At 40.1% G+C, this 72,089-nt stretch overlaps 2 protein-coding genes across 2 annotated transcripts; both read left to right on the top strand.

Moving 5' to 3' along the window:
- The first annotated feature begins 21,525 nt into the window (after positions 1–21,525).
- On the top strand, positions 21,526–23,467 carry LOC145053177 (11S globulin seed storage protein Ana o 2.0101-like). The gene is made up of 4 exons (XM_079001183.1): positions 21,526–21,848; positions 21,928–22,175; positions 22,250–22,828; positions 22,915–23,467. Exons 1-4 carry the CDS (start codon positions 21,536–21,538, stop codon positions 23,332–23,334), a joined length of 1,560 nt encoding a protein of 519 aa, XP_078857309.1. The 5' UTR covers positions 21,526–21,535; the 3' UTR covers positions 23,335–23,467.
- Positions 23,468–25,149: 1,682 nt separating this feature from the next.
- Positions 25,150–28,822, top strand: LOC145053176 (PH, RCC1 and FYVE domains-containing protein 1-like). The gene is made up of 4 exons (XM_079001182.1): positions 25,150–27,141; positions 27,209–27,355; positions 27,632–27,969; positions 28,340–28,822. The coding sequence occupies exons 1-4, from the start codon at positions 25,183–25,185 to the stop codon at positions 28,494–28,496; spliced, it is 2,601 nt and encodes an 866-aa protein (XP_078857308.1). The 5' UTR covers positions 25,150–25,182; the 3' UTR covers positions 28,497–28,822.
- Positions 28,823–72,089: the final 43,267 nt, after the last annotated feature.

Below are 72,089 nucleotides of genomic sequence, written 5' to 3'. Positions count from 1 at the left end.
ACACTACCTCTCAACCTCAAACGTAAGAAGCGAAACCAACCGAACGTTCGGGTTCGGTTCAACAATCTGACTCGCTCATTACTTCAAAGGTAGTTTTTCTCTGTTGTACATTTCTTGTACAATTTTGTTTTTCTTTGTGTTAAAAGTATTTTTCACTTGCATGTCTAAATTTCCTGGTTTCTCAAAACTTTTCAAAACCGAAACCTACCGAAGGTTCGAGTTCGGTTTTTCAAAATTTTGTTGAACCGAAACCAACCGAAGGTTCAGGTTCGATTTTTCAAAATTTTGTTGAACCGAAACCAACCGAAGGTTCGGGTTCGGTTTTTCAAAATTTTCCTAAACCGAAACCAACCGAAGGTTCAGGTTCGGTTTTTCAAAATTTTCTAGAACCGAAACCAACCGAACGCTCGGGTTCGGTTTTTCAACTTTTTCCAACCGAAACCAACCGAACGTTCGGGTTCGGTTTTTCATATTCTTTCCAAAGTTTTTTTTTTTAAGTTTCATTCTTTTTCTTTTCTTCTTACTTATTTCTTTATTTTACTTTAATTTTTTTAAGAATCTCTAAAACTCCAAAAATATGTTTTTTTTACTTTCTTGAGTGTTTGTTCGTTTATGGGGATAAATTTGATGAATTACTTAAGTGTACCTAGAAGCATGCTGCTGTATGTGTCCCAAGCCTCATAAAATTTTGAATAATAGCCTTCCTGACCTAGTATACACAAACCTTGTCTTCCCAATAAGGCTAACACATTTATTCTAATCGTGAGCTACCTCACTCTTTTCTCACATGAGTTAAGAGTTTCCTGCTTGGTCCTTATTTTCGCAGCAGAGGTACTACGTTCTCTTACACCATCTCCATTTTACTTCTCCATTACATTCGTTTCATCAACGTAACCCTTGAGACTCTCAGAAATTACCGCTGAAGTTTATGGTTACACAACATCTGTGTTTATAATCTTAGTTTCGTGTCACTACGAGCTGAGTGAAACCCAAAATTCAACACCTAATGAATTGACGGTGAACAATTAAATTGCTCAAGTTTTCACTAAAGGATTGACGAATGTACCCTAATGAAATCTCAAATTTTATTTTGTGTGATTCCTATGAAATTGTTAAACACCATAACATTTCTTCCCTTGGGATCCAGGTTTCAATTTTTTCTGAGATTTCATATTTGTCCAAGCCAATTTAAAATGAATTCCTACCTACTTGTTCAACAGGCTACACCGGTCTCACAAGTACTTTGTTCACTTTCTTTCTTATTTCAAGAATAGAATTGATGAATCAAAGCGAAAGCCACCCCTATTTAGCCTAATTAAAAGAAGCCTTTCAACATTTATTAATAAGTGTTTGATCGTAATTCAACGGGAAGCCACACTAACACTTTAAGGTCTCTCTTGACCTTGAAGGAAGAGATTCGTGCCCGGGATCATCAGTTTCGTGTCATTATTGGCATCACAGAATATCCTTAAAAGAGTTGCTTTATTTCTTTTTCTTTCACACTCTTTGCACGAAAATCTTTGATTTTCCCAAATTCCGTTGCTAATTAGTTACAGGATGTATTATTACTTGGTGGTTAATTATGAAGTTGTGGTCTAAAACAATCCACGTGGGTAATTAACTCAAAAATGTCGTTTAAAAAGGGATAAGACGAAAGGTTGCTGACTCGGCGGGAGTTAAAAGGATTGAAATTCAAACGACAGTAAAAAGTGGGCGCGTGTGAATGTGAAAAGGCCGCGCTTTTACTGACACTTGTGGACGCGTGTGCGATATCCAAGTGTCATCACTCTGGCATTAAAGGCGCGTGTGGAAATGGAAACGGTTCCTCTCTCTGAAACAGCGCTTGTTGGGCGGCGTGATCCTAGGAACCTGACACTCTCTCTCCTACGTGATCATCGCACGCCTCAACTGTCATCCATTTGTCACTCAAGAACGCGTTTCGTATTTCCATAAGGGATTTGAAACGATTTTTCTCTCTCCTATCACCCACTATAAAAAGCCATCTACACCACCTTTTACCTCTTTACTACCTCCAAAATTTCCAAAGAGCAAATACTCCCAAAACAGTTTCCTGTTCATCATCTTCTTCCTTCCTGCAAAAATGGCTGAATCCTCATCTGTTCATGCTACTTCACAGATCCTCCCCATCCGCCCCCAACAATGTCTGGTTATTGATCTTAACCCACTGGCGTACGATTCCTACATGTCGTCGGTCATAGAATGCTTGAAGTACTCCCAGCTTGCTCCTGCACTCTCAAGAATTGAAACTGTGCCAATGGTGGCTCTATCGCAGGTCTACGCAACTGCTTACTACGACAAGGCCGTCGACCGGGTGTTTTTCGAGCTTGCAGAACACAAGACCTCGGTCTCTCGCCAACGCTTCTGCACCATGCTGGGGTTTGCCGTTGACCCTTCAAGAGTTCATCCGGAGACGATTCCGGTTGGTCATCTGTATAACATGTTTTACAACATGGGATACACAGAGGTTCTCACCTCTGTCGCTAAGTTCAAGAAGTCTTGCCTGCCGCCACAGTGGAATGGCCTATTTACAGTCCTTTTCAAGGGATTGTCGGAAAGGAGCTCAGGATCCGACGGTGCAAGTCGTCTCTTCCTGTCAATAATTTACGGGGTATACAACGGGCTTAACCTGGACTATGGGTTTTTCCTATGGCAACAGCTCATCCAGAGCCTCTCTTCATCATCCTGACACTCTAAGGTGTCGTTGGCCCGGTTCTGGATCTTGATTACAAGATGGGCTATGGATAAATTTGATGTTCCCACTGCTGACGGTGCATCGATGTCTTCTGTTGGTACATTCCATACCAAGAAGATCATCGTCTCAGATGCATCGAAATTTTCCTTCATTGGCTCCATCCCGGAGTCAATGTATGGCGACGTCCCAGCTGACAGCAGACTAATTCGGACGATCAAGGAGTTTAGGCCAACTGGTCCTAGGGAACTGACACCGGATATGCTCAGGTCGATTCACGATGCAGACAAACCGGTAGGCAGAGGCAAAAAGACAGAGAAAGGGAAGCAAGCGTCCAAAGCTCCAAAGGGACCTTCTCCCAAAAAGAGGAAACAACCGAAGGCTGCACAATCCCCACAGCCGAAGAGGAGGAAGACTCAACAGAAGCGAAAGCTTGTAATTCCCTCCTCTTCCAGTGACTCTGAGGGTGAGAGTTCAGGCTCTGACGGCTCTCAAGGAGACGAATCTCCTCAACGAGGCAACACACCACCTCGTTCCCCGACCCCAGAAATGGAACTTCATAATTCCCCAGTTCCTTCACCTCCACCAACTATTCCTACTTCCATTCCCACCATAAACCCCACTATTCCCCCAACCTCTTTCCCTATACCTCCACCAATTTTCACCACTGCAACCGAAACACCACCAGTAACCGAAACCCCTCCTGTAACCGAACCACCACAAACCGAAACCCATACAACCGAAACTACCCATACTCAACCACCACCCAAATTTAACCCAACACACACTCAACCTGAACCTACCAAACCCACAACAACCCCAACTTCACCACCCCCTCCATTTCCTGAAAATGCCTCTGATGGCGAAAACCCTTACCTCGGTGGTGAAAACATGAACTTTGATTCGGTCTACTACAGTCCGTTTCAAGTTCAGAGTGACGAGGAGGATGATGCTCCAGTGACGAAGAAGCATCTCAAAGAGCTTAACGAGAAGGTTGACCTACTTCTCGCCTCCTCTTCCAACCAGCAGTCCTCTCTCTCTGAAGCTGCCCTTCAGAAAATTGTTGACGCCTTCTCCAGGGCTCAACATGATTCGGTGGCCTCAGCAACTGCTGCGATTGACGCCTCCACCAGAGCCTGTGAGGCAGCAACCGAAAAAGTCGATAAACTATTCTCCGACGCTTCCGTCCTGCTGAAGTCCTTGCAGGAAAGCGCCGACACCACCAAGACAACTTTGGAACCAATTGTTCAGCAATTGGCCAAGTTCGTCTCAACGGAGTTGACTTCGTTCGCTACACTCCGACAACATATCAGCGACGACAACTCGGCACTTCGTGCCTCCATTGATGCCCGCCTAGCTAAGCTACAAGAGGATCTTGCAGCTGAGAATTCTTTGATGGACGTTCTGGCGAGCAAAACAACCGCCCTCAAGGTCAAGAGCACGCAACTTTCCAACTCCCAACAAGAACTGGAAGCTCTTCGATCCGAAAGGGAGGTGATCAGAACGTGTGTTTCGGATGTCCACGTAGCATTATCCAACATCCTGGACGCACATGATCCCATTCTTAACCATTCGGTGAGGCGTACCCTCGCTGAAAAACTCTCTCCGGCCATGGACCTTCTCAGCAAAATCGAAGGCCTACCGAGTTTCGTGTCCATTCCGAAACAAGGGGGAGATGAGAAAAAGGGATCGAAACCACCTCCTTCTTCCAAAGCTACTCACACAACCGAACCACCTTCTGCTGGTCATGCTTCGGGTTCGGGTGTGAAGAACAAGGGCAAAAACATAGCTGAGGAAGAAGATGAAGATGAAGATGAAGACAAGGAGACCATTGCCGACATGTTAAAACGGAAGAACAGTCGCAATGCTGACGACGATGCCAGTCGTGTGGCGCGAGAGGCTGAAGAAGCCGAACGCAAGCAAAAGGAAGCCCACGATCTCCTTGAGAGCCGAAAGACTCTATTCCCTGCCTGGACCAGGGAACGTATGATTAAAGAGGCCATAGAAACTCCAAGCATCTTAAGGCTCGAGCCGGTTATATCGTTCGACTGCAACAACACTGTCGACTCGCAGTTCGACATGCCGCTGACTCGAAAGGCGTTCATCTTCCACGCCTTCTCCAACATATTCGAAGTCCCTCACCCGAATGCTGAGCTAGACAGGGAGCTCATTGACTTCTATCTGGAGGCCGCTCGTCCTCAATATCTTACCTGGAGCGCCCAGAAGATTGTGTACGTTCGGGTGCTGAACCCTTATGCCGTGGGGAGATTCACAAACGTTCGGTTCAAGGTCATTCGGGGATCTGCAAGAACTGCTCATATTATCTCCCTGGCAGATCTACCGAATCTAAATCCACGTGATTGGATTGTCCTGTATAATATCCTTTTGACTAATGAAGCCGAATATGGTCCCATTATAGACCATGTCAAAAGGATGTTAGCCTGCTACATCATGGAGGTTGCCCTAATGGATCAGGAGGTCGCCACAGTCTTCAAGAAGAAACCGAAGATTGCTCCTGTGGAATCGGCCAGTGATCTCAACCAAATGCAAATGGGCAGGATCGACCCGAGACGCAACTCCGTTATGTTCACTAGAGCGGAAGGACAGAAATGTCTCTTCGCTTTAGCTGACAAGCATCTTTACACCACAGCTTGCTTGGAGCATGTGTTATCTATTATCAAGCGGTGTAAAGAGAACTCGGCTGATGACATCAAGTACTTCAAGGATATGATCAATTGGTACATCCGGTTTAGACAGACTATTCTCTCCATCACCAAATGTCTGTTTAGCACCGTGAAGAAGAAGGTACCTGCTTCAGCTGCTGGCCCAAGTAACCGGTGAAGGTCTCGCTCCAAATTGACGCAAAGGGGGAGATTGTTGGGCTGAAGATTATTTTGAAGATTGCGTCTTTTGGGCTCGATAGTATTAGTTGTTTTGTATTCCGGTTTGGGCCTGTCCAAACCGAGATCCTTTTATGCTTTGTATATAAGTTAATGCTTGCATGCATATTAGGTTAACGATTTAGAGATTAACGAAATAGCGATTCATCTAGAGTATAACAGGTTTTCTTTAATCGTTCTTGTAACCTACCAATCCTCTACAGTTGATGTTCTTAATCGAGCTCTTCTGAGGATTTTGTTTAATCATTCGACATGTTTGATTCCATCTTGTCTTGTTCTTATTATTGCGTTCATATAGTTTTATATTTACATACTTGTTCAAGATCTAATCGATCTTCGTAGATTAAAGGTTGTTTTTAATCTCAACAGTAGTAATAAAATAACTTATCTTAAGTTTGTTAAGAAGAAGAAGCAGTCTCCAGTAAGGATCGAGATTGTGACTTAAAGGTCATAATTTGGAGTCTAACGTGAGATAGTGAGCAAGTGCAAGATCGAGTACCTCCTGCAATCAGGAAGTCTTAAAGTTAGATACTCGTTCGAAGAAACATCAAAGTTACAGTTATTACTTAGGATGAGAGATAACATATAGAGTCATCATGTGATCCCTATTTCACTGATGATTCTGGGACGTAATCATCCTAAGGGGAAGATAATTGTAACGCCCGTAGATCCGGGCTAGTCAATTTAGAGATAATAGGGGTCGAAATTTTTTTTCGAAAAAAGATTATTTAGAATAAATAATCTTAACCAAGTTGTAGAATATGTCTCAAGGGTTCTATACATATAAAGAACGCCGAAATCCGAGTTATAACGAAGAAGTTATGGCATGTCGAAGTTTTACGGAAAAACTGACACGACACCGGGAGACGTATATAGTGAATTTATGATAGAGGAAATTTTAGACTTAGTGATATAAACAAAACTTGTCGTATATGTTAAACCGAGAACATACAAAAAAAGAACGCCCAAATCTGACTTCGTATGAGGAAGTTATGAATTGTCTAAGATTTGGCTTAGCAGTGCACAACTCGAAACTCGAATCTTAGATCAATTGGTTTTTGGCCTACGCAACCTAAATGAGAATTGAAGATCTCCTTAATAGGAACTCAACAGTAAAAAGATAGACGAAAACGGAGTCCGTATGTAGAAGTTATGAATTTTACGCGGACATTTAACAGTATAATCTCCTCATATTGTTAAATTTAAAATCGGTTGAAAATTAACCGACGGAGTCAAAATGAAAGTTGTAGATGTTATTTTTACCTATGCGTGGATATAAAGAACGTAAAGTACGGAGCTCGTATGTGAAAGTTACGGATTTTAGAAGTCAGAAGTGTGATGTGCGAAAATGGGTGACGTGGCACAATCTTGGTCATTACTTACTCCCCAAGTCTTGCCACCAGATGGTGACATGTGGTACCGAGTTCAGTCATATTCACCCTACAAAATACTCCCACCCTGATTTTCTTCACACATTTCCCATCCTTTCTTCTCTCTTTACTCTCTCTCTCTCTCTCCAGAACCTCTCTCTAGCCCCGAAACCCCGCGAAAAGCCTAGGCAACGTTCCTAACACGAGGCAGAAGCCCTGGAATGCTCGATAGCTCCGAGAAGAAGAGCTTTTCGGCTCAGGAAAGCTGCTCCAAGGAAAGCCCGATTTTCTATAAAACCCGCTGTAAGTGAGCTACGCCTAAACTATTTTTAATATAGCTTTTATTTAATTATAGTAACGTTATTAGGAACTTATAATAAGTACTTGGGCTATTATTATAGGTTATATAAGTATTGTTTAATGCTTATATAATAGTAATAATAGCTATACTATTAATTAGTTTCGGTGAAAAATAGACTAAACTCTAATAGTAATAATACTACGTTTCGTCGAATGAAATTTTTTTAAGAAGCGAAGCGCTGTCTGAGTTCGGAATCACCACCTTTTTAAGTGAGTGCATAGCTTCTTTCATCTTACACATAGATATGAAGTATTTAATATAAATTACATGCTATGTGTGCATATTATCTGAATACTTGCTGTCTATGTTGAGTGAAATATTTTTATACACGTTTTAAATTATTTAAACTGTATATGTATTCTATATCTACAAAATGTGTTGGGTAAAACATGGGTAGATGCAATAGTTGATGTGTGGCCAAATAAAATAATGAGAGGCCTCGATATAGATGTTATTGATGATCCATTCATCTAGCGGAGTATAAAGATAACGACCATAGATTATTCTAGACAGTTCAGTGGAACGCTAGCAGGCTCGCAACCTGTAGGTGTTTATTTGAAATGTGTGCTCACCAGCAGTACTCCATCCCCCACATGGTTTCCTTATTCGACATGAATTGCTAAGGAACCCCCGAAGCATGTGTTGTCACCCCGATGGAAGTGCTTAGACTAGGTCCCTTGTGTTAGATGTTTTAGGGAAGTAAAGTGCGGATAACGAGAACGGGTAATCGGGTTTGTTTGGTTTGATAAAGTTAATAAACTTATTTATTGTGGGTTAAAAACCCAATGTACTTACCAGGTTTCCCAACCTGACCCACTCAGTTTATTTATATCACAGGTGTTGATATGAAGTCACATTACACTATAAATCACTAGTGATAATGAATGTAAGTTCTGTTTATGCTTATGTTTATGTTTTGACTGAGATCTCAAATGTTTTAAAATAAATAAAAATACTTTTCTTCGGAAATGCTTTGATAACGTATTTATCATGTTTTACTGAGAACAAATTCTGCAACATTTTTATTAAAAGAGGTAATCTGATTTTTATAAAGCATAAACAAAATCAGTCTTTTCTGACCATGGAAATGGGGATGTCACAATTCATGGATCTGATGAATCGGGTGTGTCGCCCCTTCCTAGACAAGTTCGTGATAGTATTCATAGATGATATCCTCGTCTATTCACGAAGTGAGGAAGAGCATAGACGACACTTGAAGCAAGTTCTAGGATCTTTAAGGGGGGGGGGGGGGAGAAACTATATGCAAAATTCTCAAAATGTGAATTTTGGATAAGAAAGGTAACTTTCCTCCATCACATGCTTAGCAAGGAAGGCATACATGTGGACCCTTCCAAAACTAACGCAATTGAGAATTGGTCAGCACCGAAGACGCCCACAGAAATCCGACAATTCTTGCGTATGGTTGGCTACTATCACAGATTCATTCAGAACTTCTCCAGGATTGCTAAGCCACTTACCGCCCTGGCTCAAAAGGGTGTAACCTTTAGTTGGGGAGAAAAGCAGGACACTGCGTTCCAAACATTGAAGCAGGCCCTATGCAGCGCACCTATCTTGTATCTTCCAGAAGGGACGGAGGACTTCGTTGTCTACTACGATGCATCCAATCAAGGGCTAGGTTTTGTGCTTATGTAGCGAGGAAAAGTTATTGCTTATGCCTTGATACAGCTGAAGGCACACGTAGTCAACTACACAACTCACGGTCTGGAGTTGGGAGCAGTGGTCTTTGCCCTAAAAATCTGGAGACATTACCTTTATGCTACCAAATGCACTATCTTCACCGACCACAAAATCCTTCAGCACATTTTTGATAAGAAGGAGCTTAACATGAGAAAGTGGTGATGGGTAGAGCTACCAAATGACTATGACTGTGAGATACACTATCATCCTGGAAAAACCAATGTAGTAGCGGATGCCGTCAGCCGAAAAGAGTATTCAGGTTGTAGAGTGAAGGCACTAACCATGACGATCCATTCCCACCTATCCAACCAGATCAAAGAGGCTTAGCTGGAAGCCTTAAAGCCCAAAAATGTGGTAGGTGAAACTCTGCGAGGAATGGAGAAGAACTTTGAGATCAGTGGAGACGGAGTCCGTTATTTCATGAACCATATTTGGACCCCAAAGTTCGGAGGTTACAGGGAGGTTGTCATGAATGAAGCCCACAAAAATCGATACTCCGTTCACTCAAGTTCAGACATGATGTATCTAGATCTCAAGAAACTCTATTGGTGGCCAAACATGAAAGATGAGATTGCTACCTACATGGGCAAGTGCCTAACTTGTGCCAAGGTCAAGGTAGAATATCATAAGCCCTCAGGATTACTCCAACAGCCAAAAATACCTGAGTGGCCATGACACTATCTGGGTAATCGTCGACAGGTTGACCAAGTCTGCCCACTTCCTGCCAATCAAAGAAACATACAAGATGGAGAGACTGACTCGAACCTACATCCAAGAGATAGTACAGCTGCACAGTGTGACTGTATCCATTATCTCCGATAGAGATAACAGATTCACCTCATGATTTTGGCAGTCACTACAGACAGCTCTTGGAACTAAGTTGGATATGAGCACAGATTACCATCCACAAACTGATATGCAGAGTAAGAGAACCATTCAAACGTTGGAAGACATGCTGAGAGCATGTGTTATTGATTTTGCCAAGTCGTGGGACACCCATTTGCCCTTGGTCGAGTTTTCCTATAACAACATCTGCCATACCAGTATCAAGGCTGCTCCATTCGAAGCCCTCTATGGCCATAAGTGCAGATCCCCTCTGTGTTGGGCTTGTTGGATTAGTGTCTAAGGCTGTAACTATATTTGGTAAGTACTTGACCCGATTGTGCATGGTCCTTTTGGGTTGCCTTCACCATAGCAACTTGATAGGGTGATTTAGAGAGAAGAGATATTATTATTAATGTATTATAAGAATAATATGTTAAAATAATAATAATATTATTTGATTAATATAAGTCATAAATTAATTAGGAATTAATTTATTGACTTAAAGAGATTAATTGAATAAAGGGGTATAAACTGTCAAATGTGTGAAAGTTGTATTTTGAGCCAAGAACCCTTATGGATTAGGAATTAATTTATGGACGATTTTAGGGATGTGGATAACCTAGAAATCGTCCAAGGCCCTATCTAGAAGAGGATTTGGATTGCTTTGAGGCTAAGTTATCCAATTAGGGTTTTAAGGTGAAACCCTAGGAGCTCACAGTATAAATAGACCCATAGGGTTGAGGAAATCGGCCACCCTTGTGATTGGAGTAACCCTAGAGCCGATTTCTCTCTTCCTCATGTCTCTCAAATCATCTTCTTGTTAGTTGGTGTTTGTAAGCCATTAGAGGAGTGACATTTGTGACTCTAAGCTCCAAGAAGAAGAAGGTTTTCAAGCAAGTAACTCAAGGTATTATTCTAGATCTGTTTTCATATGTTTCAATTGTTAGTTTACATTAGATCTAGCCATGAAAGTCTAGGACATTACATGTTCAATTAGTGAAACCTAGATTCAAGCTTTAGGGTTGTATGTGCACATAGGTAAAGTTCTTATGTCCAAAACCCATCAGGGCTGAAGTAGGTGACATGCAGTTAGCTAAGGGAAAAGTCCCCGACAACACTCTCATTGGCCCAAAAATCATTCGATAATCTGAGAACGACTAAAAGCCTCCAAATATAGAAAAAAGAAACACATTGACAAAAGACGAAAACCCTTGGAATTACAGGTTGGTGACCGTTTTCTGTTGAAGGTCGCACCCTGGAAGGGCATGATACGCTTCAGAAAGCGCAGAAAGCAAAATCCAAGATACACTAGGCCATTCGAGATCGTCGCTAGGATCCCCCACCCCACCCCACCCCCGCGGTAGCCTACTAACTCTGGTTGCCACAAGAACTTACCAACATACATCCCGTCTTCTGATAGCTTCATTTTATTTACTTCTTTTTATAGTTTTTTTAGCACATTTCATTCGCATTTTAGTTAATTTCCATGCATATTTTCCTTTTTGTTATTTGTATGACCATTTCGGGTACTTTCTAGTTTCTTAAGCATTATTGCAGATTTTCTGGAGACTAGCGGAGCGGGATTGTTGGGAGGCGTTTGGACTTGAAGAGCAATGGGTATTTCGTGCTTGATGATTGTGGAGGTGATTCATGGAGTGGGCTTTTCAATTACTTGAAGGTGTGGAAGTGTTGAACCTTAAATTTGAAAGGCACGAGAAAATTCTTGAGTGTGCAAGATCGATGTTTAGGAGTTTGCGGAAGTTTTGAGTGATGTGGAGAGACAAATTGGGATCAAATTGAAGAAATACTGAAGAAAAATGGGCTAGGAGCTGATTGGACTCAAACTGGGCCAATGGACTAGCTGTTGGGGCCCAATACATGAAGGAACCCAAAAACCCGTCAAAGTCACGCGGCCCGCGTAAGATCCCCGCGGCCCGCATGGATCCTTGACAAGGGCAAATTCGGGATTTTGTCTAGAGCTCTATATTGGGAAGGTTGGTGTGCCTCTTCAGCCTTATCTTGGAGGTCCGAGTTTGACTTGTTCTCTCTAGAGTTTGGAGTGCTTGTGAAGGCCAAGAACACCTCAAGAACATCTTGATTTCACCTCTTGATTATTGTAAAATGTTTGGTACAATTTCATCTAACTTTGTTCCTTTGAGTTTAGCCATGCTTGGCTAAACAAATATTGGTTGACTTTTTGTTGAATCCTTTAAACTTTTGTTGGGTGTTAAAGAATCCATGAATTTGATCTTAAATCTTTATGGAAATGTTTTGTGTGTTATCATATTATCACTACTAGTATGTTTTTATTCATAAGTTTAAATGTGTTTGTGGTGATTAGTTGGCTAATTTCTTGATTAAGTAAATGATCCTCAAATTAGCAAGCAACAAATGATTTTTGTGTAGTTTTTTCTTCACACAATCATAAAATCATTTCCTCCAACATGGTGGTGAAAGCATTTGACCCCTCTTGGATTTGGTGACTTTTTGGTTCTTAATGCTAGTTGACTTTCACTAATTACATGCTATTTGGAATTAGTGACTTTGACTAAGGAAATTGTTATGAGCTTCTCTAGCCATTTCAACAATTAAGAAAAGTCTAGGTAATCTCAAGCTCCTTGGATTACTATAGCCAAATTAAGGATTTAAATCAAAGTATTGCACCATTGGATTCTAATGATATGTTCATCAAAAGTCAAAGTGAGGAAACTTTAAGTCAACCATCTCTCCCTTATTGATTTTACATCAAACTCTTATTTTTGTTGCATTTGTCTATTTAAATCATAGTTAATTCTAGTTTGTTTCAAGTATTTCAAAACACCAAAACCCCCCATTTTATTTTTATTGTCATTTTACAAGTATTTTTACAAAGAGATTTTTCATAGAGTTATAAATTGAACCAATCTCCGTGGATTCGATCCCTTTACCACTATACACTATTTTAGTGTGTAATATTTAGGGTTATTATTTGTGTTGGCCTCGACAACCACCAAATTTTTGGCGCCGTTGCCGGGGATTGGTTTATATTTAATCAGTTTGTTTCTCTACGCCTAGATCTCATTGTGCAGGTGCTCTAGTTTAAAATCCAAAAAGAAAAATTGAAAAAAAAATATTATGGTTCAGAAATGAACACTCCTTGCATTGAAGATAAACTTTCTGAGCTAGCTCAGTTAGTTATGATGATTGAAAGTGAACAAGTGTGCAACCCTCGCCTCTTCTTTGCGTTAATTGCGCCCAAAATGGACATCATTCTGATATGTGTCCATATTTACAAGGAGAATGGGAAAAAGTGCTAGAAAAGGGAAGCTACTACTGGTCAAACCCATGGAGTTATGATCAACATCAAAATGATCAATGGTGGGACAACAACCAAGCTTGGGGATACAATCAATACCAAATCCCATACCAAGCTTGGAGAAATGACCAATACCAACCAACTCCACAATTCCAACATCCATATCCTCCACCTCCTCAACAACTTGAAACGTCAAGCATGTCCTTAGAGGAGATTGTGAAAAGCATTGCCATATCTACCCAAACTTTCCAAGAAACAACCCAAGCTAGCCTCAAAAGCTTAGAGAAACAAATAACACAACTTTCTCAAACAATAAGTATAATGGAAGCTCAAGACAAACTACCGTCTGAAGAGATCCCATGTCATAGCACATGTGTCATTCCTTTGAAAGATGAGAAAATTTTTGATGGCCCAAGAGTGTTATGTGAAGAAGAGGAAGAAGGAGCAGATGTGGAAGAGGCTATCAAGTAGGAAGAAGAAATTGAGAAAGATGTCAATGAAACTATAGAGGACATGTTAGGGGTTAACGAAAGAGAGTTTGAGCCCACCACTACCATTGAGAAACTAATTCCAGTGGTAGACGAACCACAAGAGCCAAAAACGATAAATTTGTCGGACCCTTTAAATGATACATATCCCGAGAAGGAAGACACCCAACCGGTCACCAACTCGACCACCATGTCAAAGAGGGAAGAGTTGGTCACCTTACTGAAAAAGTGCAAGGAAGAATATGGTTGGATGATCGCTATTATCAAAGGTCTAAGTCCGGTATGGTTCTCCCGTAAAAAGAAAGTCAAATACAAGAAAAGAGTCCCAACGGAGGTTTGGAAAGTAAAAAAAATGTTGACACGGGGCAAGTTTTCAAGGTTAATGGACATCGTTTGAAGTCATTCTATAAAGGTTTTGATTCAAATGTCCAAGATGTCGTCCATTTGGACGCCCCAAAGTGTTAAAGTGAAGTTTGGAGGCGTCTCGCCAAAGACGTTAAAGAAATGCATTTTTGGGAAGCATTGTGCTTTCGTCTTTTATAAACCGAATAAAATGATTTTGAAATTTTTTTTTGTTTTGAAAATGTTCATTTTTGAAAAATTTCAAGCTTTATTCTCACCTTTGGTCCAAACTTTTTGTTGTGTTTTTGAAACCGGGACTTTACGAGAATCGTTTTGGCCAAAAATCAAGTTTTTAGAAAAATTTCAAATTTTGAGGTGCAGGAAGTCACGCGGCCCGCGTAACGTCTTGTGCGGCTTATGTGCGGCCCATTCCTTGCCCGCGTAAAACAATCACCTCTAGCCCTGTTCAGCACACGCGACCGGCGTGCGGGTTCCATGCGGCCCGCGGGGCTGGTTTCAACACTTAGTATTTTTTGAGCTTCAGTTCACGCGACCTTTACGCGGCCCACGTGTTTCGACCCAAAATTCTTCTGAACCTTCTGTGAACTCAAGAGGAAACCAAGAATGTTACACGCGGCCTTTACACGGCCCGCGCCCAGCCCGCACTCCACACAAAAACTCGATTTCCCGGAGATCTACCGGTCAGAATTCCGCGAGACCACCACCATTATTCACCATTTTTCCTCCTCTAAAAACCCCTATGCTCTACCCAACCCTCCGATTATGGTCATTTCCTCCCTTTCCTTAAGCATTGAGGACAGTGCTTGTTCTTAAGCTTAGGGTGGGGCATTTCCTTTTCCATTTACTTTTTTCATGCATTTTTTAACTAGGTTGCATAACATTTTAGTTTTAAGCTAATTTGCATTCATTTATATGTATAATTCCAAAAATATTTTATTTTCTTATTTTTCACCTTTTATATTTTTGCAAAACATTTAGCTTAAGGCATTAGCATTCATGCATTTTTGTTGTCTGTTTATTCTCACCTCCTTGGAAACTATGGAACAGGTTAACAGTTATTGTATCATTATTGGTCCAGGATCTTGTTGTTATCTCACCCATCGAACCGGGACCACTAGCTGCAGTTTGGGATTTCATACTTGGGATCAGATGCTGGTAGCTTAAAGGGGTAAGTGATCATGGCCAGGTAGTTTCATGAAAAACTATGCATACAATACTAACAACTGTAGGATATACTATAGCAATGGATGTTCTTAGCCTTGCGGTCACTACCACTGAGTGGATCACACTTGATCATGTTTGAACTGTTAGGATGAAGCATTGGTGCTTGTCCCCGAGTAGAATCCATATCCGGTCTCTTTACATCACCATATCTTTTTTGCGAGTTTCTTAGAATTTTAGAGTCTTTTAGTCCACATTTGGACATTTTCATTATCTTTGAAAAACCACAAGTTTGAAAAGGAGCTTACATTACATCTTTATGCTCCGCACATGGTCATTTTCACACTTAGACCATTCGGATTATATCATTACCCTTTCGGTTCCACTTACACACCTTTGGGAACCAAATTTTGAGTCAAAGGGTTTTCTTGTTAAAAAAAAATCGATTGTTAATACGTTACCTTCAAGTATGGTATCAGAAAAAAAAAGCAAAAAAAAAAAAAAGAAGCATGCAAATTTTCAGTTGCAACTATCTTAGATAGGTGGCCGGTTCAATTATTAAACAAATTTTCCAACATTTTGGTCACCCGGCGTTTGATATTCATTTATATAGGCTTGTTTTATTGTATATAGATCAAGTTGTTCTTTTTTTTTCGCAGATTGGTGATGTTAGGGAGACTGTCGAGTCGGATACTACGGGAGGTTTGGGCCAACACTAAGTGAACCGATTCCTACAACGGTGCCCGAGCGATTAAACCTAGTTACACATGAGAGAAACCGGCAAACGTGAGAGCAGAGTGTGCACTTAAAGAAGAGCTCCACCCGAGCCCATCCAGTTGCTTTCTCCCTACTGCAGATGTTCTTCATTGTATGCATGTTCCATTAAGACTACGACTGACCATCCCTCCTTATTCACCTAGAGGAGTTGTCCTGGATGTGGTTTATGGTCCCATTGTCATTAGATGAAAAAGTTGTGAGATAGCAGCGAGATCAATTCTGACCATGTTGACTAACGGTGATCAGGTTTCGCGGTTCTATCCATTCTTTTTATTTTCCTTAGGGTAGTTCATCCTGAGTTCATTTTAGTCTTGTCTTACTTGAGGACAAGTAAGGTTTAAGCTTGGGGTGATTTGATAGCTTCATTTTATTTACTTCTTTTATAGTTTTTTTTAGCACATTTCATTCACATTTTAGTTAATTTCCATGCATATTTTTCTTTTTGTTATTTGTATGACCATTTCGGGTACCTTCTAGTTTCTTGAGCATTATTGCAGATTTTCTAGAGACTAGCGGAGCGGGATTTTTGGGAGGCTTTTGGACTTGAAGAGCAATGGGTATTTCGTGTTGGATGGCTGTGGAGGTGATTCATGGAGTGGGCTTGTCAATTACTTGAAGGTGTGGAAGTGTTGAACCTTAAATTTGAAAGGCACGGGAAAATTCTTGAGTGTGCAAGATCGATGTTTAGGAGTTTGCGGAAGTTTTGAGTGATGTGGAGAGACAAATTGGGCTCGAATTGAAGAAATATTGAAGAAAAATGGATTGGAGCTGATTGGACTCAAACTGGGCCAATGGACTAGCTGTTAGGGCCCAAGACATGAAGGAACCCAAAAACCCGTCAAAGTCACGCGACCCGCGTAAGATTCCCTGCGGCCTGCATGGATTCCTGACAAGGGCAAATTCGGGATTTTGTCTAGAGCTCTATATTGGGAAGGTTGGTGTGCCTCTTCAGCCTTATCTTGGAGGTCCGAGTTTGACTTGTTCTCTCTGGAGTTTGGAGTGCTTGTGAAGGCCAAGAACACCTCAAGAACATCTTGATTTCACCTCTTGATTATTGTAAAATGTTTGGCATAATTTCATCTAACTTTGTTCCTTTGAGTTTAGCCATGCTTGGCTAAACAAATATTGGTTGACTTTTTGTTGAATCCTTTAAACCTTTGTTGGGTGTTGAAGAATCCATGAATTTGATCTTAAATCTTTATGGAAATGTTTTGTGTTTTATCATATTATCACTACTAGTATGTTTTTATTCATGAGTTTCAATGTGTTTGTGGTGATTAGTTGGCTAATTTCTTGATTAAGTAAATGATCCTCAAATTAGCAAGCAACAAATGATTTTTGTGTAGTCTTTTCTTCACACAATCATAAAATCATTTCCTCCAACATGGTGGTGAAAGCATTTGACCCCTCTTGGATTTGGTGACTTTTTGGTTCTTAATGCTAGTTGACTTTCACTAATTACATGCTATTTGGAATTAGTGACTTTGACTAAGGAAATTGTTATGAGCTTCTCTAGCCATTTCAACAATTAAGAAAAGTCTAGGTAATCTCAAGCTCCTTGGATTACTATAGCCAAATTAAGGATTTAAATCAAAGTATTGCACCATTGGATTCTAATGATATGTTCATCAAAAGTCAAAGTGAGGAAACTTTAATTCAACCATCTCTCCCTTATTGATTTTACATCAAACTCTTATTTTTGTTGCATTTGTTTATTTAAATCATAGGTAATTCTAGTTTGTTTCAAGTATTTCAAAACACCAAACCCCCCCCCCCCCCCCCCCATTTTATTTTTATTGTCATTTTACAAGTATTTTTACAAAGAGATTTTTCATAGAGTTATAAATTGAACCAATCTCCGTGGATTCGATCCCTTTACCACTATACACTATTTTAGTGTGTAATATTTAGGGTTATTATTTATGTTGGCCTCGACAACCACCATCTTCCACGTGTCAAAACTTAAAAAGTGTTTATCCGACGAAACCCTTGTGATCCTGCTCGATGAAATCAAGATCAACGAGAATCCTAACTTCATGGAATAACCAGTCGAAATCATGGATCGGGAAGTCAAACGAACGAAACAAAGTCGCATACCGATAGTGAAGGTTCATTTGAATGCCAAGCGGGGACCTGAATTCCCTTGGGAGCGAGAAGAACAAATGCAGCAGAAGTACCCGCATCTTTTTCCTAGTCCATGATTATATTATATGAGTAAAATTTCAGGACGAAGTTCCCTCTATCGGGGGATGATGTGACAACTCGACACTTTTTCAGTCAACAAAAGTCAATTTTCGTTAAATAAAATGTCGAATTTTATTTATTCCGTTAAGCTCGTAAGGGTTAGAAAACCATTTAAATTATGTAAATAAAATTTATATAAGTGTCGGAACCAAACTAACTCAAAAAATCAAGTTTTCCCTCGAAAAACAGCAGATAACTCGTACAGCCCTTGTTTTCGGCCGAAAACCTCTGGCCAAAAATAGGTCTCGTCAAGAACCCATCTCCAGCCGAATACCCAACCGATATATAGGTTTTCATCTAAAACCTTGTTCATTTTTCACTATTTCCACCCGAAAACTCTCTCAATTCTCTCCCAATGATCATCCAAGAACACCCTCATCTTCAAGAAGGATCCTTCAAATCTTCAAGTTTTTCCTCAAGAACACAAAGAACACTAAGAACAACCTTCATATCTTCAAGGGCCGAAAACACGAGCAGAACTAAACCCTGATTTCGGCCGAAAACGTGTGTTCGGCCGAAAACCCAGTTTGCATCCGAAAACTGCTTTGAACCGAGAACCTTGGCCGAAAACCCTCCTTTCTCACTTCAAACAAGTCTTGGTAATAAAAGCAAGTGTTTTCTAACACTTTAATTAATGGTTTCTCTAATTTAAATACAATTATGTGTTTAATTATCATTAGGATACCGTTAATTCCGCGTACTCCAACTCGAGGGTCATCTTTCCAGTTTCGCTATCAAGCACGTGCACATAACCAACTGTGAGTTCATACCCCTACACTTTAACTGTTTTTAACGTTTTCAGGGGGGAATACAAGCAAAATACAAATAATTTTTGTGTTCTTATACAAAGGATTTCAACAGAATTAAAACTTATGCAATTAATACAACCAAGAGATCACTACATTTTATAAAATATTTAGATATTTTATCCCTTTTGTAACATGCTGAGCATAAGGGAAGTTTTCAACATACAACCATAATTGCAAAGTTTTCAGTACAATACGTGAATCGAGTACATAACATACATGCAAACTATAATAGGTATAGTTTGGGATTTCAACACACGGTTTTACCAGTTCAAGAGCTTATTCATTAACAAACATATAAACTATGATAGATATAGTGTATGGTATACAATATTATTTTCTAAATACAAGAGTACAATACTAAATAATTATTTAATTATAATTATTTTTACTCTACAAGTCATACATATAGTTTCAAGTACAAGAGAATGCTACAACACTACACGTAAACTAGTTAATACATGGTTGTGAGACACTACTTCAATTGTACCCTGCGGGGTGCGGAACTAAATCCTACCAAAATATAACCAGAGTCTCCTGGAGAGAGATCATGAGATTTGTGTGTAAATCTACAGGGACTGACAATCACACATATGAACTGCTAGCTACAGTTAGGCAAGCATGCCTGGGGTGACAAATATCATACCGTTCCGACGCCTGAAGAATGTCGTAGAGGTCACTAGGTCATATCAAGCATGGTTATACCAAACTCACAAAGGTATAAACTAACCATTTGTTTACAGGATTTCATTCTTCAATAGTTTTATTTTAATTAATAGAACTACCACACACTATACTGGAGAATTCCAGGGAATACAAACTCATGGTTTTATTTTAAATAATAAAACTACTATACACTACTGGTGGTAGCCAGGGTTTTCATACAAAAGGTTTCGTACAAAACAACACTATACAATACAGCTGGTGGTAACCAGGCATACAAACTAACACTTTCATATACTACGACACAATATAGTAACGGACACACATTTTGGTCTTAAGGTTTAAGACTAGTTTTCATTACTAAAGAAAATATTGGATTTTCTTGAGAAACATACAAACATTTTCACAGACTCAATGGCAGGTTTTCATTACAAAAACATTTTTATGAACTCACCAAATTAATTGTTGATACACTTTCAAAATCGTTTGTATTCTCAGGAAATCAGTAGACAGGTACGCCCGCAGGCTTTTGAGAAAAAGGAGCTCATAGAGCCGCGTCTTTCACACTTTTGTTATACTTTTGCTACATACATATTATGTATCAAACCGATGTAAATACCTTATATATTCAATGTAATGGTCGTGTTTACTTTGATTATTATGATGCAATTGTCCTGATATTGTACATGACGTCCTCTACCTCCGAACGTTTTCGCCGTGTCGGTTTGGGGCTGTGGCATACCGTTACATAATCATTAATACATACGCTTCACAATGAACACAAAATACCAATATACTCTCTACCATTACATAAACCTAATATATAAGCTTAACAATGAAGACAAGAACCAATACAACAACCATTGCAAGAAATATAATCTTCAATTCTTTCACTTCTTTCCTAACAACTGCACATCCTCTACAACTTTTAAAAGAGTATCTTCTACATTAGGCTTCACATTTACAGGTTCTTCATGAATCAATTCCCAAACTTTACACTTTTTTCCTGGTTTCTTTAGTAATGAAAACAACAATCAAGAAGGCAAGAAGGAGAAATTAAATGCAAAATTGATGCATTTGGACAAATAAAATCAAAATCGGTAATTACCAATGAGTTAGGGCACCCTCTAAATTTCTTTATGGGGTTATCTTTGGTCTTGAAGTTATGAACTTATATAGGGAGTAAACAATCACAAATGATTTTGTTATCTACTTTGTAATTGCTTGAACCGTCGAAGATCCTTGAGCCAATCGACATTCGTCTTCTTCTTCTAGGGCAAAATCACGATTCCTTCTGCTCTCTTGTTTAAACACCCGTTTATAAGCCTTGACTAGGCCTCGCCACCACGTAATTGTTATTCCTGCCACATGTGATTCCACATTAACAAAATCTATAGAATCCGGTCGTAAGGATTTAATGCATACATATTCAAAATCTTAATTAAAAAAACAAAAAAAAAAAATTTAAATGTATACAACCCTATTAAATCATTTCCTTTTTATTAATCACTAAGTAACTTTTTAGATTAGTTATTAATGTCAGTTAAAATTTTCAACAATGTATACTTGCGACTCTTTTCTTATTATTCCATGTAGAATGTAGAATTAACGATTCAATCTTCAATCGGTATTACTTGTTTATGCGACCAGATTCATTGGATCATAAGCCACGATAATACGACAACACATAGATCATCTTCATTTTCAGGACACTTTCGCCACATATAGCCTCTAAAAATCCAACGTGTACACTATACATAACATTAAAACAGAACAAAATTGCCACCATTTTCATTACGTGTCAAATCCTCACACTCCACACCCACTATAAATCCAAACCCAACCTCTTCGCCACTTCACACCACAATTCAACAATGAGTTTCAGACTTCTTTCTCTTGGTCTTTGCTTTCTAGTGCTCTTTCATGGTGGTTTGGCTCAGATACAGCCACCCCGGAAACAACAGACACGTCTAAGTGGACTCTCTGAATGCCAGATCGACAGAATCACCGCTAGAGAACCCAACCGCGTTGTGGAATCGGAGGCCGGAGTGTCTGAGTTCTGGATCCCCGAGGAGAACGATGAACTCGAGTGCGCCGGCGTAGATGCAGTTCGTCATACTATTAACCCTAAAGGGCTTCTCTTGCCATACTACCCAAGTGCACCGGAGCTTGCCTATGTCGTCAGAGGTACTCTTTGTATTGTACATCGTGCATTGTAACTTGTACTTAAGGTCACTGATTCACTTTGCTAATGTATATGTAACAGGCGAAGGTATTCAGGGAACTGTGCTTCCAGGGTGCCCGGAAACATTTGAGACATCGTTTCCTTCGGAGGGTGGAAAAGGAGAGTTTTTTGACAAGCACCAGAAGGTTTACCGATACAAAGAAGGTGATATATTAGCGTTGCCTGCCGGAGTAGTTCACTGGACCTACAACGACGGCGACAGACCCATAGTCACCATTGTTCTTCGTGATACAAGCAATGTGGCTAACCAGCTCGATCGAACCTTCAGGGTAATTTGTTTAATTAACATCATTTCTTAAACGTTTTTATGATTAGAGATTCATATGAACGTTTTTATGATCAGAAATTCTTCCTCGCCGGAAACTCACAAAGTCAACAAGGACAACAAGGAGGCCGTGGCCAACAACAGCGCGGCCAGGAAACCAGGTGGGAGGTGCCGTCAGAAGGCCGCGCACAGGGTGGCAAGAGACGAGATGAGCCTCACCGTGCTGAAGGTGGCCGGAGAAGGGGACAACAAGAACAAGAAGGCTCTAACATCTTCAATGGTTTCGACGACCAGATCCTTCAAGACGTGTTTAATGTTGACTACGAGACTGTGAGGCAACTAAAGGGACAAAACGACAACCGTGGATTCATCGTTCAAGCTGATAATTTCAGAGTCATCACCCCAGAAAAGCAAGAACAAGGACGAGAACGCCAACGATCATCACCTTCACGAGGAAAAAGTGGTCGTCGTGGTGGTGGCGGAGCCAACGGCTTTGATGAAACCTTATGCTCCGCCCAGTTGAGCGCCAACCTTGCCAACCCAACCCATGCCGACGTGTACAACCCACGTGGCGGACGCGTCAGCAGTCTCAACAGCCACAAATTCCCTGTCCTCGACTTGCTTCAACTTAGCGCCGAGAGAGGAATCCTTTACAAGGTAAACTATATGGTGTCTTCAAAGAATTAAAATCAAATGAAATATAGAATTAAAATCATATTATAACTTGCTATTTTTACGTGTAGAATGCTATTCATGCACCATACTACAACTTAAACGCCCACAGTGTAATCTACGTGACAAGTGGAAGCAGCCGTCTGCAAATCGTGAAAAACGATGGGTCAGCCGTGTTTGACGACTGGGTTCGGGAGGGTCAACTGATCGTGGTGCCACAGAACTTTGCGGTGGTGAAGAAGGCCGGCGAGGAAGGATGCGAGTGGGTGGCGTTCAAGACAAATGACAATGCGATAACGAGCCAGTTGGCCGGACGTTTCTCGTTTGTGAGGGCACTGCCCGAAGAGGTGTTGGTGAACTCGTATGAGATTTCACGAGAGCAAGCTAAGAGTTTGAAGTATAACAGGCAAGAAGCTGTTGTTTTGAGCCCGAGGTCGACGAGTCCGAGAGAAACAGCGAAGAATGCTTTGTTGAATGTTCTTTTTGGTTAGATGAAAGTTGGAAGTTTTCACTTTTCATGTATGAAATGGTAAAATAAGAGAAGGTCGACTCAGAGGAAAGTAGGGATCGTTGTGCAATATGTATCCTTTACCGATAAATAATGAATTTTCTTTTGTGCCTCAATCGATCTAAGAATAAAAAACATGGATATATGAGTGATTAATAAAGAATTTCAAATTGGTCTAATCAAATTTTCATATTTCAAAAACATATAATTAAAAAAAGGAAAAAGATAAACAAACATTTCTTCAAAATTTTCTCCTTAACAAACATGTGACAATAAAGGAAAACATATGATGCGGATTTAATCAACAAATATCCAGTAAATAGTTAAAAGGGGGCCAAATGAGCGCGCCAAAATCGGTTCCATTTTTGTTGAGCTGCAAACGTTTCCCTATACTTTCGATACCTTCTTCAACCTCTCTTTCCCCTTCCATTATTGTTCTCTCGCATTCTGGTTTGTTGAATCTCCGCAAAACTAAGCAAATATTCTGCATTAAATCGGCACAGATTTTACATAACGATTTTGGCCTTCTGAAAATTAATGATCGCTGTTATTCCCAATGTCGGATCGAAGATTTTAAGCAATTGCTGAAGAATTTAAGTTTGCGATAGGCCAAAGAAACGGGAAGAAGGAGAAGATTGGATTGCGATTATATCATCCTTATGGTACAATTGGAAGGGTTGATGGAATGACAGATACTGTTAATTGTGGGTTATCCGGAGCATGATATTGAGCAGGTTTGTTTTTTCCTCCTCTCACTCAGGATTTAACACATTACACACATGAATTTTTAATCCTTTCACGAAAATGAGTTCCATTTAATGTTATATGTTTGAGAACATAGAAAAATTGAGTAATTGGCAATTATTACATATGTGCTATATGCCTACAAATTAATCGGTTTGTTTTATATCTTTTGGAAAGAGCAAAAGGAAAACATGTTCTACATTGAAGATTAGAGTTCCTCAAGAAAACATTCACTCATATATGTGTTGTTGATATTCAAATGGATTGAACAAAAACATAACTAAGTCAACACTTGTAATGTTTTAGGCCTTGCTTGTAATCTGTCTAAACTATCATCATTTATGATACCAGACAAATTTTGTGATACACTTTAAAAACTGTTGACATTTTAGTGTAGAAAGGCACTTTGAGAGAGGATGAGGAACTTTTTTAGCTCCTAATGTGGACATTTTGTTTATGTTTGTGGATGATGGCAATGTGGAATCTTACTTTGATATTTCTTAATGTAGCTATTTTTTGGACCATATATGTCCTAAAAAAAACTTGCCATTAGTCCATATATGTCCTAAAAAAACTCTAGAAACATGGTTTGAACAATATGGAAAAGCTAAGAAATAACAACATGCTTTCACTGATTTGTTTAATGTATTATAGCATCTTGCTTTCAATTCTTCCTACAACATATTGTATAGTCTATCCTATTATAACAATATCATTCAAATACAAAGCAACTTTGATTGCTATAATAAAGTAAAATATTAAAATTGATGCGTTTATAAGAAGAAATTAGTAACATAATGCTATATAATAAGGTAGATTTCTAAATATACTATGTCTAAATAAGAAGAAAAAGAAAACCAAAAGTACAATGCTCTAAGAAAGAAATATAAGTAGGATGATATAATACACCAATAATAGTAGTAAGTTGTTATTTCTTACATTATATTACCGACTTTTACAAATTCTATTGCTACACACTCTAATGCATGCTTATAATACTTGGTTTTCTTGGGTGTATACATTTACAATCTTCTAATTAATCTTTTAAATTTACCAGTTTCTAAATGCCAAATCTTGATCCACAAACATGCAATTAAGAACAAGTGGTGCAGCAGATGGTTTCAGAATCAGCGTTTCCAGCACTCCCAGTTGTTCAAATCACAATTCTGGCCACGATGACATAGAATCGCTAGGAGACGTTTTCGTTTGGGGAGAAGTTTGGTCTGACGTAGCATCCACCGATGGATCCATAAACACTTTCCAATCAAAAAGTGACGTCACCATCCCTAGGCTCCTAGAGTCAAACGTAGTCATAGACGTCCAACAAATTGCTTGTGGCGTTCGCCATTTGTCCCTCGTTACAAAACAAGGCGAGGTTTTCACTTGGGGGGAGGAATCCGGCGGCCGGCTCGGTCACGGAACGGAAAAAGACTTCCGCCGGCCACATCTTGTGGAGTTTCTCGCCGTTACTAATGTCGATTATGTCGCGTGTGGTGAGTTTCATACGTGTGCTATAACGAACGCCGGAGATTTATATACCTGGGGTGACGGGTTACATAACGCCGGTCTCCTCGGTCATGGCACCGACGCGAGCCATTGGATACCGAAACGGGTCTCCGGTCCTTTGGAAGGACTTCTGGTGTTCTCCGTCGCGTGTAGCACATGGCATACGGCGCTATCAACCGTCGACGGGAGGCTATTTACGTTCGGCGATGGAAGGTTTGGGGTTTTAGGGCACGGAGATCGGGAAAGTGTAAAGTATCCAAAAGAAGTCCAATCGTTAAACGGGTTGAAAACTTTGAAAGTCGCGTGTGGAGTATGGCATACGGCGGCGATTGTCGAGGTCACAAATCAACAAGGCGGACTTTCGACTTCCCGGAAGCTGTTTACGTGGGGCGACGGGGATAAATTCCGATTAGGTCATGGAGATAAGACAACGTATTTACAACCAACTTGTATTTCATCTCTTATGGATTACAACTTCCATCAACTAGCATGTGGCCACACCATGACGTTAGCCCTCACAACCTCCGGCCATGTCTTCGCCATGGGTAGTCCGGCGTACGGCCAACTCGGAAACCCACAATCCGACGGAAAAAAACCGGCGTTAGTACAAGACGGATTAGTCGGCGAATTCGTTGAAGAAATTTCTTGTGGGGCCTACCATTGTGCAGTTTTAACATCAAGAAGTGAAATCTTCACATGGGGAATGGGAGCAAACGGAAGATTAGGCCATGGGGACTACGAAGATCGGAAAACTCCAACTTTAGTTGAATCGTTAAAAGATCGACACGTGAAAAGCATTTCTTGTGGCGCAAGTTACACCACGAGTATTTGCATCCACAAATGGGTTTCCGGCGCCGATCAATCAGTTTGTTCGGGATGTAAGCAAGCGTTTGGATTCACTCGAAAGAGACACAATTGTTACAACTGTGGGAATTTTCATTGCCATGGTTGTAGTTCACGAAAAGCGATAAAAGCCGCATTGGCGCCAATTCCTGGAAAACCCCACCGTGTTTGCGACTCCTGTTACGCGAAATTAAAGAAATCAGGTGAAATCGGGAATATTAACAACAACAACAACAACAACGTCTCCACTTTTCACCGGAAATTTAGCACACAACCCGCACAAGGGCAACAAGGGCGGACTTCAAGGCTATTAATGTCTCCAAATATCGAACCAGTTAAATATCTTGAAATCATGTCCGCTATGTATGGACCAAAATCAGGTAATTGTTCATCTTTAAGACGTTCGCAAGTTCCATCTTCACAGCAATTGAAGGATATTGCTTTTCCGAGTTCATTGGGGGCGCTTTCAAATGCCTTGAGACCTGTTTCTGGCCCCACGACGATTCAGCCACAGTTTCTACCGCCACCGCAGCCACCGCCTCAGCCGATGTCGGCGGCGAGGCCGGCTTCTCCTTTCGCGAGGCGGCCGAGTCCGCCGTGTACCAGTGGCTCTCCGATGTTCTCGAGGGGTGTGATTGATAGTTTGAAGAAGTCTAATGAGCTTTTGAATCATGAAGTCACCAAGTTACATAATCAGGTAGTGATTTTTGCTATTTCTTCCGATTTAGCCCAATGGCTTTTTCATACTTTTTGTGAAATTGTAGGTGAAAACTTTAAAGAAGAAGACTGATCGGCAAGAAGCAGAAATTCTGAAATTGAGAACTAAGGCTGAACAGTCTGCTGCCTTGGCTTCAGATGAAAGTGCTAAGTGTCTGGTTGCTGTGGATGTCTTCAAATGTGTCAAATCTCAGGTAATTACTAATATCATAAAATAGTAATATACTCATTGTACTTTAAATGAGGACTAAAATAGCAAAAATCAGATACCCTAAAGGACCTAAAATGTAATTTACTCTTTTTTTTTTTATATTATAATGCAACCTAGATTTTCGGTGCTGTGGTATTGCAATTGACATAGAAGCTTGTTGTTTTACTGTGCTATTTAATGTTTTCAATAACATAATAATATAATAATGTTTTTTTTAATAATGTAATAATGTTAGTGAGCTTGTTGTTTTATATGTCAGCTAAAAGATTTATCGGAGAAGCTACCTCCAGAACTATCTGATGATGAAGCATTCAAATCAATAAGTTGTAGAGTGAATGAGTTTTTGCAATCAGACATTACTTCATCGAAAAGAATGAGAAGCAGAAAGTATGCTGATGAGAATAATGGATCTTCTTCTTCTGGTCAAACCACAGAATCCACAAGTCAAACAAGCAGACAAGGCAGCTCGAGACTACCCAGGTATCCAAGTAGGAGGGAGGAAAAGAAAGAATTGATTGAACAATTTGAACCTGGTGTTTATGTTACTCTCATTCAGCTCTCAAATGGCACCAAAATATTTAAGCGTGTTAGATTCAGGTACTTAGTTTTCTTCATTTGTTTTTGTATTATTACAACGGCCTACTTTCAATAAAATACATACTTTATGTCGGGTTCATGAAAAATTAAAGATGATATAAAGACTTGCTCTCAATCTACATTCTGTACAAAAGATGTGAATACCCTCTTGGTCCTAGTCATAAAAAATAGTCCTAGAAAGTTTGACCAAGTCAAAACAGTCTTTGTACTGTGTTTGACATGCACCGATGTCAATGGGACAAAAATTGTACCTAGAAAGGTGGGACAGAGACTGATATGTTGTTGTGCAAAAGACATAAATATCCTTGTATAAACTTAAGTGTTATGCAAGATCTTGATAACCTTTTTTTGTTTTGATAAAAAATGGCAGCAAAAGGAAGTTTGTGGCGGAGCAGGCGGAAGAATGGTGGAAGGAAAACAAAGAAAGGGTGTTCAAGAAATATAGTCCGGGAAGGCCAAGCAACCGTCCAACTACATCTAAGGCTCAACCATCTCCACCTAATCAGGAACCATCCACATCCACTTAGCTTACTTTCTTTTATCTTATATAACCCACTTAACAAAATGCGAAAATATTATTAGTTGTGGTAGTCCCTATGAAGTATCTGAATCTAGGGAGTAAAAAGGTCAGAATCCATAGGTGACATCTGATAGATATTGTGATTTATCTTCCTCATGTTGGATATTTGATATATGGGACAACGATGTGTCCGAACACAATCTTGGGGAACCACAAATGAACTTATGTTAAAGGAAGAGAGATTAAACAACAAATATCAACTTTTTATGTGCAGATAATTTTGTAACACTCTTGCACAATATAAATGGGTCTTTTTACCCAAATTTTATTCAACATCTAAATTAGTCCAATTTATATATAAGAAATTCTAAATTATTTAAGGTCAGGTTTATTCAGGTCATTGCAAACATATTTTGGTCTATGGTGAATCGAAAAAAAAGCCCCCAAAAGATATGTCATTTATAAAGAAAAATGTAACTAGTAATATTATCAAGGCTCCAACCCTGGTGGCCTCTAGATCGAGAGTCAGAATTCTTGGCCTTCTTCGCTGAGCCCTTTGTTGTTTGAGTCGGAGTTGACTTCCGCTTTGTCCGAAGCTCCAACTCAATTTCCCACTCCTGGGCTCTGTCAATCATGTCCTCCAGTGTCCTGCATCCCGAGATGCTAACAAACTTCCTGATATCATCCCTCAGCATATCGTGGTATCTCATCTTCTTCATCTCTTCATCCACAACATACTGCAGAACTAGTAAAGCTCTTTCCTCGAACATAGAGGTGATCTTTATAATAGTCTCAGTCGTCTAAAGAAGGTCCTAAAATCCCTCGCCAACTGCTACACCTAAGTAGCATGTCAAAACACATCTAAAATTGGTAACGAGGTCTATCCATTTCATGGCATCAATGTACTCCGCTCCCAAATCATGACCACCTCCTCCCACTATTCACGAGCTCGATCTGTTAGAAGGTAAGCTGCAAACCTCACCTTCGACCCCTTATGGTAGAAGCTTATCCATTAGGTACTCTTAGTGTCTGTAATCCATCGTCTACTGGCAATGGGTCTTTCTTCCCGGAGAACTTTGGGCTCCACAAGCTTTGAACTCCTAAAAGATGAGAGTTTGTGCCCCAAGTTGACCAATTACAATCTCTATACAAAAGGCCCCTAGACGCTCATCCAGTAACTACATAATCCCCTTCATGATCGTACCAAACATTATCGGTGTCGCATCCACGATACTGCGCATGATCTCTAACATTATAAACCCGCGTATCCTCTCATCAATTAGTTCAAAATCAACGCCTAAACCGGATCCAGAACTAGAGCCTCGGGTAACCACCACTATACTGAAAGGCAACAATACAAAAGAGAAGAACATACCAGAAGAATCTCTCATGCTATAAGCTTCTTAGAATTTACGTGACTTTCCTTCAACACCCATCCTTACTTTCTTTAAGAATTATATCGAATCCTCTAAGTCAATTCACTATGGCTACTCACATAGATTTTATACTAAACAACATACACAATGTACTACAACACTTCTTAAGCTTCCTAGGAATTCTCTTTTTACACATGCTAGAAAGGTCTCGCACATAATCGCAATAAAATAGATGTCTGAATAGATGTCTCTACTGTAAGGCCTTCATCAGAAAAGAACAAACAATAAGACTGAATCAAACTTTCTCAGGCTATTCAGTATTAACTATATACTACCCTAAAGCATTCATCAAATAGTTTTGAGTATCAACAACCCTAAAGCACTTAGGCCATCCAGATATAACATGTATATAAAGGCATCTCTCCTAACAAGTATAATAACCATGCAACCCCGAGCAGATCCTTAGCCCTAGATAGAGCAAATGTAGGTACAAGACACACTTTTGAGCAACTCTTAACCCCTTTGTTTATAGACTAAAAAGCTACAACGAACAGACCAGACCATGCTTAAGTATGGTGCACAGACAAAGATCAATCTTCATCAACATCTTTACATAAGCCCACATAATCTTCGTATCATAAAAACTTATATTTACATGTATAAAAACATTTAAAAATGTATAAAAACTTATCTTTACATGTATAAAAATGTTTTTAAAGTTTTTTTTATTTAATATTTGTTTATATTTATTTAATAATACGTATAAATACGTTTAAATGAAAAAAGAACTTTGAAAACGTTTATTACGATGTAAAAATCTATAAAAGCGTTTTTCATATATGTTTTGGGTCAGTTTATGAAATAGTCAAAATATTTTGTTTTTTGCAGAAAAATCCCAAGATTTTGGGCCAGTTTATGAAATAGTTCCAAATTAATTTGTTACCGGCTGAACATGAAAAAAGGGTCAGAATGCAACATTTTACCGGTTTTTAGGACTTTTCTATAAAAAAAATTAATTTGGTACTATTTCGTAAACTGGCCAAAATTATTAAGACTTATCTTGAAGAATTTACTAAAAACAAAAAATTCAAAAAAACAATAAAATGACAAAACATAATGTAAAGCAGGCAATTTAGGCAATTTATGGATATACAAGAAATCCCTTTCTTTTATTCTCTCAAATCAACATAATTATCATGTTTACTTTGTACTAACTCTCTCCACAAACCTTATCACCGTACACATTAGGGAAAATAACTCATGAGGTTAACCAACTATTGATTTTGTTCACGTTTGGTCCTTTTTTCTTTTTTTGTACACAATATACCATTTAACATGTTGTATGTGTTCACAAAAACCATTACAACCTGCTATTGAAGGTTTTTGATGACTTTTTCATCTTCGATGATTCTTCGGTCATCTTCTCCTATATGTCTTCGGCCAAACATGAATTTTCCGACAACTTTGTCATCTGCAGAAACCAACGAGTTTGAAGGGTTCCAAATTTGTGGGTTTAAAGAGTTCTAGATTAATAGGTTTAGACTCGAATGAAGATGAAGGGTTCCAGAAATCGTTCATCAATAGGTTACTTATCAACTTTAGTTTTCTATTTCTAGGGTTTTAGTACTCTTTCCAAGAATAAGAACAAGAACCCGAAACACATAGATTTCCAAATTCAGTTTCTTCCATGGATGTAGCTTCAAACCCATTTTCTAGATCTGGACCATCAAATCGATTTCATCCTTGGAGTGTGTATCGGATCTGAGAAAACAAGCAAGTGTGTGTATGTGTGTATGTGTCAGAAATCATTCCAAATCATTCCATGTTGTTCATCAACTTCGGTTTACGATGTCTGGGGTTTCAAAAATTATTCTAAGAATAAGAACACATAGAACGAACCATGAACACATATATGAAATCATTCTAGAAATCTGATGAACACACATCTAAAACCAACGATTTCTGGAACGAATCTGATGAAGACACATTTGAAATCAATTTCTGGACACAAATATGATGAACATAAATATGAGGAACACATCTGGTGAACAAATCTAATATAACACATCTGATGAACAAATCTGACGATTCAACGATTTCTGGAATGAATATGATGATTACACATTTGAAATTGCCATAAAATTCATAAATGTGTCGGAAAATTCATATTTTTGCTAGAAAATTCATATATTCACTAGAAAATTTATATATTGGCCGGAAAATTCAACTTGACCGGCTAAACCTACAACAGTCGGTCATAATTGTGTAGGTGAACTCAAAATACAAGTTCAAAGGTATATTGTATACAAAAAAAGGAAAATGACATAATATAAACAAAATCAACAACTGGTTACCCTCCTGAGTCATTTTCCCTAAATATTATCTCCTACTACCAACATCACTCTACATGTTGCCGATTGGTAGCTCTCACCACCAACATCACCCTGTAATCCACCTCTGTCGTCGTTGTAACAACCATAAAATTCGAGCCAAATTAAAACATTTTAATTCATTCAAAAACCATTAAGTTCATACATTCGTTTTTCAAAATAGATTAAACATCAGAGTGTTCCCCAGAACCATATCAAATAAATCATAAAACATGAGGAGCGGTACGATCACGCCTTCGCCTTGCCACGATCTCCTGAAGTACCTGAAACAATACATTAAAACTGTAAGCCCGGAAGCTTAGTGAGTTACCCCCAAAATACCAACCACAATACCAACCACATATCATATCCTATCATAAACAGAACAAGCATGCATATCGAGTCTACAGTGTGATTGGTCCGCCTGCACCAGGCCTTCATTCCACCCGGTCCACTCTTTCTCCGAGTCCATAGTATGACTGGTCCGCCCGCACCGGCCTTCAGTCTGTCTGGTCCACTCTCCGAGCCTCGGCACGTCTGGTCCGGCCTCTTGGGGCCTTCAGCCTATCCGGACCGCTCGCCGGGCCTTCGGTCTAACCGGTCCGCCCCGGGTATGTTGGCCTACAGCACAAAGCAGGACCCGCCTCAACCTAACCTTAGTCCAACAACCATGTGCACATAAACATATAATCATATAGCAATTCACAACTAATCAACCGATCTAGCAGATCACATAACATAGCAACATCCTAACCAGGATACCGACCTAACCGGTCACTAGCATATCATCATCCTATAAACCAGGATACCGACCTTAACCAGGTCTCTAACATATACTATCCTAACTACCAGGATGCAGACATAGAAAAGCAATAACATAACAAAGAACTACCCAAATTCCCATCCGATAAAGGGCCGGCCTTGGTGCCTTAGACCCTGTGGATATAGTGAGGATAACTCACCTGCTATAGCTGGCTGAAGAGATAAGATCACACTACTCTGACCACCAACACGAACTCCACCATTGAACACTACCAATTAACCAAATCCAATAAATACCAATAAGTACCAAAATACCCTTGGAAGTCAAATTGGTCAACCCTTGGTCAAAGTCAAAGTCCTCAGTCAAAGTCAACCTTCCTGGTTGACCCTACTTGCCGAGTAAACCCGTCGACTCGTCGAGTTCGTTTACTCAGAAACTCCCATAATACGACTAAACTCGCCGAGTCGCCCCAAGACTCATCGAGTCCAACAATCTCATAGTCCCATCCTGCTTAACTCACCGAGTCGTCCCTCGACTCAACGATTCGAGACTTAACCAGAAAAGGTTAGGGTTCCATGACCAGACTCGTCGAGTCCAAGAACAGACTCGTCGAGTCCAAGGCAATCTTCAACAGACTCGCCGAGTCCAAACGTGACATCTTCATTCAGACGATTTCAGGCCATATCATTGCTTCCAATACATAGATCTGGACTCCTAGGGCCAGATTCACACGTAAAGTTTCCAACTTTACGTGCATCCAAGGCTCAACAAGCTCCAACCAAGCTACAAGAAGGTTTTGGGACAAAGATACTCTAAATCAAGCCCCATGGCTGATGCTTTAAGCTTCCATGGCTCACTATTAACCTAGATCTGAAGTTGCATCTTCATATCTAATCACTAAACCCGAAATGGATTCCAATCAAGCTAAAATTCCCAAAACAACAACCAAGAATGGATCTAGAAGGAGAAAACTCAAGGTAACGACTTGTTACCTCAGAAATGTGCCGAAGAAGGAGTAGATTCCGGATCTACAATGATCTCCTGATGCTAGCCTCTTGATCTTCTAACTTTCTCTTCATAAATTCTTCTTCCAAGCTCAAACTTTAACAATGGGGGCTCACACACACTAATTAGGGTGTCACACCCCCGAACCGGACGGCGGAAACGTCCGAGGGCTCTTGTGACTCAAATTGAATACCATCACAATGAATATACATGAATCATAACATAATTCATCACCATGCATTGAAATATTACAACTGATATCGTTTACATTCAGTACATTGTTTTAGACGTTACAATTTCATAACATAAACCATTCGATAGTAAATTTAAGCAAAACACCATGACATCACTTGGTACCTATTCTTCAGTTTACCTGTTACCTGTTACCTGAGAATACAAGTTATTTTGAAAACGGTCAACATAAAAATGTTGGTGAGTTCATAAGCATGTTTGTGAAAATGATTTGTATAACTTGAAAACCACCAGAAAATCCGATATTTTCTGAAAAAAAATATTGTTTATAAAAAGTGTGAAGATCTGTAAATATGCTTGACGATTTTTGTAAACATGTATAATTGTTGAACTTTGTACACATCACATAGGTAAAAGTGTTGAACTCCCCGAGAAAACCCGATGTTTTCCTAACACATAAAATTACGTGTCTCCGATGTTTTCCTAATATATAAAATTACGTGTCTTATTTATTGTTATACCGATACGACGATTGTTTTTTATTACCCAGGTGACATTGGATTAATTATGGGTTGTGAGTTGTTATAATCACGCATTAATGAAAATGACTAGTTTATAACTACAAACGATCCTTTAGGCGTCGTCCGTACTACTCACTTAATCCAACCACCCTGACTTCTCTTGATTTACGCCACGAATTTGTCTACTCGATAATTCCGGGTGACATTGGATTAATTATGGGTTGTGAGTTGTTATAATCACGCATTAATGAAAATGACTAGTTTATAACTACCAATTACAAACGATCCTTTAGGCGTCGTCCGTAAGACTCACTTAATCCAACCACCCTGGCTTCTCATAGCCCCACAACCGAGGAGAAAGGAGGATATGAAGCCCTCTTTTGTGCCACAAGTTGTTCAAGACTATCGGGAATGCGAAAGGCACTTGGCCCGACTCGCATTTGACTTCTCGACTTTGCTAGTAGTACCAATGGACCCTTGGGATCCAACAACACAATAGAGCTATTGAAAGTCCTTTTACATGGAATTAGGTCATAGAAGGCCCAATAACATGTAAGCGCGTTCCCTTCGGGCCTAAAGATCATATCATTGGGCTAGCTAGGCCCAACAAGCACGATTTGAAGCTTTCAAGCCCAAAGATTGAATATTGACTCCTCGTAGATTCCACGTGTTTATTGAAGTACTATTGTTTATTGATCTTTGATTTGTTATTGATTCGAGACCGAATCAATTCGTTTCGTAACGATATTGGTGTTGAAGGTGTATTGGTTATTACGTTTCGCCGGTAGTCGTAGATCTCGTATTTTGTTTTAAGGGATTTATTTGTTTAAAAGTAAGATTTTTACCTTTTTCACGACCCTTCTTTTGTAAAAAGACGTTCTTCGCCCAAATAGCCAAAAATTTAGGATTAAGGCCCAATTTTTGTAAGAATAACACTTTAGTCTCCATTTTGTTCAAAACTTGTTTTGATAACTATTTTGTATTAAAAATAGCATTTTAAAACCCCTTTTTGTCAAAAATAGCATTCTTGGCTAGATTTTTGTGAAAATGCACGTTTTCTGATTTTTGAGCTTTTCCGACCTAGTTGTTTGAAAATTTGTAGAAAATCATCGTAAGTCGAAATTTGGATCCGTAAACTCTCAAAGTTTAGAAATTTTGTCTACTTTGTTCACAAATTTTCTCATAATTTTTAATGGCTTCTAACAAGTGTGAAATTGCTCATCTTCACAGGTTGGTCCGAAATTATTTCAAATATGATAGGCAGTTTTGTAAAATTCGCCAAAAATTGTAGAAAAATCGTATGAAAACGTGCGAGTAGTCATTTTAAAGGTATAAACCTGAACTTTATCCATGTAAAACAGTTTTGAAAAATACTTCCATTTGGATGGTCAAAACAGTCCGAGATTGGACCAAAACCTTCCTGTCAAGGGCTGTTTTGTGAGTTTAGTTTATAGATCTTTGAATACAACACTCATTTTTGCTATATCAAGTATACAAATCCCAGATCTACAAGTTTAAATGTATTATATGTGATAAAACATACTTTTCTCATGATTCATATGAAGATCCTAGTGATAAACTTCATGTTTCTTAACATATTTTTAGATTAGTGAAGTATTCAACACATAATCACCGCATGTTCAAGAAAACACACATAATCATGCATATATACATAGATCTACACATATGACTTGTATTCTCCCCCCAAAAACAAGTGAAAACAGAAACCAATGGGGTATGAACTCACCTTTTGCTTGGATATTTCGGTTTTGAAGAAGAATGGAAGAAGATGATGTGATTTTTGGTCCTAGCAAGCTCCTTGGGAGGTTTTTGGGCTTAGATGGGTTCTAAGATGAAAGATCACGAAATTGCATGAGGTAAGAGGAGATTTTTGAAGTAATAAAAGTTAAATCATAGATCTAAGTAAGAAATTACCAAAGTTGATGATCTTGAAGAAGAATACCTTGAAGCTACACCCAAAATCTAGAAAATTTTGGATGGAAGGAAGGAGGATGTTCTTAAGTGGTTGAGAGAGTTTTCTTGAAAGATTTTTGAGAGAATGAGGGTGGTGTGAGGTGTTTTGGCCGTGAGTAGAAGAAGAGAGAAGAGAGAGGGAGTGAGGTGACGTGCATGGAGATCCACCATGCATTAAGGAGGTGGCAAGCTCTCATAATTCCTCTAATTTCTCTTTATTTTTCTTTTCTTTTCCTCATTGGGCCAAAAATTTGGGCTTAAGATGGATGAAATTGAGTTAGTTTGGCCCACTCTTGGCTTTGATCGATTTTGTGAAGCCCAATAAAAATGTTTCGGCCCATTAGGCCCTTAAGTGTATTTACGACCCAATTTGGCAAAAGGAATGGGTTTATGGCCCATTAGGTTTAAACAAATTTATTTTAGGCCCCCTTATGGCCCAAAATGCTGAGTTTTATGAGTGTGGGTCCATATAGAACCCAATTAGGGTCTTTAGGCCCAATAAGAGAATCCTAGTCCAATGTGAGCTTGAACCGAGATGTCTAGGGTTTTCAACTCATAGATGAACATATGAGATGCATTGTTTTAGGTTTTGACCTTCATTCAAGAGTTTGGATTCAAATGGATGAAATTGATTGAACATAGGGTATGATATTCGCTTAGAATATAAGCCTCACAATAGATGATGTTTTTATGAGAATAGAATTCCCTAGCTAAAATTGCTAATTGTGACATCATCCCCCCGTTAGAGGGAATTTCATCCCGAAATTCTTTCGAAAGGTAGAATCATGGATGAGAGAATAGGTGAGGGTACTTCTACTTTATCTGATCCTCACGTTCCCATGTGAATTCTTATCTACGCTTGGCGTTCCATCGAATCTTCACAATCGGAATGCGGCTTTGTTTTGTACGCTTTACTTCCTTATCCAATACATCGACTGGTTCCTCGACGAACATGAGATTCTTGTTTACTTCGACCTCTTTCTAAAGGAATGATAAGTGTTTTGCCTGATAGGCACTTTTTCAAATTCGATACGCTGAACACAGGGTTTATGTTGCTGAGCTCTACTGGTAGCTGCAGCCTATAAGTCCTTGGACCAATCCGAGCAAGGATCTCGAACAGTCTGACGTGTCTTGGGTTTAGTTTTCTCGTTTCCCAAATCGAATCATTCCTTTCCAAGGAGATTCCTATACTAACACGCGATCCCCGACTTGACATCCTAATGGCTTACGCCACTTGTCAGAATAGCCCTTCTGTCGGTCTCGCGATGCTTGAAGTCATGCTTTGATTTGGATTACCTTCTCTGTTGTTTCACAAATGGTTTCTGCTCTAATGAGAGTACTGGTGAGTGATCTGCATTTATGACTATAAAGAGTTTCGAAAGGAGCAATCTTGATGCTTGTGCGATAGTTGTTATTGTAGGAGAATTCAATCAAGGGCAACCGGGTATCCCATGACTTGCTGAATTCAAACACCTAGACTTGTAGCATGAATTTGAGTGGTTGAATAGTTCGTTCTCTTTGACTATTGGTTTGAGAGTGGTAAGCAATGCTCATACTTAGCTATGTTCCTATAGTCTTCTGGAATGACTGTCAAAGTCTTGAAGTAATCCCATTATCTCGATCCGAGATAATAGATACTCATATCTCATGGGGTTTCACGATCTCCCTAATATAGACCCCAACTAATCTTTTAGTCTTGTTTGATTTCAGTATTAGCAGGAAATGGGCGAATTGTGTTAACCTATCGACGATCACCCAGATAACGCCCAATTCAACTCGCATACCTATAAGCTTCGTCTTTAAACTCTGAGAGTTTTATCCATCCACGTAGTGTTTTTTTCGCGATATTCTCCGAATTTGATGCTTTCAAGGCTGGTCGTAGATGTTGACAGTGTTTCGTTCTCGCTTCATGGTCAGATGAGTATGTTATTAATGAAAATAATGAAAAGGCTAACTAGGAATGGTTGGGAAAACTCGGTTCGTAAGGTTCATGAATACCGTGGGAGCATTCGCTAGACTGAAGGGTATCACAACGGATTTGAAATGGTCGTAAAGAATTCGGAAAGCAGTTTTTGGAATGTCCTCTTCTCGGACTCGGAAATGGTGGTAACTGGATTCTTAGATCTATTTTGGAGAAGCAACTAGCTCCTTGAAGTTGGTCAAATACTTCGTCAATCCGAGGAAGTGGGTATCGGTTTTTGATAGTGAACTTATCCAATTCCCTAAAATCGATGCACATTCTGAAGGATTCGTCTTCTTGAAGAACAAGACCGGAGCTCTCCAGGGTGAGAAGCTTGGTTCGATGAATCCTTTGCGCAACAATTCTTCTTAATTGACTGGATAACTCGTGAATTTTCGGCGGGAGTCATCCTATAGGGTGAATTGACAATTGATGTAGTTCCCGGTATGAGGTCGATTTGAAATTCGGCCTGTCTTTCTGGAGGTATTCCTGGAAGCTTTTCGGGAAATACATCCATAAAATCGCATGCTATTGGAATACCTTGTATGCTTACTTCTTCCTTGGTCTTGTCCACAACAAGAGTGGGGAAAACGTAGTTTTTCTGGTGCAGACACTTTTGTGCCTTGATGCACGAGATAGGAAGAGGATTGGCGCCAGGTTTATCACCATGGACTATTAGAGTTTCGTGATTAGGAAGGTGAAGGCAAACGACCCTCTCACGACACATAGTATCAGCACGGTGGGGGCTTAACCCAACCATGTCGATTATCACATCAAAACTCCTAATATTTACTGACATTAAATTTATTTGAAATGAATGGTTTTTTAGTGTTAAGGTGCATTGTACATGAATATCTTTGGTTAATACGGTTTTTCCTATTAGCCATCTCCACCGTGAAGGCTTCGTTTAGCTTTTGGGGTTGTTGTTTCAGTATGCGTTTGAATTTCTTACTAACGAAGCTTCGCTCAGCTTCACTATTGAATAAGAGGTAAGAGAAAGAGTTTTTAAGTGGGAACATACCAATAACAACCATTGGGTCATGGGCTGCTTCGCCTTGACCCAAGCTCAGTACCATTTCTGATCCTCCTGCTCCTTGATTGTTATCCCTGGGGCAATTACACCAGAAGTGACCGGTTCCTCCACACCCATAGCTGGTGTGAATGGTCTCATCATTGGTGTTGTTGTTAGGGTTGTTGCGATTGTTGTCGTTTTCATTTGGCTGACGATTCTGGCATGGATAAGCTCTACAGAATTTGGAGGGGTGATTCTTTCGGTTGCATTTGTTACAATGCATCTCCCGGCAGGCTCCATTATGATGGAATTTGCACTGGTTGCATTTTGGAAGGATTCCAACATATGGTCTCCTGGTTGTTGGTGTAATAGGGGTCATGGTCGCATGAAGAGCAACAAGATGTTGCTTCCTTGAGAACCCTTGAGTGGGATGTCCCTTTCCCTTACTTCCAGACCTCAGCTTCCTGCTCTTAAGCTTGGAGTTTGGAGTTCCTTGATAGGTTGTCACTTGTTGGTTTCCATGTTCGTTCCTTTGGCTGGAGTCGTCAATGCTATTCCCGCCTCCATTGGGGTTGTTTGCATTGATCTGTGCCATAGCAGCGGTTACTGCCGCCATTACAGCAGCTTGAAATGTAGCAGAGTCCATCTGCAGGAGCGATGTCTCGCGGGCGCGCTTGTGATTCTTGCGGGATGGCATTTTCCTGCTGCATGTTGATAATCCAGATCGTAAGTAATGATCTTCATTGTTGGTTGTACTCTATAAATTTTTGCATCTTGTTGTATAATTCTCAATGCTTCCATCTACATCCCTATGATGTATAATCGCAGATTTGGCACGATCTTTGCGTCTATCCTTAGAGTATATAGGTTGTTTTGGTTTCGAGACCCTTAAGTATCTAGCGGTTTTGAGGGTTCGCTTAAGCATATAATTGAGTCTATGTAGTAATATGAAATAATGATAGCACATAATTGTTCCAATGGTAAGTACCATCTTAGTACACGAAAGAGAGTCATGTCGGATAACAGGGGGAAGTAGAAAAGGCTGATCTTAATTGTGGCGGGAAGTGTTTGGTGGTGGTGTTGATAAAGTGGATGCACATCGGAGACGAGTTACTTGTTGTTCGATATCTCGTAGTCATACTTCCCAAACTAACTGTCTCGATCGAGAGTCTCCATTCACTTCCTATGTTTGCCTCTCATTTTTCTCAATAGCAAACCACATTTGTTTCCTTCGATTAGGGGTGTCCTGAGCTTGGTTATCCATACCTTAGGTGCGCCAGACCATGACTCGGAGGGCCCGGTCAGCTGGTCCTCTGTGACTAAGACCGAAGAGACCTCGGTTCCTACCGTAATGTGGTCGTATCCCCCACTGGTGACTCTATCTCCAAATATCGTGTGCGCATGGGGGCATGGGGCCACCGGGGCCCACATGATAAGTAGGTACTCTGGCTTTTCATGGAGGATTGATGACATCGGATTCTGCATCCGAGTCATCATCATCATTGCCCTTGGGCTCTTCCTCTTTGAGGTCCACTATTGACTCGGCGGGTTCACTTGCGAGTTCCACTTCATGTTCCTCCTGTGGTTCTTCCTCTGGGTCGAGCCACCCTACTATTCCTTGACTAGGGAGATAGGGTTTCCTGGCTAATGATACTCGTCTATAGCGTATTGAAAGAATGGCTATGAATACTAGAAACAAATAGCATACCAATTACTCCTATAACTCTACGACTATTGCATAGATTTAGTTGAGGTTCCCTTCTTGGAGATTAAGGGGTATGTTTTTAGGTTCCCTAGCTATCACGATTTCTTCAAGACATGTGATGGTTGTACCTTGGAGGGAATGTAGTTGATCAGGCTACATCCACTCCTTGATACAACTAAGAACAGTCCTGGCTTAACCGAGATACTAGCCTTATCTTGTTCGGTTCGGTATTATGTTCTTTTTCCTAATACAAGCAAGGGTGTTTTTATTGTTATGTTTTACTTGTTTTGTTCAGAGTTGTGTTAGTCCCTCTTTTGGTTTATAGTTGCATATTAATGGGTGGTTAGATATGCTAGTTCACTATAAACAGAGCTCTGATACCAACCTGTCACACCCCCGAACCGGACGACGGAAACGTCCGAGGGCTCTTGTGACTCAAATTGAATACCATCACAATGAATATACATGAATCATAACATAATTCATCACCATGAATTGAAATATTACAACTGATATCGTTTACATTCAGTACATTGTTTTAGACGTTACAATTTCATAACATAAACCATTCGATAGTAAATCTAAGCAAAACACCATGACATCACTTGGTACCTATTCTTCAGTTTACCTGTTACCTGTTACCTGAGAATACAAGTTATTTTGAAAACGGTCAACATAAAAATGTTGGTGAGTTCATAAGCATGTTTGTGAAAATGATTTGTACAACTTGAAAACCACCATAAAATCCGATATTTTTCTGAAAAAAAAAATATTGTTTATAAAAAGTGTGAAGATCCGTAAATATGCTTGATGATTTTTATAAACATGTATAATTGTTGAACTTTGTACACATCACATAGGTAAAAGTGTTGAACTCCCCGGGAAAACCCAATGTTTTCCTAATACATAAAATTACGTGTCTCCGATGTTTTCCTAATACATAAAATTACGTGTCTTATTTATTGTTATACCGATACGACGATTGTTTTTTATTACCCAGGTGACATTGGATTAATTATGGGTTGTGAGTTGTTATAATCACGCATTAATGAAAATGACTAGTTTATAACTACAAATGATCCTTTAGGCGTCGTCCGTACTACTCACTTAATCCAACCACCCTGACTTCTCTTGATTTACGCCACGAATTTGTCTACTCGATAATTCCAGGTTACATTGGATTAATTATGGGTTGTGAGTTGTTATAATCACGCATTAATGAAAATGACTAGTTTATAACTACCAATTACAAACGATCCTTTAGGCGTCGTCCGTAAGACTCACTTAATCCAACCACCCTGGCTTCTCATAGCCCCACAACCGAGGAGAAAGGAGGATACGAAGCCCTCTTTTGTTCCACAAGTTGTTCAAGACTATCGGGAATGCGAAAGGCACTTGGCCCGACTCGCATTTGACTTCTCGACTTTGTTAGCAGTACCAATGGACCCTTGGGGTCCAACAACACAATAGAGCTATTGAAAGTCCTTTTACATGGAATTAGGACATAGAAGGCCCAATAACATGTAAGCGCGTTCCCTTCGGGCCTAAAGATCATGTCATTGGGCTAGCTAGGCCCAAAAAGCACGATTTGAAACTTTCAAGCCCAAAGATTGAATATTGACTCCTCGTAGATTTCGCGTGTTTATTGAAGTACTATTGTTTATTGATCTTTGATTTGTTATTGATACGAGACCGAATCAATTCGTTGGTAACGATATTGGTGTTGAAGGTGTATTGGTTATTACGTTTCGCCGGTAGTCGTAGATCTCGTATTTTGTTTTAAGGGATTTATTTGTTTAAAAGTAAGATTTTTACCTTTTTCACGACCCTTCTTTTGTAAAAAGACGTTCTTGGCCCAATAAGCCAAAAATTTAGGATTAAGGCCCAATTTTTGTAAGAATAACACTTTAGTCTCCATTTTGTTCAAAACTTGTTTTGATAACTATGTTGTATTCAAAATAGCATTTTAAAACCCCTTTTTGTCAAAAATAGCATTCTTGGCTTGATTTTTGTGAAAATGCACGGTTTCAGATTTTTGTGTTTTTCCGACCTAGTTGTTTGAAAACTTGTAGAAAAATCATTGTAAGTCAAAATTTGGATCCGTAAACTCTCAAAGTTTAGAAATTTTGTCTACTTTGTTTACAAATTTTCTCATAATTTTTAATGGCTTCTTACAAGTGTGAAATTGCTCATCTTCACAGGTTGGTCCGAAATTATTTCAAATATAATAGACAGTTTTGTAAAATTCGCCAAAAATTGTAGACAAGTCGTATGAAAACGTGCGAGTAGTCATTTTAAAGGTATAAACCTGAACTTTATCCATGTAAAACAGTTTTGAAAAATACTTCCATTTGGATGGTAAAAACAGTCCTAGATTGGACCAAAACCTTCCTGTCAAGGGCTGTTTTGTGAGTTTAGTTTATAGATCTTTGAATACAACACTCATTTTTGCTATATCAAGTATACAAATCCCAGATCTACAAGTTTAAATGTATTATATGCGATAAAACATACTTTTCTCATGATTCATATGAAGATCCTAGTGATAAACTTCATGTTTCTCAACATATTTTTAAATTAGTGAAGTATTCAACTCATAATCACCAAATGTTCAAGAAAACACACATAATCATGCATATATACATAGATCTACACATATGACTTGTATTCTCCCCCCAAAAACAAGTGAAAACAGAAACCAATGGGGTATGAACTCACCTTTTGCTTGGATATTTCGGTTTTGAAGAAGAATGGAAGAAGATGATGTATTTTTGGTCCTAGCAAGCTCCTTGGGAGGTTTTTGGGCTTAGATGGGTTCTAAGATGAAAGATCACGAAATTGCATGAGGTAAGAGGAGATTTTTGAAGTAATAAAAGTTAAATCATAGATCTAAGTAAGAAATTACCAAAGTTGATGATCTTGAAGAAGAATCTCTTGAAGCTACACCCAAAATCTCGAAAATTTTGGATGGAAGGAAGGAGGATGTTCTTGAGTGGTTGAGAGAGTTTTCTTGAAAGATTTTTGAGAGAATGAGGGTGGTGTTAGGTGTTTTGGCCGTGAGTAGAAGAAGAGAGAAGAGAGAGGGAGTGAGGTGATGTGCATTGAGATCCACCATGCATTAAGGAGGTGGCAAGCTCTCATAATTCGTCTAATTTTTCTTTTCTTTTCCTCATTGGGCCGAAAATTTGGGCTTAAGATGGATGAAATTGAGTTAGTTTGGCCCACTCTTGGCTTTGATCGATTTTGTGAAGCCCAATTAAAATGTTTCGGCCTATTAGGCCCTTAAGTGTATTTACGACCCAATTTGGCAAAAGGAATGGGTTTATGGCCCATTAGGGTTAAACAAATTTATTTTAGGCCCCCTTATGGCCCAAAATGCTGAGTTTTATGAGTGTGGGTCCATTTAGAACCCAATTAGGGTCTTTAGGCCCAATAAGAGAATCCTAGTCCAATGTGAGCTTGAACCGGGATGTCTAGGGTTTTCAACTCATAGATGAACATATGAGATGCATTGTTTTAGGTTTTGACCTTCATTCAAGAGTTTGGATTCAAATGGATGACGTTGATTGAACATAGGATATGATATTCGCTTCGAATATAAGCCTCACAATAGATGATGTTTTTATGAGAATAGAATTCCCTAGCTAAAATTGCTAGTTGTGACATAGGGTTTCTGGAACTCAAATGGGCAGTAAAGAGGCTGAGGGTGTCTATATTGTGCTTTATATAGGGCACAACTCTCGGGATTAGTGTTTTCTCCCTTCAGCACCAACTCGTCGAGTCCATCTGCCAACTCTCGGCGAGTTGGCCACTTAACCCGTGACAAAATCCCGCTCCGACTCGGCGAGTAAGAGGACCTACTCGTTGAGTCCCTGACTTAATTTACACTTTACTCCCTTGAACTCTTGACTCTGACTTGGGATGTTACAGTCGTCGTCGGAACAATTACCACTTTATTTAAGATTCCTTAACATGGTTAACATTACGAATATTTCAACCTGTTCTTTTTCACAGAATCCATTATCTTTGAAAAATGAACGACAACTCTATTAACTCCACTTCCAATCATTCATCGACACATAAGTTTTTATAAGGATTCTTTCTTTTGTTTCTCTTTTAATTGGTTCATTTAATTTTTTTTTTCATTTATTGACATTGTTTAGTTCTTTTTGTTAATTAGGGCAGGAGAAGCTGTGGAGTAAGAAGTCAAAGGTTGAAGACCGGTGTTATCATTTACGGTTCTTCAATTGCTACAATTTATACAATCATGTTTCTATTAGTGCTCTGATTCTTTTGAGTTCCAACTATTATTTGATTTTTTAACAATAGATTCAAATATTTTTATATCATGTTCGACATTAAACCTTGAATTTTGTGTTCATCATATATTAATGGTATGAAATTCATTTTTCATTGACGGTTTTACTTCAAATTGGAAATTGCTTAGTAAATAGAATAACACATCTCTTTTGAGAAAAAAGACAAACTTCAAATTGATTGCCACATCTAAAAGGATATCAGTTCGTTCTTTATCTATTTTGAAGTTGGAAATGGATTTTTGTTCAGCTCGTCTTTCGAAATGGATGGGTATTTATTTTATTAGCTTTGGATACTTAATAGATGACACAAACTCACAGATTTTGGTAGTGCACATAATCTGTTTGACGAAATGCATACTAGAAATAAAGCTTATTCATGTTAAGTTAGAGGTTTCACTTTCAGTGTTTTACTGTTTTATCTGTTTGCTAAAATCATCTATTTGTTTGAAGCCTTATGTAACGCTCTGTTCCGAATGACTACTAGTCTGAGGTTGTGGATTGAAAGTCGGTCATTATAAGGATTATGGATTTTGGGAAGGTAAGATCTAGGCCCATTTGGGTGTGGGTGATGTATTAGAAGTGATTTGGGTGTTCAGTTCGTGTTTCGGAGCCTAAGGTTATTTCGGTAAAGTGGTAGTTTGGGCTTTAGTGGAAAATGGATTTTGTTCGGAAGGTCTTAAGAAAGGTTTGAGTTGTGAGAAGTGTAGTACTTCTCGTCACCTTTCCGTAGATATAAGGATCGTTAGAATTGGGCTTATAACGAAGAAGTTATGGCCTTCGGAAGTTTCGTGGTTTTCAAGCTTAGCCGAGTACATGGGGCATACACAAAGAGTACGCGGGGCGTACTAGTGAAGAAGGTAGTACGTTGGGCGCACTGACCAGGATGGTCGCAAATGTTCCCTGGAGTACGCTGGGCGTACCATATGTACGTTAGGCGTACCATATGTACGTTGGGCGTACTCCAGTCTGATCGGAACCCTATTTTAGGGTCTTAGTCCCTATTTAAGCTCCTTATCTCATAACCTAACCCCAATATCTTCATCCTCCACCCTTCTAAACCCTAAAAATCGTCCTTAACCATTCATGGTGGCATTTTGAGCTTATGGAGTCCATTTTTGGAGTGTTTGGTCCATTTTCAAAAAGGTGGAGTTAGATGCAAAGATGGAGATCAAGAAGAAGCTTATAGATCTGGATTTTGTGCCTCATTTTCAGCTTGATGAAGGTATAAAGCTCTGAACTTTACCATTGAATGCTTAGATCTATTATGTTGAGTTTTTTGATATTTTTGTTCCCAATAATGGAGCTTTATGGCCCCAAAGCCGTTTTTAGGCTTAGGGTTGCCACCCTTGGTGCTAACTAATTCCCTAAGGCAGAAAGTTGCCATCTTGGAAGTCTTAATGGGTTCATGCAAGAGTTATGGTCATTTTCATGGAAGTAGATTGTTATACTTTGAGTTTGGGTTCATGTGGGTCATATAAGTTACCAAGTCAATGACTTTATGGATTAAGACGTTAGGTAGAGCTCAGATCTGTAATTTGGTCCCTTGGTTTGAAGCATTAAGCACTTAATGGATTTTGTGCATCAGCCGTTTGTACGGTAGGCGTACAATATAGTACGCTGTGTGTACAAACCTTTTGCCCAGTATGCTAACCATATAGAAGAGGTATGTTGGGCGTACGCTCTCAGGAGGACTTGGGCCTTTGTGGACTTCGGACCTTTAGGCCCTAATGGTTTTGGGCCTGGATTTGCTGATAATTGGGCCTGAATGTATCTTTGAGCTAATAATGGAATAGTTGGGCATATTAGGCCTTCTGGCCCAATATAGAAATGGACTTCGCATTATGGGCCTTATTTTGGGCCAATTCTTGGACCAGGTTGTTGTGGGCCAATTGGAAACATGATTATAGACTAGGGAAATTATTAGGCTTTAGGATAAGGCCCATTGGAAAGGTTTAGGCCTAATTTGGAAAGTTGGGCCATTGATGGATTTATGGGCATTATAGTATTGGGCTTTCATTTTGGGTTGGGCCTTAGTGTTGGATCATACTGGGCCAGGGGTAAAATGGTCATTTTACCCCATGCATGGATTAAGGATTATGATATGGGACCCAATTGCTAATTGGGTATACTGGTTGGTATTGATAGCTCAGGAAGTAGACAGGGCATCACCTAAGGATTTCATTCGGGAAGCTTCTACATTCGAGGTGAGGCTACTAACCATACCAATGGGTCGAAGGCACCAATGTCGGCCCATTATGTATTATGTGATATGCTAGTTGGTTTTGTGTTATGTGGTAAGCTAATTTATTACGTTGTATGTGATATGCTAGTTGTCTTTGTGATACTTTCATGGAAGACCTCGGGGGGTTCCAGGGGCACTTAGATGTAAGACCTTAGAGGGTTTCCATGGCATCCTTAGTTAAGACCATGTGGGGGTTCCCATGGCATTGGGCTAAGACCCTGTAGGGTTCCCTGGGCACCCAATGTAAGACCCTGGAGGGTTTCCATGGCATCCTTATATGTTTGCATGTTTAGCTCATATGTATGTTTGTTTGATTTATATGAAAGTGGGTTAAGACCCTGGAGGGTTTCCAAGGCACCCGGTGTAAGACCATGGAGAGTTTCCATGGAATCCTTATATGTCTATATGTAGGGCTTATGTGATTGATATGGTTTATGTGATTATTTGGATTATGTGGGGTATACTCTGGGGAACTCACTAAGCTTCGTGCTAATAGTTTTCTTTATGGTTTCAAGTATCATTGTTTTGGAAAGGAACGGCTCAACTTGATCGCAGCACACACACCTGTGTGTTCTGTATTATATGATTTTGGGATAAACTCTGATAAATGTTTTTAACTAACGATGTTTTGGAATGTTTGGAATAAATGGTATCTATGCTTGCATTATACTAAAAATGAAATTTTCACCCTTGATTTTTGGGTCGTTAGACCTTAGCCTCGCTCAAGTTATTTCCATTTCTCCCACATTTAATTTATTAATTTGTATTCCATTATTGAAGTAAGAGCATCAACACCTTTAACTAATATTTTTATTCGGTTTCATATTCATATTCAAGCATGTTGGCGGTTATTTTCTTGCTACTATATATGTCAATGTTATCAAAGCTTTTAATCTTCATAAAGATTTTGTTAAATGTTTCCCTTATTATCTTCTTTTCAATTTTGGGTTTTAGTGAAGAAATTAAAAGTTGGCAGGTGATTGACACATCTTTCAGGTCATATGAAAAGGGGATGAGATAGTACTATGTGTGTAAGCCCTAATGATGTATAAGTCGTTGTAGCTGCTATTTTTCATCTTTTATATGCAAAGCAACATTTTAATTATTTTTAGGTGGTATGTGGTGGTTACAGATTCTAGAAATTAAACAAGTAGGTCTACAAGTTTTTTTTTGGGAAAATGACGCAAGGACCCTACTATGTATTTTAACTTTACCCATTCATTCCATTAAGTATTTTTTTGTGCCTTTTAACAGAACAAATTTGTTAGTGACCTGCTTATTTGGTCCCTATGACCAACCATTACCAGTTTCATCTACAAATGGCTTTTAATTAAGGGAAAATGGTACAACAGACCTACTATGTAACGCCTAGTAATTCACCAAGGTATTAATTGTGTATTGGATTAATTATTTTATATTGATTGGGATTGGATCCATTAGATCCTTGCAAAGTTGAATGTTGGGTGTACCACCCTATGTACGCGCAGTGTGCTGATGTAAGTTGATCGTGCATGCCATGCACGTACACGCAGTATATGTGTGCAGTCCGCAGAACCCTAAATTTAGGGTTTGATCCCTATATAAAGAACATTACGCCCTAAAGTCCAACCTCCCTCTTATCCTTAAGCTACTCCCACGAAACCCTAATCCATATTTGTGTGTTCTTGAGCTTGGAAGGCCTCTTGAGAGCATTTTTAGTGTGTTAATCCATTCTCCAAGGAAGTGAAGAACAAAGCAAGGTGATGGTCCAAAGGAGGAGTTGTAGATCTAGGATTGTTGCTTCATTTCAGACCTTTTCAAGGTATAAAGTCTTGAACTTGCTATATGAATGCTTAGATCTTTTGAGTTGAGTTTTTGGACCTCTTTGGTCTAAATAAAGAAGCTTTATGGCTTTAGATCATTTTCTAAGCTTAGGGTTGCCACCCTTGGCGTTATTTGAGTCCTAAGTTAGAAAGTTGCTACCTTTGATGCTTTGAAGCATCTATGCATGAGTATTGGTCACTTTTATGGAAGTAGGTTGTCATATTCCAAGTTTGGGCCCATTTGGGGTCATGCAAGCCACCAAGTGGTCGACTTTATGGGTTTAGACATTTCATTGGACTCAGATATGTGACTTGAAGCCTTAGGTATTAAGGATTTAAGAGCTTTTTGGATTATGGCTTAATAGGAAGGTACGATAGGGGTACAAACTCATACGCACATCATACAAGTCATACAACCTGTACGCTTAGCGTACAGATGAGCACGCCCTGCGTACTTACTAGATTTGGGCTTTGCATTATTTAGGCCTCGGTTTGGGTCATTTTCATGGGTTGGATCCTTGGGCTATAGTGGGCCATCCGGAATTGAACCCTTGGACTAGAGAAGCATTATTGGGCCTTTGGCTAAGGCCCATGTGAAGGGATTAGGCCTAACTGGAAATTGGGCCATATATTGGGCTTTGTTGGAGTGTGTAACTATTGGGCCAGAGGTTGTGATTTAGGATTCCATTCTTAGACCAAATTATGATAAGGGTAAAATAGTCTTTCACCCAAATAGGGATTTTGATTAAGGGTGAAGACCTAAAGTGCTAACCAACTTTTATTTGGTAATTGATAGCTCAGGAATTGGTAGAGCCAACAAACAGGGATCATTATTTTCTTTCGGCTATTCGAGGTGAGTTACATTCCCAGTAGTAGTGAGTCTAAGGCATCAAGGTTGGCCCACTAGTAGGAGTTTGTAGTTAGATGATTGTCTTTGTGATAATTGTCTGGTATGCCACTATCTGTTATGATTTATGTGCTACTATGCTATGATATTATGTGGTAGTGGTAGCGGGTGAAATATACCCCGTACCCGATTCATAAGACCAAGGGGGTAGGTCGGGCACCCAGATATGCTTGACAGTATGTTTATGTATGATTATGTATGTTGTTATGTGGTAGTGGTAGGGGCGAATTAGACCCCATAACCAGTTGAAAGAGACCGAAGGGGTAGGCCAGCACCCATATATGCTAGACGATTACCGGTTGAAAGAGACCGAAGGGGTGGGCTAACACCCTGATATGCTAGGCAGTACCGGTTGAAAGAGACCAAAGGGGTAGGCCATCACTCAGATATGCTAGGCAGTATGTTTATTGTATGGTATGTGGTATGATGGGGGGGGGGGACTCACTAAGCTTCATGCTTATGGTTTTCAGTTTTGGTTTCTGGTAATTCCTCTTCAAAAGGAAAGGAGTCGGCGTGATCGCAATGCATCACACTATCATTTTCCGCACATGAGATCTTTAGGAGTTTTACTCTAATGATTGTTTTCTTATGACATGTTTTGGTTATTTAGATATAGGTTTTTTATTGTGATATGGGATGACACTATTGATGTTTCAGATTATCGTTTTTATGAATTACTTAATTAAAAATAAAATTTGTTGTCCTAAATTTTAGGATGTTACAAGTTGGTATCAGATCCCTGGTTTGAGGGATTCGAACACACTCTCGGGTGTGTCTAGACTCAAATCTAGGGTTTGAAGGATTTTTAGAAGAAAAATAGATTTTCTAAAAATGAAGTTAAGGGTTTTGATAAAGAACAAGGGGTGTGATTTGATAAAGAACAAGGGGCGTGATGTATGCAATCGGCCGAGCTCAAGTAAGGATATGAAGTGTGAATATGTGAACTACATGCTAGATCAGGGCTATGTATCTAGGAAGGATGGCTTGTATGCTTACTATGTGTGCTTATTGAACTGCATGCTAGATTAGGGCTAAGAATCTAGGAGGGATGCCTTGTATGCCTATTGTATGTGTTTATTGAACTACATGCTAGTACTGAATAGTCAGCGATATGATGGCCTGTTTAGGATATGTCTGGTTTTGGTTACTCAATGCTTGGATGTTGCTTGCTTTGTGCTTTTAGGAGTTCTAGTTATCTTTAATTAACTAGTAAACGAATACGTTAAGTTACATATTACAAGGACTAAATAATTTCAAAAGGCTAGGTCTATCTCTATTTCATAGCTCTTGTCTAAGTCCAACCATTGTAGGGTAGGACCTCTCATTCGAAGAATTATCTGGTCTTAGTAATATGTAATGGTATTCGTGAACTAGTTAAGGAGAGATAGCAGAGACTTCTTATGCAGCTGATGGTGGAGAGTGGGTCATAGATTATGCTAGGGAAAGCTTAGGATGAGATTAGTATGGAGAGAAGTAATAGTGAAAGGGACTTGGTGAAGTCAAGGAAATCCTTGAGGAAAGTACAGATAGATATGGAAGGTAGTATGGGCCCGTACTACTGAAAGCAACCTTACTTGAGTCAAGGAGAACTGAGATTAAACCAGGGAACTTGTAGTTTGCATGAGGTCTCTCGATATTATGTATGACTCTGATGATTGTGTGGTTTTTTTTTCAGAATGGTGATGACACGTCATGGAGCAGGGGGCTCAGGATCTGGTTCTAGTTCGGGTACGGGTTCCGAGCCGATTGATGATGGATTGTATGATTTCATTGCATCTGAGATTACGAGAGGCATCCTTGAGTCGACCTCGGTGATTTCCGGGTCGATCAAGGAGGGTATCATTGAGCTGATGGAGGATCACCTTAGGGCATTCAGGAGTGACATGGCTCCTGGACAGTCTGGGACTCGTACGCTCTCCTTCAAGGATTTCAGAGGACGCGGAGCACCAGACTTATGCAGGGTGAAAGACCCCATCATGGCTAGACAATGGATTGCAGATACTGAGTCTGCACAGTTGATGAGCTTCTGCACTAAGGGGTCGAAGGTCAGGTTTGCTGCTGGTTGTTTGAGGGAGCGAGCTAGAGATTGGTAGGAGGCAGTCGGTGATACTTTGGGAACCCAAGCCACTGCGACTATGATCTGGCCAGACCTTGTGACCAGATTCCGAGTAGAGTTTGCTCCAGTTGTGGAGGTTCAGCAGCTAGCCATGGAGTTTTTGGATATGAGACAGACTACAGAGATAGTGACGGAGACTACCGCCAAGTTTAAAGAGAGGGCCTTGTTGGTGCCTCCGTACGCGGGTGATAAGTAGATGAAGAAAACCTGGTACCATGATATGATAAGAGCTTACATTCGGAAATATGTCAGCTACTTGGCATGCCTGACCTTAGATGATATGATAGCCAGGGCACAAGAGAGGGAGATTGATATATAGCACATCAAGAAGAAGAAGGCGGAGACTAGGTAGACGACTGGGGCTTAGGTGAAGAAACCCAAGGGATTCGACTCGAGGTCGAAGGGCCGGTGGAGCCGGAGCCGCTGTGGGAAATGCGGCAAGATGCATGACGGAGTTTGCAGATTAGGAGGATCAGGCTGCTATAAGTGCGGCAAGTTGGGGCACTTTAACAGGGATTGTATTGCCCCTACCCCCACCCTTCAGACATCAGATATGCTTTGTTTTCACTATAATCAGTAGGGCCATAAAAAGTCCAACTACCTGAGATTGGTATCAGGAGCGCCAGTGGTGGCGCCAACTCCAGCGACCCTCCAGATCACAGATGGCCGCTAGGGCAAGACATATGCTCTTGTGGTGAGGATTCGAGCCTTCCAGCTGACCGCTGAAGAGGTGTGTGCCACACCGGATGTGGTGACGGGCATGCTTTCTTCTCCCTAACTTTTATTATATGTCAATTTTGATATTTATATTCTATGTATTTTGTTTAGGATCATTCCATATGAACGACATCCTAGTACTGGTATTATTTGAATCGGGGGCTACCCGATCATTCATATCTCTTGCACTCAGCAAGAGGTTTGCTGAGTCTTTAGGCACGTTGGATTGTCCTTTAGAGTTCAAGAGTGCGGACGACTGATCCGTCCGCGCATCAAAGATTTATAGGGATTGTATTTTAAGGATGTGTGGCGTGCGCTATCTCGTGGGTGTTGTTCCCATTCCTTTGCGTAGGAACAAGGTCATCATAGGCATAGATTGGTTGAGCCCTAATGGTGCGGTGATTGATTGCGAGTAGCAGTTGGTTCGGGTTAGGACCCCAAGTGGGGGAGAGTTGGTGATTTAGGGTGAGAGACCGCAACATAGACCGGTCATGTGTTCATCAGAGAGAGCTAGACGCTACCTTCATTAGGGATGTACAAGTTTTGTCGCCTATGTTATGGATACCCGGGAGGAGGGTAAGGCGACCGTGAGCGATGTACCAGTTGTTCGGGAGTATCTGGATGTGTTTCTGGAGGATATACCTAGGATACCTCTAGAGAGACAGATGGAGTTCAAGATTGACCTACTTCCGGGTGCGGCTCCGATAGACAAGGCACCATATCGATTGGCTCCTCCTGAGATGCAGGAGTTGTTTACACAACTGTAAGAGCTGTTAGACAAGGGATTTATCAGGCCGATCAGTTCACCTTGGGGAGCCCCGATTCTATTTGTGAAGAAGAAGGATGGGTCTCACCGGATGTGTATAGACTATCGGGAGTTGAATAAGGTAACAGTGAAGAACCGTTACCCACTCCCGAGGATCGACGATCTCTTTGACTAGCTTCACATAGCGTCTTGGTTTTCCAAGATTGACTTGCGATCGGGTTACCATCAGATGAGATTCGGAGATGAGGATGTATAGAAGACTGCTTTTCGGACTCGCTATGGCCACTATGAGTTCATGGTGATGCCATTTGGGCTCACCAATGCTCCTGCCGCGTTCATGGATCTCATGATCCGCGTATGAAGACCGATGATGGATCATTATGTGATAGTCTTTATTGATGATATATTGGTTTATTCCAAGACGTATGAGCAGGAAGAGGAGCACTTGGAGGAGGTGATGGAGACCTTGAGGAGGGAGAGAATTTTTGCAATGTTCTCAAAGTGCGAGTTTTGGTTGTGCTAGGTGTAGTTTCCGGGGTACCTTTTCAACCAGAATGGTATACTGGTCGATCCGACCAAGGTAGAGGCAGTGATGAGATGGGAGGTTCCGAAGTCTCCATCTGAGATTCGGAGATTTCTTGGTTTGACGGGTTATTATCGGAGATTTATCCATTATTTCTCCAAGATTGTTGTTCCATTCACCCGATTGACCAAGAAGTCGGTGACATTCCGTTGGGGGCCTGAGCAGCAGGTAGCTTTCGAGGCTCTCAGACAGCCGTTGTGTGAGGCACTGATTCTGACCTTACTGGAGGGCATTGATGATTTCGTGGTTTACTCTGATGCCTCGATCATGGGTTTGGGTGTAGTATTGATGTAGCGGGGTCACGTGATTGCGTACGCTTCAAGGAAACTGAAGCCTCATGAAGCGAATTACCCAACACACGGTTTGGATTTGGGGGCTGTTGTTTTTTCCCTCAAGATTTAGCGGCACTACCTCTACGGGGTTCATTGTACCATTTACACAGACCACAAGAGCTTGACGTATTTGATGGACCAGCAAAATCTGAATATGCGGCAGCGTCGTTGGTTGGACTGTGAGATCCTCTACCACCCGGGGAAGGCTAATATGGTGGCCGATGCTCTTAGCCACAAGGCAATCCTGGCTCCGATTTGGGATATACGCCTGAGGATAACAATGATTACTCCATTGCTGGAACAGATTTGGGTGGCTTAGGCTGTGGGTATGAAGGAGGAGAGCCGAAAGTGTGAACGAATTTTAAGTCAGGTGGCTTCATTTGATTATAACAGCCATGGGTTGTTGACCCTACATCATAGGGTCTAGGTTCCTTACTGGGCAGTGTATGCTATGTTCTGATGGAGAAGGCTCACAAGTCGAGATTCTCCATTCATCGCGGGGCGACGAAGATATATTGATATCTTCGCCCTGATTATTGGTGGCCTTGCATGAAGCGGGACATAGCTTGGTATGTGGAGAAATGCTTGACTTGTAGGAAAGCCAAGGCTAAGCACCAATGACCTCACGACAAGATGCAGCCGTTGGAGATTCGTGTGTGTAAATGGAAATATATCATTATGGATTTCATAAAAAAGCTTCCCAGGACCGCACGTGGAGTGGATTCGATTTGGGTCATTTTGGATCGATTGACCAAGGGTGCTCATTTCATCCCGATCCAGGAGAGTATATCGGATGAGAAGCTAGCCGAGATCTACATGCGCGAGATGGCGGCACGTCATGGGGTGCTGGTTTCAGTTGTGTCAGAACGAGATGTTCGCTTCACTTCCAGATTTTGGAAGAGGTTTCATGATGAGATGGTACTCGTCTCCACTTAAGTACAACTTTTCACCCTCAGAAGGATGGGCAGAGCGAGAGGAAGATTCAGACTCTAGAGGATATGTTGTGTGCGTGTGTATTAGACTTTGGAGGGAGTTGGGATACATATCTTCCATTAGCGGAATTTTCACATAACAACAACTATCACGCTAGCATAGACTGACCTCCCTTCAAGATGCTCTATGGGAGGAAGTTTAGGACCCCAATATGTTGGGACGGGGTCGGTCAGAGAGTCATGGGGAGTACTGAGGTGGTACTCAAGACCACTGAGAAGATCCAGTAGGTTCGGAGCAGGCTGTAGACTACTCAGAGTTAGCAGAAAAGCTATGCCAACAAGCGCCGGTCAGACTTAGAGTTTCAGGTAGGGGACATGGTTCTCCTGAAGGTGTCACCTTCGAAGTGTGTCATCCAATTCGGGAAGCAGGACAGCTGGGTCCCAGGTACATCAGTCTGTTTAGGGTTTTGGCTCGGGTGGGCCAAGTTACGTGTCGACTGGATCTGCCAGCCGAGCGTAGTCAGATCCATAATACTTTTCATGTCTCCCAACAACGGAACTGCTTAGTGGATGATTACGTAGTCGTGGCTTTAGAGGATATTCAGGTGAACGAATGACTGAACTACATTAAGAGACCGATAGCGATTTTCGATCGGAAGACGAAAACCTTGAGGAACAAGGTTGTACACTCGGTGAACGTATAGTGGATACACCACAAGGGTTCAGAATGGACGTGCGAGTCCAAAGAGGAAATTAGGGAGCATTAACCCAGTTGTTCGAGGTGACGGACTTCGAGGACGAAGTCTGATTCAAGTGGGGGAGAATTTGTTGGATTAATGTCTAAGTCCATAACTATATTTGGTATGTACTTGACCCGACCCGGCATGGTCCATTTGGGTTGCACTTCACCGACACAATTTATATGGATAATCTTTTGAGAATAGTATGTTTATGATTAATATTAATATATTATAAGTTCTAATATATTAATATGGAATCATATTATTTAATTAGTATTGATCAAGAATTAATTTATAATTAATTAAGTGATCAAAAGGAACTAATTAAATATGGACTCTTATATATATGGAATGGGCCAAGTTCATTTAGGTTGGGCTAAGCTTTCATGGATAGTCCATGGAGTGTTTAACCCATGGATCCTAGGAAATGAAAGGTCATGGGTATTAGGGTTTAACCCTAATCCTCCATACTATATAAAGATGTCTTTGGTTGGTGAAATAGGCACTAGTGTGGATACACTAAAGAAGGGCTAGCCAATTTCACTAGAGAGAACCAAGTAATCATATTCTCTAAAGTATTCCAAGGTGTCTTGGTGATTTGTGATTCCACTTGAGGCTTCCACACTATTGGGGCTAAGCTCTTAAAGCTTGAAGACATCAAGCTACATCAAGAGGTATGTATTCTATCTTGTTACATTCATAGTTTTTGTATGCTAGATTAGGATAATACCTTGGATGTTCTTATTTGCATGTATAATAGAGAAAACATAGATCCAAGGTATTTAGGGTTGCATGTACACTTAGGAAGTGTTAGAATGCTCAAAACCCAACAGTGGTATCAGAGCCACGGGTTGTTTTCTGTTATATTGATGCAAATATTTTATTTTCAAAGTTGAAAAAAAAGAAAAAAAACATGAAGTTTGTCAAATTTTAAGATAATTACTTGTTCTTGTGAAAAACTAATTATTTGTAAAATTTGAATAATTTGCTTTATGAGTTGAATTAGGTCAAATTTAATAAAAGATAAAATAATATGATTATTTTATTAGTTTTAAAAGTTTGATCTAAAGAGTTTTATTTTTTGAAACCTCCATAAGTTATGGATATGAAAAGGTTTTAAAAAAAAAATTGATTCAAAGTTTTTTTTGGAGTTACAAAATTTGGTGTTAATGTTTTAAAGGATTCCATAACTTAAGAATAAGTTATGGATCACCAAAAGTTTTTTGTGTTACCTTGTTTTATGAGTGAATTTAGATTAATGAATAAAATTATGTGATAGTTGGTTTTAATCCAAATTAATCTAAGAATTGATTCTAAAATGTGTTTTTGTAACTTGTCCTCAAGTTATATGAAAAGTCACATTTAAGAATCATAAAACTCATAAAAATTGGCAAAGGTTACAAAAATGAAGAGTCTAGTTCTAATTAAATGGTTTTATGACTCCATAACTTGTCCTCAAGTTATGGAGGACCAAGAGTCTCTTCATTTAATAAAATAAAAAAAAAATAAAAAAAGGTGTAACCTTAATTAATTCCATAAGTTATAAAATAAAGAAAAGTTAATTCTTTTCTTAGTTTAAAGTCTTCCATAACTTGTCCTCAAGTTATGGAACTTGAAGAGTTTTTGGATTAAAACTACTTTAAACACATAAGTTATGGAATTAATTACTTTTGAATAGTTTCAAAACTTGCCCTCAAGTTTTGGAATTTGTAAAGTTTTCACTTATGAATACTTTAATTCCAAGTTAGCCCTTAGAATTTTAAAAGTTAAAATTCAACCCTTATACTTTATAATATTATAAGTTAATAATATATATATATATATATATATATATATATATATATATATATATGTATAAGAGTAAAGTCAGTCTTACCGCTAGTACGCCTCATTCACGAAGCCGGTCTATAAGGTGGGTATAAGGTTGTTGCCTATAAAATGGCAACTTAATGGGTGTCCACTCTCATCCACCGCTTGCTTGACTGGTGGAGGGTCGTTAGCCGAACGGGTTTGACAGGACTAGAATTCTCCCTTCATTAAAAGTATTAATGATAATACTAAGTAACTAAACTCTTAATAATACCCAATCTTATTTACTTAGGAAAAATGTGAATAAGGTGCTAACCCATGAAATTACACTTTACACTTTGTCTAAGTCGTTAGTGGAGCGTGTGTGGTTAACCGGCACACTAACTTGGACTTAACAAGGTAGGTAAAGGGTGACTTAATATTTATCATAGTATCGATGGAGCGTGTGTGGTTAACCGTCACATCGATTGAGGGGTAATTTATTAAGGGTACCAAGTGATTTGCATGGTTACTTCACACCTTGTTTTGTGATCCTCGGCATCCCAGTCACAAAACCTGAAGGGCACACTCGAGATTGAAACATGCCTTTGAAAAGTTCAATGAATCTCAAAGATGTAGGAGTTTCAAAACCAATTAAAACCTAATAATTCATTTCGTTTATCTTGGTGGAAATTGGTGAATCGTCATTCACCTACCTTCAAATATTTTATAGCTTGGATTACGGCATACCTCTTCTAAGTTATAAAATAGTTTGTTGGGTCCTAGCCTTAATATTTCATATTGGGTGTCATATTAAGGACTTTAAATCAACTATCTTGAATATCTCCCAAAAGATGTCTGTAATAGACACCTATGATCTTCCCAAATCTAGTGAAACAAGGTTTCCTAAATGAAGATGATGTCCTTTGGAAATCATACTTCTTTCACCTCCTCCAATTATTCTCCCCAACCCACAAGTTCTTGAAAAGTTTAAGGTCACTCAAGCCCTATTGGCAAGGCAAGGTCTAGGTGTGAGCACATCTTCGAGATGTAGTCACATATTGACAAGCCGGGAGAGTTGGGTGTCAAAGTCTTGAGAAAGTTGGTGGTTCAATCACTTTCTAAGTCACATAGTGAGTTCCTTTGGGACACCTATGAAACAGACTATGACAAGACCCTTAACGATCTTATCTATTTGCTAAGATCAACTTCCTAAAACTTTATGGACATTGACAATGATGACATTAGATATCCAGTAAAGCATTCTCTTCCCAATGGAAAGGGATCGGCCATAGTCAACTCGGTTGACCAAATGGTAAAGAGAAAAGCTAAGTATGTGATAGTCTCGTGTACCATTATCAAAGGGTCCATATGTTTATATTGCCAAGGGAAGGGGCATTGGTTGCGAAGCTGCCAAATTTACCTAAGGATGTTAAAGTCAATAAGTTTGACTCTACTTCAGGTAAAGACCACTATCTAACTCTGTTAAGTTTCTATTCTGAGATTCCTGATACATGATGTGACTGGGTCACATGGTGATGTTTTAAGAATCAAAGAAAAGTGAAGAAACTTAAAGAAAGAATATGCTGAATCTGATGGCTTAGATGGATTTCTATCGCATAGTTTGAAGATCGGATTCTTGAGCAACTTCTTAGGAGTTATGAGATATTGCTTAGGAATAGATAACAACAAGTTTTCATATGGATTGTAAGGATAAGTTTTTCCGCAAAGTTTTAAAATAAAAGAAATTTTTTTTGATTTTATTTATTTTAAAATATCCTTACAATGGCTTTTGAGGAAAAATTGTTGCTTATATGATTCCATTAAAAGCAAGAGTGGAAATATGAAATTGATTCTTTCATTTGTGGTAATGTCTAGATTTACCAAATAAGGAAAGATTCTCATCACCCAAGTTTCAATTGGACCGGAACTTGGAATCATGCAAGTTGTATAGCATGATGAATGAGAACTTTCAAGTTTTGGAAAATTAAGACTAATTACTCGGCCACATGGATGTGTGAGTCAAGTAAAGGACTAAGGGATCGAGTACACATTCTTGTGCACTGATTAAGTCCACCACAAAAGATTGATAAGACTATTCGTCATAGTTTACTAAAGCTCAGTAAATATGATTATACTTACAAGCTTAAGTGTAACTCTGAGACATTGGAAAAGGTTCCAATGTATGGCAGGGCGAATAAGAAGAATCAAATTAGGCAGAAGGATAAAAGTTTCTCATATCTGAAAAGATGGGAGAGTACTTTAGTATCAGTTTTGTGATCATCTTAATGATTAAGAAACCATATCAAAATTAGTTCTCTAAGGAAATCTTAGTGCATTCTTATGACTAAGAAGAGGAACTTGAATTGTTGAAATGGTTAAATCAAGAAGATGAGTCATACTTCGTTCCAATACAAGTCTTAGAGTCATACTCCAAGATTTTCATTTGAGTGACATGTCTTAAAGAAGGTTTAAAACACTTGTCAAATGTAAGAGTAAAAATTTTCTACTCTTGTACATTTGAAATTGGTAAGTTGTGATGTTTTGGATAAAACAAAGACCAACTTAGGCCAATTGGGTAAAGTGTTTTTCTTGATTAGAATCTGCACTATCTCTTGGATGTTTGACAAGGGAGTCTTATATGTCAAGAGGACAGTGGGAGTCTTAAAGGTCTTGAAAGTCTCAAGAAATAATCAAGAATAAAACCTGAAGTTCTTCACTAGCACACGACTTGAGGTTTATAACCTATCGTGTTGACATATCTGTGCCCATTCCAGTTAAAGTTGGCTTTGCATATGAGTTCTTAGAGTTCTCAGTTTGTTGCATAACAACTTGGAAGCAATGGCAGGCCCTTGAGCTGCCAGGTGGCAAGAAGTTAAGATTGAGTTCAATCCATATGGTTTTGGATTTGTCATTATCTTTGTCTTGTGATTATGGTTTGACAAATTCATATGGGTAGGAACTCATACACCATATAAATCTAGGTGTCATAAGGTTTCTCTCCGATTCATGAAAATGATGGTGAGGAAACGCTTTCACTAAGTAGATTTTACGAAGATATCAATTGTGTTATTTGCATTTTCAAAAGTCGTTAGTGGAGCGCGTGTGGTTAACCGGCACACTAACATGGACTTGTGAGAAATGGCAAATGCCTAAGCAATTGAGACCATGATTACGGTATCCCTTTTCATGGTTCTTGAAATTGCTTAGACACACAGGTGAGCTATCTACGGAAAGGGTGTGTGAATCTAAATTTCAGACTGTCCAGCTGATTTCTGAGTACATGTCAAAGCAAGTGGGAGCATAAGTGTTATGCTAATAATCATCATGTTAGTGGGAGCATGATAATTATGATAAGTATTGCAAGTTAGCAATGTTAATTATAGAAAACAAAAGTTTCAATTGGGAAAAAGTTGTTTTTCTATAATTAAGGGAGAGGAAATTATGCTTCATCTCAAATCTATAAGCTTAGATCGTGAGGTTTTAATCATTTAGTCAAGGATATATATGAATTTCATGTTGGAATGGCTCAACATAAGGAAATTCTGTATATGGGTCCATTATTTGCGTTCTAAAATTCGATTATGATTACGGCATCCCTTTTCATAATCTGAATTATGAGAACTTGGCAAATTGAAATGGAAATATTATAGCAAAAGACTGGTTTAGTCTTTATGTAAGACATCATGAATCGTGTCCCATATGCTTCGAATATAGGATCGATTACATGTGCTATATTCATCCGTTCTAAAATTTTCCAAAATGCCTGGGGCATTAAGAAGGGAAAAGGTTAAGAACTGGATATGACTAAAAGGATTAAACAATTGTCGAGGACAATCTAAGGTTTACCAAAGATTGGTTACTCAAGGACAATTGGAAGTATAGTGATAATTCTGGAAGGACCATATTGACATAATCTGTAAGGAGGCAACTCTTGTTCAGAAGTGATAGTCAAAATGGAATCTAGAAATGTTTCAAAGTTAGAATTTTCAATCTGTGTAAGATTAAGGAAACTTAATGCAAGAAGGATATTTCCAAGGAGTTGATCTCCTTTGGAATACTCTGTAATGATTGTTGCCAAGTCTTTATGACTTTGTGCATAATCATTACGAGAGGATCAATGCATATAAGTTTAGAATCTAACAGATTTCAGTAAATGGCATGAATTTAGAATTCTTGCATTTGCGGTAAGGATTTGGGAGTGTGAAAAAAGAATCATTGAAGTTATGTTCAATTGATCTAGTTCACAAAATAAAGATCATAGACAAACATAGTATGCATACTTGGTGTGTGGCATGACTAGTGTTTAAGAAAACATAGTGTACATGCTTGGAGCATGGGACAACTATTGTTTTAAATTCAAGAATAAAGTTGATAGCTGAAACAGTATACAATGAATAATGTGTAATCATATGGTGATAAATAAAAGGTGTTTTATTTATGTTCAAAGATTTGATACCATATTGGATTCAATTATTATTGTGTTTCACTTTGCATGTTTTGACTTCCCGAATAAACTAGGTTATTCTTCCGGAATGACTAAGTTATTCAAACCATTCACAGTCGGTCATATGTTGGAAGTAGATATGAATTAAGACTGTCATGGGTTGGCTTGTAGAGGTCTAAGGTGTTGGACAAAGGGCTACAACACTCATGAGTGCTCATAAGTTCTGAGTATTGGATTCAACCCGCGCTCATTGGAATCACTTCATGGATTTTATCACGAGTGATCATGAGACGATAATATCTTATATTCTTCAAACCTAGAGATATGAGTTGTTACTATGAGTTGGTTGTACATTGATTGCACGAAAACGCGTTTGGTAACTCGGTGCTATAAAACGTGCCTTTGTGTATGATTCAACAAGTAGTAGAACAAGCCATATGAGTCGAAGTTTATCCATTCCTTTTACCTTCGGGATAAAAGCGATATCTGTGGGCCCCTCGATGATTTGATGATGACAAATGGAAGTGCTCGGCCGGGCCAGGACTGATTTGATTTGTTCAATTAGTCAGTCGTCATAAATCGGAAATCGGGAAACAACAAATGGACAGAGAGAATGATTATAATCCATGTCTCAGTCCATATGATATCTAGAATGGAGGAATATATGATCCCTTATCTAATGGACAAGTTCGTTGACAAGATCAGAGTTCGACAGCAGCTTTAAGAGCGACGATTGCCAGTTAGGTTTGAAGTCATACGCAATAATAGTTTTAGACTTATCCAAGTGGGAGACTGTTGGATTAATGTCTAAGTCCATAACTATATTTGGTATGTACTTGACCCGACCCGGCATGGTCCATTTGGGTTGCACTTCACCGACACAATTTATATGGATAATCTTTTGAGAATAGTATGTTTATGATTAATATTAATATATTATAAGTTCTAATATATTAATATGGAATCATATTATTTAATTAGTATTGATCAAGAATTAATTTATAATTAATTAAGTGATCAAAAGGAACTAATTAAATATGGACTCTTATATATATGGAATGGGCCAAGTTCATTTAGGTTGGGCTAAGCTTTCATGGATAGTCCATGGAGTGTTTAACCCATGGATCCTAGGAAATGAAAGGTCATGGGTATTAGGGTTTAACCCTAATCCTCCATACTATATAAAGATGTCTTTGGTTGGTGAAATAGGCACTAGTGTGGATACACCAAGTAATCATATTCTCTAAAGTATTCCAAGGTGTCTTGGTGATTTGTGATTCCACTTGAGGCTGCCACACTATTGGGGCTAAGCTCTTAAAGCTTGAAGACATCAAGCTACATCAAGAGGTATGTATTCTATCTTGTTACATTCATAGTTTTTGTATGCTAGATTAGGATAATACCTTGGATGTTCTTATTTGCATGTATAATAGAGAAAACATAGATCCAAGGTATTTAGGGTTGCATGTACACTTAGGAAGTGTTAGAATGCTCAAAACCCAACAGAATTGTAACACTTGATAATTCACCAAGGTATTATTTATGTATTGGATTAATTATTTTATATTGATTGGGCTTGAATCCATTCGATCCTTGCAAAATGGGCTTAACGGGTCCCGTATGCTGGGCGTACCACCCTATGTACGCGTAGCGTATTGATGTAAGTTGATCGCGCATTCCATGCACTTACGTGAAACGTACGTGTGTAGTCCCCAAAACCCTAAATTTAAGGTTTGATCCCTATATAAAGAACATTATTCCTTAAAGTCCAGCCTCCCTCTCACCCTTAAGCTACTCCCACGAAACCCTAATCCATATTTGTGTGTTCTTGTGATTTGAAGGCCTCTTGAGAGCATTTTTAGTGTGTTGATCCATTCTCCAAGGAAGTGAAGAACAAAGAAAAGTGGTGTTCTAAAGGAGGAGTTGTAGTTCTGGGATTGTTTCTTCATTTCAGACCTTTTTAAGGTATAAAGTCTTGAACATGCTCTATGAATGCTTAGATCTTTTGAGTTGTGTTTTTGGACCTCTTTGGTCCAAAGAATGAAGTTTTATGGTTTTAGATCATTTTCTAAGCTTAGGGTTTCCACCCTTGGCATTATTTGAACCCTAAGTTAGAAAGTTACTACCTTTGAGGCTTTGAAGCATCATGCATAAGTATTGGTCACTTTTATTCAAATAGTTTGTCATATTCCAATTTTGGGCCCATTTGGGGCCATGCAAGCCACCAAGTGGTCGAATTTATGGGTTTAGACATTTCATTGGACTCAGATCTGTGACTTGAAGCCCTAGGTCTTAAGGACTTAAGAGCTTTTTGGATTATGGCTTAACAGGAAGGTACGTTAGGCGTACAAACTCGTACGCGTAGCATACAAGCCATACAGCCTGTACGCTTAGCGTATAGATGAGTACGCCCTGCATACTTACTGGATTTGCGCTTTGCATTATTTAGGCCTCCGTTTGGGTCATTTTCATGGGCTGGAGCCTTGGGCCTTAGTGGGCCATCCGGAATTGAACCCTTGGATTAGATAAGCATTATTGGGTCTTTGGCTAAGGCCGCATGTGAAGGGATTGGTCCTAACTAGAAATTAGGCCATATATTGGGTTTTGTTGGACTGTGTAACTGTGACAACCCGAAATTTCCATTATGGACAAACAATATCACTTCAATAGAAATTATAGCAGTCACAATTAATTTTCAGACTTTTTCGTGTAAGTTTGAGTAATTCAGGGTTTACACTTAAGGAGATATCAGGAGAGTGGATGCACTAGGGTTTAGTGCAACTCTATTATTCCATCACTGTATTATATTAGAGATCATTTTGGGAGTAAAATTATTTTCTGCCAAAAATATCTCAGGACTATAAATAGAATTCTGAACCAAATTCATTCATTATTCGCATTTCCAACTAGAGAAAAGCCATTTTCTCTCTCACGGATCTTCGGGTTTTTATACCAAAACGTGAGTAACTCTCTCTAGTAGTGTTATAAAGCTTATTATGTGTTTATAACATGATTTAGATGGCTAAATCACTAGATTTAGGAGTTTACTCCCCAAGGTGTTCTTGGGCGGTAAACTCCCGAAACAATGCCTAGACCTTCCCTTGTGATATGATACTACCTTGGACTCATATATATGTGTGTTAGGGACATGAAAACAACCAAGAATCATCAAGTTTTGGGTGTTCACGGCCCAAGAAGATCTTGGACCGTGAACTCCAAAATCATGGACAAAAGGGTGCTTTTAAGGCACCTAAAGCCTTGGACATTTACTAGGAATTGTTCCCACTTAAATCAAGGACCAAAACACATCAAAATCACCCCTCAAAGTGAGTTCACGGCCCTAATAAGGTTCTTGGGCCGTGAACATCAAAGAAGGGCACCAAAGTGTGCCTAAGGCCTTCATATGCTTGGGATAAATGTTTAAGACCTATACTACATGTGTATGAGACTTGAAAGCATAAAAAACACCCATCCTTAAGAGTTTACGGACGAAAACTCTAAAGGAAATGGCCTTAAGGCCGTAAACTCCTCAAAGGGGTATTTCTAGGCCTTCAACCCTTCCAAGAATTTAACCACCAAGTTGGAATAATTCTAAGGATCATTTAGAACTTCAAAACACAAAATAACACCAAGTTTGGGAGTTTACGGCCGTAAACTCAAGAGTTTACAACTGTAAACTCCATGGGTGAGTTTATATGGAGAGTAAACTCAAGTATGGGGTCCTTTGGAACCCTAAACCCAAGTACCTTGTCCCACAATAGCTTAGATGCAATCCTTAGGGATTAAAACACTTATATAAAGTGTTTATTATGTTCTAGGATGTCTTAACATTATCAATTAGTAATTTAAGACTAATTGAGTGCATATATGTGTGATTATATGTTCATTAGGATCGTAGTGTGTGTACAAGTCCTCACTTGACACCTAACAATCCTACACCGTCCAGTTCATCCAAACCACCATCTACAGGTGAGTTCATACCCCTAATCAATATTTTAAATGATTTTAAATGCTTTAATGGGGGGAATACAAGTAGAAAACAGCATGTTATTAAATCATCTATATGTATTTTATAACTGTGTTTTCATTCAACAGATTTCACATACTACAAAATGTGATGCATGAAATGGTTTTCTATCTTTAAAAATACTTTGTTATCAAATGTATTACTTTTGAAAGGTTTATCAAAATGACATCAAGTCACTTTTTATTTGTTCAAAACCCTTAGATGTCTTACGAAAACATTTTACATTATTGAACTAAACTATGCATATACACTTATATTCTTATATATGTATTGATGTTATAGTTTACATCTTTCATTTAGTTTCCCACACCCTTGAGTGGTAAGAGTGTATAAACCTACTTGAACAACCAATTACCTTTCAGTAAATTATCTTAGGGATAATTTGAAGATATCAAACATTATTCCTGTTACAAGGAATCACACAAGAGTCAGTTCATTCATGAGTCTACACTAGTACATTACCTGATACATGAGTACATATACATATGCTTATCTGATACATGAATATGTTTACATGATAGGACTAAAGTGGCCTGATTTGTGATGCCTTAGTCTAGGGAAGTCTGTTGCTATGAGATGCTTTGTGAGCGAGCGGGTGGTTAGTGCATAACAAGAGTACAGTACTCAGGATCCGGGGTTTGGGGAGGAGGACTTGGGATGAATGCTGATGCGGTGTGGTCGGTAGTATTGGGCCCGTACTACCGAAGACACCGGGTCAGTGGGCGACCCAAGTAAGAATCCCTGGGTATCGGAGACTAAGTAGGGTTGCGTTATCGAGTGTGATTATGCTCGATAGAGTCTCTGATAGTTCTATGTTGTATTTCAGAGGCATGATGGTTGGATCACGCCACAGACCGAGTACGAGCAGTGTGAGTGACGAGGAGATACGTCAGATGATTCATGAGGAGGTGGCTGCAGCGATCCGGGCTGAGATTCCGGAGATGTTTGGGTCTATTAAGACCACTTTGATGGAGACCTTTGATGAGCGGTACGCCGCGTTGACTGAGGCTGCAGCCGCTGCAGCTACCGCAGCTGTGGCCGCTGCCAGACCACAGGGAGGTGACTCGTTGTTGTATCGGGAGTTCAGCAACACGAAGCCACCTGAGTTTGACGGGACGCAGGATCCGATCGCTGCGACAAGATGGATTGCTGATATCGAGGGATGCTTCTACACTTGTTCATGTCCGGAGCATCTGAGAGTACGGTTCGCCTTGAACCAGCTCCATCTGGGAGCGAAGGATTGGAGGAAGTTCGTGACGGCGAACTTCACTTTGGCAGAGATTTCAGCTGTGACGTGGGAGAGGTTTACCTCTATGTTCAGAGACGAGTATGTTCCCCCGATGGAGAGGGAATGGTTGGTTCAGGAGTTCTTGACCCTCAAGCAGGGTACTGATTCAGTTACGGTGATCGTGCGGAAGTTTCATGAGAGGGCGATGTTCTGCCCCGAGCAGGTGTCCACAGAGCAGGCTCGGATGAGCCGGTATTTGGGTGTGTTGAGGAGGGATATCCAGGAGTTCGTGTCAAACTCAACATATCATACCTTTGCTGAGCTTCAGGCGAATGCCAGGAAGCGCGAGATCGAGTTGGAGACCCAGGCCAGGGAGGAGGCCGAGTCTCAACGGGTGGATCGGCGGCCGGCTCAGTCTCAGCCGGCAGCCAAGCGGACTAAGTCCGCCGATTCGAGGACGGGAGGTCCGAAGGGCCGCACTTGCGGAAAGTGCGGCAAGGGTCACGAGGGGACATGTCGATCAGGTGCTTGCTACAAGTGTGGCAAGGAAGGGCACATCGCTAGGGATTTCCCCAAGGGGTTTATGGTTTGCTTTCATTGCAACCAGACCGGCCATCAGAAGGCCGAGTGCCCTAAGCTTCATCAGGGATCTGCACCTGCTGCCAGGGCTACTAAGATTCGACCAGTGAAGGCCGAGGCCCCGAGGGCTCGTGGGAGAGCTTTCCAGTTGACTGCGGAGGAGGTCCGCGCTGCGCCTGATGTTGTGGAAGGTATACTTTATTTCATGTATTTATTTTGATGTTGAGATATTATGGTTATGTTATGTTATGTGTAGGTACTTTCCTTGTGAACTTTGTACCTGCTTTAGTGTTATTTGACTCGGGTGCGAGTCGGTCTTTTGTATCTTTGGCCTTTAGTCAGCATATCAGTGTTAGCCGTGAGCCGTTGAGTTGGCCTCTGAGAGTTTCTATAGCTGACAAGAGAGTGATTTGTGCCACGGAGGTTCTCTGTGGATGTGTGTTAGAGATTTTCGGGGTTGAGTTTCCGGTTGATCTGGTTCCTATTGAGATGGGTGATGTCTGTGTCATTGTGGGCATGGACTGGTTGAGCAGATTAGGCGCGGTTATCGACTGCGAGCGTCAGTTGGTGACTATACGAGAACCTAGTGGGGGAGTTCTTTCGGTGTACGGCGAGGGTACACGTTCGGGATCAGCTTTTTGTTCGGCCGCTAGGGCGAGGCAGTGTCTACAACAGGGTTGTAAGAGTTTTGTGGCGTATGTGGTGGATACGCGAGAGACTTCCAGGAGGCCGAGTTCAGTTGAGGAGGTTCCGGTGGTGCGTGCGTTTCCTGATGTCTTTCCCGACAAGTTGCCGGGTGTGCCTCCTGTGAGGCAAGTGGAGCTCAGTATCGACTTGGTCCTGGGGGCCGCGCCTATCGCTAAGGTGCCTTATTGTCTTGCACCTCCAGAGATGCAAGAGTTATCCTCGCAGCTTCAGGAGCTGCTGGGGAAGGGATTTATTAGGCCGAGCAGCTCGCCGTGGGGAGCACCTATTTTGTTCGTCAGGAAGAAGGATGGTTCACACCGGATGTGCATTGATTACCGGGAGTTGAACAAGCTGACGGTCAAGAACCGTTACCCATTACCGAGGATCGACGATTTGTTCGATCAGTTGCAGGGAGCATCTTGGTTCTCCAAGATCGATTTGAGGTCTGGATATCATCAGGTGAGAGTGCGGGATGAGGACGTCCAGAAGACAGCGTTCAGGACGCGTTATGGATATTATGAGTTTGTGGTGATGCCTTTTGGGCTCACCAATGCCCCGACGGTGTTCATGGATCTCATGAATAGAGTATGTAGGCCGGTGTTGGATCGATCGGTGATTGTATTTATCGATGATATTCTGGTATATTCGAGATCTAGAGAGCAGCATGAGGAGCATTTGAGGGAGGTCCTTGAGGTCCTGAGATCGGAGAAACTTTATGCAAAGTTCTCCAAGTGTGATTTCTGGTTACGGGAGGTCCAGTTCTTAGGACATCTTGTTAACCAGGAAGGGATACTGGTCGATCCGGCCAAGGTTGAGGCGGTGATGAATTGGGAAGTGCCGAAGTCACCCTCTGAGATCAGGAGTTTCCTTGGGTTGGCAGGGTATTATCGGAGATTTATCAAGGATTTCTCCAAGATCGCAGTGCCACTCACCAGATTGACCCGGAAGGGTGTTGCTTTTTCATGGGGTCCCGAGCAGCAGACCTCCTTTGAGACACTTCGCCAAAGGTTGTGCGAAGCCTCGGTATAAGCTCTCCCGGAAGGGATGGAGGATTTTGTAGTATATTGTGATGCATCGATTTTGGGGCTGGGAGCGGTACTGATGCAGAGGGGGCATGTGATAGCATATGCATCGAGGCAGCTGAAGCCTCATGAGACGAGATATCCCACTCATGATCTAGAGTTGGGGGCAGTAGTGTTCGCCCTCAAGATTTGGCGTCACTACTTGTATGGGGTTCAGTGTACGATATACACGGACCATAAGAGTTTGAGGTACTTGATGGATCAACCCAACCTAAATATGTGGAAGAGGAGGTGGTTGGATGTGGTCAAGGATTATGATTGTGAGATCCTGTACCACCCAGGCAAGGCTAATGTGGTAGCCGATGCGTTGAGCCGCAGGGCGGAGAGCACTCCACTGCGGGATATATGTTTGAGATTGACCGTGATAGCTCCGGTATTGGATGCCACTCGTGGGGCACAGGCCGAGGCTGTGCAATCGGAGATGCAGAAGAAGGAGCGAGTCGTTGGGTTGGTTTCGGAGTTCGTTACGGATGGGCGAGGGCTTATGACTTTTCAGGGTCGGATTTGGGTACCGTTTGTGGGCGGTACGCGTATTACTTTGATGGAAGAGGCTCATCGGTCGAAATTTTCGATCCATCCGGGGGCTACGAAAATGTATTTGGATTTGAGGAAAAAGTATTGGTGGCACTGTATGAAGAGGGACGTCGCATGGTTTGTTGAGAGGTGCTTGACCTGTCGTAGGGTTAAGGCCGTGCACCAGAGACCGCATGGCAAGTTGCAGCCATTGGAGGTTCCCGAGTGGAAGTGGGAACAAATCACCATGGATTTTATCACCAAATTGCCGAGGACTGCCAGAGCAGTTGATGCAATTTGGGTGATTGTGGACAGGTTGACGAAGAGCGCACACTTCCTTGCCATCAGTGAGAGTTCTTCAGCGGAAAAGTTGGCAGAGGTGTATGTGAGGGAAGTGGTATCTCGGCATGGGGTGCCGATCTCGATTGTTTCGGACTGTGATGTGCGTTTCACTTCCAGATTCTGGAAGAAATTTCATGAGGAGTTGGGTACTAGACTGCATTTTAGTACCGCATATCATCCCCAGACAGACGGTCAGAGTGAGCGGACGATTCAGACGCTTGAGGACATGCTCCGAGCATGTGTGTTGGATTTTGGGGGTAGCTGGGATGTGTATATACCCTTGGCAGAGTTTTCCTACAACAACAGTCATCATTCGAGCATTGGTATGCCGCCCTTTGAGCTGTTGTACGGGAGGAGGTGTCGGACCCCCATTTGTTGGGGAGAGGTTGGGCAGAGGGTGATGGGCAGTACAGAGATCGTGCTTCAGACGACAGAGTAGATTCAGCAGGTCAGACAGAGGTTGTTGACCGCTCAAAGCCGACAGAAGAGTTATGCGGACCGACGTCGATCCGAGCTTGAGTTTCAGGTCGGCGATCTCATTCTCCTGAAGGTCTCTCCTTGGAAAGGAGTGATC

This window comes from Lactuca serriola, chromosome 5 (genome assembly GCF_051521515.1).
Source record: "Lactuca serriola cultivar US96UC23 chromosome 5, Lser_US96UC23_V15, whole genome shotgun sequence".
Lineage (NCBI taxonomy): Eukaryota > Viridiplantae > Streptophyta > Magnoliopsida > Asterales > Asteraceae > Lactuca > Lactuca serriola.
This window is presented reverse-complemented; position numbering and strand designations above follow the sequence as displayed.

What these genes read in the sequence shown, in the direction of transcription:
- LOC145053176 (XM_079001182.1), top strand. Translation starts at nt 25,183, where the DNA reads ATGCAATTAAGAACAAGTGGTGCAGCAGATGGTTTCAGAATCAGCGTT. An exon ending in TCACCAAGTTACATAATCAG is followed by an intron (nt 27,142 to 27,208) that starts GTAGTGATTTTT and finishes GTGAAATTGTAG; the next exon opens with GTGAAAACTTTAAAGAAGAA. An exon ending in TTTAAGCGTGTTAGATTCAG is followed by an intron (nt 27,970 to 28,339) that starts GTACTTAGTTTT and finishes AAAAAATGGCAG; the next exon opens with CAAAAGGAAGTTTGTGGCGG.
- LOC145053177 (XM_079001183.1), top strand. Translation starts at nt 21,536, where the DNA reads ATGAGTTTCAGACTTCTTTCTCTTGGTCTTTGCTTTCTAGTGCTCTTT. An exon ending in AGCTCGATCGAACCTTCAGG is followed by an intron (nt 22,176 to 22,249) that starts GTAATTTGTTTA and finishes TTTTATGATCAG; the next exon opens with AAATTCTTCCTCGCCGGAAA. An exon ending in AGAGAGGAATCCTTTACAAG is followed by an intron (nt 22,829 to 22,914) that starts GTAAACTATATG and finishes TTTTACGTGTAG; the next exon opens with AATGCTATTCATGCACCATA.